The 72,089-nt window shown below is 32.2% G+C and overlaps 7 protein-coding genes, 1 long non-coding RNA gene and 1 pseudogene across 8 annotated transcripts in view; 5 read left to right on the top strand and 4 right to left on the bottom strand.

Moving 5' to 3' along the window:
* Positions 1-2,338, bottom strand: part of ATERDJ3B (DNAJ heat shock family protein) — a 5,891-nt gene extending 3,553 nt beyond the window's left edge. Inside the window, exons 1-5 of the mRNA XM_085730362.1 lie at positions 2,108-2,338; positions 1,873-2,021; positions 1,347-1,473; positions 784-898; positions 28-144 (exon numbers count right to left, since the gene is read on the bottom strand). Of these exons, the coding sequence (XP_085586488.1) occupies positions 28-144; positions 784-898; positions 1,347-1,473; positions 1,873-2,021; positions 2,108-2,178 (579 nt within the window). The 5' untranslated portion in view covers positions 2,179-2,338. The remainder of the gene's footprint in view (positions 1-27; positions 145-783; positions 899-1,346; positions 1,474-1,872; positions 2,022-2,107) is intronic.
* Positions 2,339-43,746: 41,408 nt separating this feature from the next.
* LOC146911087 (transcription factor MYB12-like) lies at positions 43,747-46,339 on the top strand. Its single transcript, XM_085726632.1, has 3 exons — positions 43,747-44,098; positions 44,209-44,338; positions 45,302-46,339. Exons 1-3 carry the CDS (start codon positions 43,966-43,968, stop codon positions 46,146-46,148), a joined length of 1,110 nt encoding a protein of 369 aa, XP_085582758.1. The 5' UTR covers positions 43,747-43,965; the 3' UTR covers positions 46,149-46,339.
* An 843-nt stretch (positions 46,340-47,182) lies between these two features.
* LOC146911086 (uncharacterized) lies at positions 47,183-48,804 on the top strand. Its single transcript, XM_085722643.1, has one exon. The coding sequence runs from the start codon at positions 47,741-47,743 to the stop codon at positions 48,641-48,643; it is 903 nt and encodes a 300-aa protein (XP_085578769.1). The 5' UTR covers positions 47,183-47,740; the 3' UTR covers positions 48,644-48,804.
* Positions 48,805-49,145: 341 nt separating this feature from the next.
* LOC146911085 (uncharacterized) lies at positions 49,146-49,765 on the bottom strand. Its single transcript, XM_085722646.1, has one exon. It carries the CDS (start codon positions 49,632-49,634, stop codon positions 49,359-49,361), a length of 276 nt encoding a protein of 91 aa, XP_085578772.1. The 5' UTR covers positions 49,635-49,765; the 3' UTR covers positions 49,146-49,358.
* Positions 49,766-50,345: 580 nt separating this feature from the next.
* On the top strand, positions 50,346-50,932 carry LOC146911084 (uncharacterized). Its single transcript, XR_015017529.1, has 2 exons — positions 50,346-50,446; positions 50,804-50,932. It is a non-coding gene; the product is annotated as an uncharacterized LOC146911084 (long non-coding RNA).
* Positions 50,933-52,808: 1,876 nt separating this feature from the next.
* On the top strand, positions 52,809-53,906 carry LOC146911083 (GATA transcription factor-like protein). Its single transcript, XM_085722644.1, has 2 exons — positions 52,809-53,096; positions 53,189-53,906. Exons 1-2 carry the CDS (start codon positions 52,932-52,934, stop codon positions 53,702-53,704), a joined length of 681 nt encoding a protein of 226 aa, XP_085578770.1. The 5' UTR covers positions 52,809-52,931; the 3' UTR covers positions 53,705-53,906.
* Positions 53,907-55,694: 1,788 nt separating this feature from the next.
* Positions 55,695-56,631, bottom strand: LOC146911082 (protein NDR1-like). The gene has a single exon (XM_085722645.1). It carries the CDS (start codon positions 56,491-56,493, stop codon positions 55,912-55,914), a length of 582 nt encoding a protein of 193 aa, XP_085578771.1. The 5' UTR covers positions 56,494-56,631; the 3' UTR covers positions 55,695-55,911.
* A 299-nt stretch (positions 56,632-56,930) lies between these two features.
* Positions 56,931-60,420, bottom strand: LOC146911081 (Zinc finger (CCCH-type/C3HC4-type RING finger) family protein). Its single transcript, XM_085722641.1, has 4 exons — positions 60,272-60,420; positions 58,392-58,449; positions 57,447-58,279; positions 56,931-57,327 (listed from the first exon to the last, which is right to left on the bottom strand). The coding sequence occupies exons 2-4, from the start codon at positions 58,438-58,440 to the stop codon at positions 57,226-57,228; spliced, it is 984 nt and encodes a 327-aa protein (XP_085578767.1). The 5' UTR covers positions 58,441-58,449; positions 60,272-60,420; the 3' UTR covers positions 56,931-57,225.
* An 8,133-nt stretch (positions 60,421-68,553) lies between these two features.
* LOC146911080 (uncharacterized) lies at positions 68,554-69,630 on the top strand (annotated as a pseudogene).
* Positions 69,631-72,089: the final 2,459 nt, after the last annotated feature.

Below are 72,089 nucleotides of genomic sequence, written 5' to 3'. Positions count from 1 at the left end.
ATCAGCATCCTCGAAGATGATATTTACCTGCTCTGTCATTTGTTGAAACATTCCAGGCCCAATTTGCCTGTGATAAACCTCATTTCTACAGTTACAGCGTCTTTTTCCAGGAGCTGGCTTTACAACATTTTTCTCCCTCCAAACCTGATAATTACAATACAATAATCACAAAGAAGCAATCAACAAATGACTTGCGAATTCTACACTTTGGGTCACTACAGCGTGACAGAGTTATTGATGATTCAGAATTCTTGACAAGTTCATAACCACTTAGTTTACAACTACACCATGATAATACATGAATAGTGGCTACAGTGTCTCCTGATTTTCTCAATGAAAATACTTAACTGTATAACACAAAGTACAAACTAAAATATCTGAGATTTATCAAAAGGGAAATAAAGAATAGCCTCTGGGAATACATGATGTCAGCTTGATGTAAGTTCTGCATCTCATCCCCTAAAGCAGTTCTTCTTAGTTGCTTTAGTTTTATTTATGATTTTTAGTTGCTTTAGTTTTATTTATGATTTTCTATTGGCTGATGTAGCTTAATGAAAATGTGTTTTTCTGTTGCCGCGTGTCACGTGAAAACCAGTATGATAGTCTCGAATCTATCCCATACCCATCTACTAGTATATTATTCAAATTATAAAAATAAAATGTTGCAGAAATTTAAAAATAGCATGACAATGTGACACATATATGTTACCCATTGGTAAATAATTAAATACATAGATTTAATGCTTGAGCTCAAAACAGTAGCTAGATTAAATGTGACCGCACCTTCAAGGAACCACCCATATACAAATCTTCAAGGGTTGCATCCAAATCAACAATAACGTCGTCGCCTTTCGCAATTTTCTCTTCTTCTTCCTCCATTGATCCCCCGCCAAAGAAACTGAAAGAAACATTCATATTTCGGTGTCATCCATAAAAGCAAGTCCAGAACCCCATACTAAAAATTAGCATACAAGTCCAGAGCCCCATACACATCAAGAACATAGCAGTCCACTTACACATGACAACATAATCTTTGATCGCAAATAAATGACTATATTAAAATTTGTGGCGTCATAAAAATTGATGCAGACATGAGGAAATCAAATGAATCAATAAAACCATATGAAGGTTCCGATTACAGTTAGTGTGATAATATAAAACCCTAATAGCCTTCTATAACTGCTTTTCTTAGCCATAAACATATATTATTTGATTCTTTGTTGCAACATACATTATACCAATGCAAGTAAAAATAAAGTAATTAGCCGATAATACATATCTGAAATGTGATAGTGTTAACTTATAGGTTAAGAACTAATCAAGCAAAGGCTAAGGTGATGACTTACGAGTTAAAAATATCCTGCATGTTCATTCCACCACCTCTTCCTCCACCAGCGGCATGCTGCTTCAAACCCTCTTCACCATACTTATCATAAATATTTCTCTTCTCGTTATCCGACAATACCTCATATGCTGACAGCAGCAACAATAAAAAGCAACCATTAATAACCAAAATAAGGGACTGTTTGTATTGACTTATTCGAAATTATCGAGTGGCATAAACATTTGTGAGACTGCTTGAAAGAGCTTATGGAAACAACTTATGACGTGTCCATAAGCTGTTTTCAACTTAATTCCATAACCCCCCCTAATATAGCTTATAAAAATATTGTATGCCTTATAAGTAAACATTTTCACTTTATTTTTGTATTTTGTTAAAGAAATAATGTATACATAAACACTTATATGATAGGCACTGACGTCATAATCGCGTAATTAAGTTGTTTATTGAAACAAAGCATTAATAGCAAATAGCAACACACAAACTAAATCATTAAAAAGAATAGCAAAGATACATGTATATTTATGTACCATTGCTAATCTCCGCAAATTTCTTATTAGCTTCTTCATTTCCCGGATTCTTATCAGGATGATACTTCAATGCAAGCTTTCTATACGCTCTCTTAATCTGATCATCCGATGCACCTTTCGACACTTGAAGTATATCGTAATAACTCTTTCTGCATACCAAACATAGATTTATAAGCAAATGTAGAATCAACAACATTTTCGAGAAACGGTAATAAAAGGAAAACAGAAAAATTACACGGCAATGGCGCTGAGAGAATAGCATAGAGCACAGAGAAGGAACAACAATTTGGCTCTTTGATGCGCCATTGAAGATTCGGATCTCTCCGAAACGCAATCTCAGGGATTTCGATGTGATTGGAATTAGAATTTGGGAATTAGGGTTTGGGATCAAAAAATCAAATGCGCGTATCAATGTTTATAGAATCGCTTCTTCTATTACGACGGAAGCTTTTACAGTGACAGGCGTGGAAGTGATTTTCCGCGAAGACTTGACTATGGAGTCGACACTACGCTAGGCTGCAACGTGTTCGTTGCGATATTAACCAATCAAAGTGAGCCTTTTGCTTGTTCTAACCAATCATCATTCACCACGTCGGATTTTGTCGATGCGATCCCGTTTTGCCCCCTTCCATTACGAAGAGAAAAATAATGAAATTTACAATTTTAACCTTCCTTTTGCATATTTTTTTGTCTTGAAATCAATAGTATATATATAAAGTAAGGTTTTTTATGCCACATGTCACTTCCACATTCATTCTCGATATTTTTATTATTTTTTCTATTTTATTTAACATAAATATCTCAACAAACTTTTGATCTTATGCACTCAGTATTTTTTATCTCAACAAACTACACATCAATCAATCAATCAATAGTATATATATAAAGTAAGGTTTTTTATGCCACATGTCACTTCCACGTTCATTCTCAATATTTTTATTATTTTTTCTATTTTATTTAACATAAATATCTCAACAAACTTTTGATCTTATGCACTCAGTATTTTTTATCTCAACAAACTACACATCAATCAATCAATAGTATATATATAAAGTAAGGTTTTTTATGCCACATGTCACTTCCACATTCATTCTCGATATTTTTATTATTTTTTCTATTTTATTTAACATAAATATCTCAACAAACTTTTGATCTTATGCACTCAGTATTTTTTATCTCAACAAACTACACATCAATCAATCAATCAATAGTATATATATAAAGTAAGGTTTTTTATGCCACATGTCACTTCCACATTCATTCTCGATATTTTTATTATTTTTTCTATTTTATTTAACATAAATATCTCAACAAACTTTTGATCTTATGCACTCAGTATTTTTTATCTCAACAAACTAAACATCAATCAATCAATAGTATATATATAAAGTAAGGTTTTTTATGCCACATGTCACTTCCACATTCATTCTCGATATTTTTATTATTTTTTCTATTTTATTTAACATAAATATCTCAACAAACTTTTGATCTTATGCACTCAGTATTTTTTATCTCAACAAACTACACATCAATCAATCAATAGTATATATATAAAGTAAGGTTTTTTATGCCACATGTCACTTCCACATTCATTCTCGATATTTTTATTATTTTTTCTATTTTATTTAACATAAATATCTCAACAAACTTTTGATCTTATGCACTCAGTATTTTTTATCTCAACAAACTACACATCAATCAATCAATCAATAGTATATATATAAAGTAAGGTTTTTTATGCCACATGTCACTTCCACATTCATTCTCGATATTTTTATTATTTTTTCTATTTTTAAAAACCAATATTTTATTTAACAAAAATCGGGTTTTCGGGCTACTTGATCGGATTGCTCCGAAACATCCCCAGAAAATCAGAAAAAATTCAAGGACCATGACTCCCATAGAAGGGACTTCTTACGAGACTCCGCCCCTCAAAATCCAAAATTCCATCGTTTAGACCCATTTTTCATTTTTATTAATTTTTTCATATTCTCAGAAAAATCTGAAAAAATTTTCATTAGTTTTATTTGATTTTTAGAATTTTTTGGTACTATTTTTATATTTTTATGATTTTATTTGACAGGTTTTTAGCATTTTTTACTTTGTTTTTTTGTTGTTTTTAAAAGGAAAACTCAAAACTGTTGAAATGTGAGAGAGACTGATTATACATAAGAATTGTCCGGATTATAAAATCCGAAATAGTAAACATGAATCCGAATTTTAAAATCCAGAATGCACAAGGGCATTTTTAGAAATTTTACAGGGCGCGGGAGAAGGCAATAGGGTGGGAAAGTAATAGTCCATGTTTAAAGGACCCAAAACTATTACCACTTGGACTAATTCATTATTGATTTTGTTACACTTTTTATTCTTGCATTGGACATTCATCTCATCATTTATATTTATTTTTATGATATTATTATAATTGTAAATTTAAATAAATTCAATCTAATATACTGACACGTGTATTCGTGCACACAAACTTATAAAACTTATTTAATATCTAACCCGGGCAACGCCGGGTCTCTAAACTAGTTTATAAAACAGTAAAGATAGTATCACTCAGATTGAAGTATGTACTATGTACATCAAAATAGGAAAATACTTTGGTGGCTTTGAATTTTTGTGATATTGGTAACTTTAATTTATTTAATTAATAGATAGATGATTAAAATAATCTCCTATGATAAAAGAGAGTAATTGATTACGAGAGAGATCGAGCCAGAATCATTAAACTCATAGTCACCTAAATGAAACTCATCAAAATAATTTTATGTTAATTTTTTCATTAAGGGTGTGTTTGGTTTGAGAGAGAAGTTGTGAAGAGAGAAATATGTGAGAAATAGAGTAGATTTGGTGTAGTGTTTGATATAAGAGAAAGAGAAGAGAGAAAGAAAAGAGAGAAGTATGTTTAATTTTTGAAATGACAAAACTAACCTCTTACATACAAAAAACAATGCACAATCTTAAGTTATTAATTTATAAATTACAATTCTATAAAAAAAATTATAAATTTCAATGAAAATAAATATTTAATCTTGTTTACAAATACTAGTTGCTATAAAAAAAAAGTTACTAAGTTCGTCAAACTCACTGTACATCCATAAAAAAAATAAAAAAATAGCTCACTATGTACACCAAAAAAGAACGTTAGCGCTACCTAGCACCTGGACAATATGTAGTTTTAAATTGAAAGGGTAATAATGGAAAAATGGGAAAAAAAATGCTTGTCTCTCAACTTTCTTCGCATGTCCCTGAAGAGAAGAAAAAGTGGCAAGGGCCCACAAAATTAATCTCTCTCTTCAAACTCTCTGCTCCACCAAACAGGAGAAGTTGGACACTTCTCTTCTATCTCTCTCTCCCCATCTTCTCTCTCGGGTAACTCTCTTCAACCAAACACATATGAGTTGGCACGTAAGCGCATACTTGACACTCCACGTGGATGTCACATTAACTGCCAAGTGTCGTGTAATAAACTTTTTTCCCAACAATGTTTTATTTGAAGAAAAATAAAATCAAATAGCAACATGATCCATGATCAATGGTCATATATTATGGATTGTGAGCGGAGTTTAGGGAATCGTCAATATTAGGTCAATAGCAACCACGCAAGTCAGTTGAGCATTACATCTTTAACACAAAACCTTAAATTAATAGGTTTATGAGTCTTCTCACTGTATATTGTTCAACGCTCACTTTTTCATTCAACATGGAATTTCTAACTCACCTCACATTTGTCGCAACAATCTCCCACTAAAGTGTGAGTCATTTCATTCATTTGGATATGTTTCCCTTGAGCGGAAGCTTTATCATTCACAAAAACTTTCTTGTACCGCTTGCTGGCACCCACTGCGTCAACAGGACACACGATTTGACTGACGTTGTCAGGAAGACTTTTGACACAATGAGTCAATTGAATCCATGTCGAACCATTGACTCCGATACCAATATTCCACCATGAGTGGAGCTCAGGGATCGTAGTTCTTGCAAAAAGTTTAATAGCGGATATGAAATTCATAATGTCAAAACAACATCCGTTTTTTTTATCAAGGATGAGTACTTGGTGAATAGGGTGATGGTGGTCAATGAAGTTGTCGATCTAGTAAAAAGAATAAATAACAAATGTGTTGTCTTTAAAGTGAATTTCAAAAAGGCTTATGCTTCGGTAAGTTGGAAATTCTTAGATTATATGCTCGTTTGTTTGATTTAAATGAGAAGTGGATAGGTTAGGTGAGGGATTGTGTAATCTCAGGTTCGTTACCGGTTTTGTTAAATGGAATTCCGACGGAGGAAGTGGCAATGAGTGGAGGATTAATCCAAGGGGGTCCTTTAGCGCCTATTTTATTTTTGTAAGTGGCGCAAGGATTTTGGGTATTAATGTATAAGGCAGTGGGTTTCGGTCATTTCAAGGGATCCCGAATTCATGAATCGAAAGTGGTGGTGTCACATCTCCACATGGATGTCACATTAATGGCTCACCTCCATGTAATATACTTTTTTTTTCCCAACAATGTTTTATTTAAGGATTGTTTGGAGAGACAAGCGTAAATTTTAAAGAAAAAAAAAATCAAATAGCAACATAATCAATGGTATTGTTCTAAACCTAGCAGATGACCAAACCCACTTCTTAACACGAACCCAATAAAATAGGCCTAATACAATGTTGGGTCATTTACTTATACCACACCCCTCCCCGGGTTGGGAGCGCTCGCAACACTACGGTGACTAGTTCAAAACTGAATTGGCACGTCACCTATGTCCCCGAAAAAGCCTCACTCGACGCCCACGACCACTGAGGATCTGTAACCGTCGAGTACAAGTGTGCCACTCACAACGGCTCATGCATCTTGTCATTATATAAGGGGACTTTAACCAGCCCACAAAGGTACGATCCATTTCATCCCTCCCTAACCCCCATTCTTTGCTCTCTACCGAATCAAGCGCACGCGCGCGCATGTGTGTGTGTGTGTGAGAGAGAGAGAGAGAGAGAGAGAGAGAGAGAGAGAGAGAGAGAGAGAGAGAGAGAGAGAGAGAGAGAGAGAGAGAGAGAGAGAGAGAGAGAGAGAGAGTATGCTTACATGGTTAATGAACTGCACTAAAAGATGAATTATTAAGGATAATCTGAATTCAATTTCTGGATTGAATAATCATTGTCCAGACTTTACTTACCTTATAGTCGAACTCTGCAATAACAAGGTTAATTTCTATAAAAATCATAGAGTTAACACAAATATATATATATATATATATATATATATATATATATATATATATATATATTGTCATACCCCAATTTTGGACCAGTTATTCCTTTTTCTAGTCGTCTCAAACTCTTTTTTCGCTTTAATTATTTAAAGTCATTTAGTTGTCTTTTAAAATTTTTTTGAGGCTTTTATTTTACAGTTTGAAGTGAAATTCGTTTTGTCCAAGCTTTGTGTAGTTTAAACCTTTTCTTTTATGCGTCAGTGTCTTAAAATATTTTACGCGCTCTTTTTTAAAATATTTAGTGTCTTGCTTTAATCTTCTTTAAAAATGTTTAATTTAAAATTTTCTCTTTGTCCGTTTTTAACCGCTTTAAGAGAGTCTTGCTCGCATTTTAAAACACCGCGTTATTTTAGATGTTTCAGTCAAAATTCCGGCAGAGAGGTATTTTAAAATACCTCATTTTTGTTACCACAGGGATAATTTTAATTGTCTTATTATCTTGCTTTTATTTTCTTTATTATTTAATATTTTCTTAATCTTTTTATCCCTTTTAGATTTTATTTCATTTCTTTTTAGTCTTTTATCTTTTAATTTTCGTTTTTATTTGGTTATTTATTTAGATATTAAATTCTGTTTTTTAGTCCAAAAATCCTTTTCTTTGGGTCCAAGCTTTAGTGTCCAGCTGTCCATTACCATGTGATCCCTTGTGAGGGTATTGTTGTCTTTTTTCATTTACACCTCAACCCTAATTGGTCCACTATATATAACTCCCAATCATTGGAGGAATGGAAGGCTGCACTATTCACACACAAATCCCAGCGGCGCTGAATTCTATAGAAACACCAATTCACAAATTGGCAGTCCTCAAAGTAGATCAAACACACTCTTCTTTCAAGTTTTTTTTCCAAGAATATTCAAAGAAAATTCCAGCAATAAATCCATAAGTTTTTTTTTTGCGTACAGCAAACACAACAAATTTTCCAACTACCATTCCTTTCATTACCAAATCTTCATACATAAATTCCATAACCCTTTTTCCTCCAAAGCTGAAACCAAAGATCCAAAAATGGCCACATAATATAATTCCAATTCTCATTTTCCTAATCGATTCATCACACTAACACAAACACACACAATCATTACATCACTCCATACAAACTCATCCTCACTATCATCTATGCAAAATCGATTTTGTTTTCCTTCATCTCATCAATTTTTTTTCTGTTCTTCGATCCAAACATCCAAATATCTCAACATCACTTTTGCTCGAAATCCAAACACAACAACATTTCAATCTCAATTGAACCACAACATTGCAGGTAAACAAATGCAAGAGCTCAGTCACCATTAAATATGTACATCAGAACCGAATTTGAAGAAAAGAGAAGAAGCTGATTCCAAACCGTTTCAAGCGAAGATCCAAGCCAGAAGCAACAACACCGAACCGGCCTCAAGAGGAACGAATCTGAACCGTGAAGCAGAGGAGCCAAATCCGAGTTCAAATTGTGAAGCAACGTGAAAGCGAATCGAAGCGAGAGCAAGATCCAAACCGTAAGCATCGACAAATCCGTATACGTTACTGCTTCGTTCTTTTTTTTTCAAAGGAGAATCATCATTTGTTCGTGTTCAACGGAGAGAAAGGAACTCGCGAAAGTACGGAGAAGAAGAAAGCAAACCGAAACGGGTCCATAGAAAGAGGTAGTTTTCTTCTCTTCTTCGTTTTAATGTTTGTATGGTGTTGTTTCTGTTATGAGAGAATAGAGTTTGTGTTGTTTATCATTGAAAAGAAAGGGAATTTTGTTTGTGACATAGAAAGCAGCGTGTGAACAGATGAAACAAAATTGGAATTTGCTTTTGTATTTTCTCTGCTGAATTTGCTGAACCGGTTCGGTTGAACCGACCTGGTTCCTGAACCGGTTCAGCTTTTCTTTACTCCAAGCCCACTGTTTTGCTCCTTGACCCATTTGTTTGCTGTTCCTACCGTTTTGCTATTCACCACCATACTGATTACTTGCTGCACCCCCTGTTGAATTGAAAATCCTTTCGCGCGTGTTAAACTTAGCTATGTTTTTTTCCATGCATTTTAATCCAAACCTTTTGTCATACCATACATCTTTTATCATAGTAATTTGTTTAATTTTATGCTTTCACGCATTTTAATTCAAATCATGTTTTCCATATCATGCACTTTGTATCTAGTCTACGTAACGACTTATTCTCATGCATGCTTTTAAAACTTATTTTGTGGCTTTCATCCAAACATCTTGAAATACTTTAATCTTCATACTTTTTGCTTTAATGTGTTTAAAACATGATTTCATGCATTTTAAATGTTTTACTCCATGATATTCCTTGTTAATTTTGCTTTAGTATTTCAATATTTACTTCATGCATTTCTTTGATCCTTCAACATCATGCATTATTGTTAATTTGACATGTTGGCTTTAAAATTCATTTTATGCATCTATTGGTTGTTGTTTCGCTTTATTTTTTGACATCAAACATTCCTACAATCTAGCTTTAAAATTCAACTCTTATTTCATGCATTTTAATTGTCTTTTTACTTCACGATATCTCTTGTTATTTTCTTTGCTTTAGTATTTCAATTGTTTTAAAATTTTGACATCATGCATTCTAGGTGATACCTTTAAACTTCCTCAATATTTCGCTTGCTTTAAATTTTAGTATAATCTCATGCATTTTTATTTTTCTCGCAATTTATTTACTCTCCAATATCTTAGTGTGTATTTTAGGCGTTGATGTAATTTATTTTTGAGCTTTTTATTTCTTGCTTTAGAATGCCCCTAGGATGGTATGTAATAGCGTAGTAATTGCACACACCGACACAAGCACCGACACTACACCATTTTATCCATGCTTGCTTTACTTTTCGCATCGTTACCCCAATTTACCGTTAGTTTAGTAAAACCCTTTTTCATTCCAAAAATCAAATAAGCAAAAGTCAAATTATTTTCATAATAAACCTTGGATCCAAATCCAAGTGATTTCCCCTTTATTTTCTTAATCAAATTCCTAATTGAACTTTAATTAAACTTAGACTCAATTTCTCAAAATAAAATGAAACAACCTCACTTCTATTTTATTCTTCTATGCCTTGAGGTCTCGTAACCCTTCTCAAAAATCATTTTCAAAAATCAAACTAAAATCAACCTAACCCACAAAAATATTTTTTATAAGAGAGAACTACGGCGGTTTTGATCCCTTTTAAGGGTACGTAGGCAGAGGGTTTATTCCTTCCAAATCGATCAAATAAAAATGACAAAAACTCCTACTTCTTCTCCCTCCATTCTTTCACTTCAACTTTTAACAACAAATTTTCAAATAAAAATAAAGTTAGAAAGAGGTTCTCACGGAGTACCGTGAACGACGCGGGTGCCTAACACCTTCCCGAATCGTAACCGACCCCCGGATCCAAAAAGGGTTTTTCAATCTCTTTTTCCCTTCCCAAGAATAAAATCGAGCAAGTCCGGTAGATTGAAGGTTCAAGTCCAATCAATGGCTTGACACCCGAAAATCTTGGTCTACAAAAATGGCGACTTCACTGGGGATCCTACGCGGGTTAAGCCCACCTTTCTTTCTTTATTACTTTTGCTTTATCATTTGTATATACTTTGTAAATACTTTTACGTGAGTGGTGAGACAAAGTCCTATACCCGGACTCGAGTGAAACATAAGATAGGGGTGGTAGACTCATAGTGGCATACCGAGAGTATTCTCGTGTCTTGTCACACGTGAGATAACCACACTTAGCGGAGGAGCTTAAAGTGATATATGTCGGCGGGTGTTGTCACGCTTAGACTCTGTTGCTTTTAAGTTTCCGTTGAACGCTAAGGACCTTAGTAACCCTTAACCCATCTTGGCCTTTTTTAGGATGTAGTGCGGTGGCTAAGCCGGGTGATGTCTCGGTATTAGTCTACTTGCAATGCTACACTCGAACTAGACTTTCCTACGAACGTTATTGGACCGGGTGTTGTCACGGTATCCGATAAAGTTCTGTGGCGGTTGTAATTCGGGAACCTTGGTAGAACCCTTGTTACTTGTGCAATTGGAAACCATAGTCCTTACCAAATGGCGTTGTGTCCCTTAAGCTCCAACATTGTATACCTTAAACCTCATCATGTATTCTATGTATTCTGGCATAATCATGCATACATGCATTCATCCATAAACTTTTTTTTCATCCAAAAAAATATTGAAGGATTTAGCCAAGCTTTTTGTAAACATCAAAGGAAAGGGCCTTGTAAGAATGAACACCAAGCAATACAATTTCAAAAATCTCAACTAAGCTTTTGCTTTTGTTAAGAACTTCTTCCTTGGGTTCGTTCTTACCTTTTGAAAAGGAAACCTATTGCAATATCTTTACAAATCTTCAAATGCAACCATGTTCATATGTCATGTTTACAATTTACCTTGATAAATCCTTCGATAACAAAAATATTGTACATTTTTGCATAAACATATCATGCATTCATAGTTTCTAGTCTGTGTCTTATCATGTGTCTTTCTCTACAAAAGGTCAATCCATCAGTAAAGTGGTCCGATGTCTTCATCCAAGTTCGGTTCGCATATGCAAACACTCGTGCAAACACAAAAGATGGATCAGCTTGAGCAAGAGGTCCATGAGCTTCGTGGAGAGGTAACAACGCTTCGGGCTGAGGTAGAGAGGTTAACTAGCCTAGTATCTTCATTGATGGCTGCAAATGATTCACCGCTTGTTCGGCAAAAGTCTCAGCCATTGTGTCAGCCAACGTGCATGAAACGACCTCGACAATAGGTTCCTCAACAGCCTCAGTTGTTTGCTTTTCAGAATCAGGCTCCTCAACCATTTACTTCCCAGAATCAGGATCCTCAGCAGCTTTTCCCTCAAAGTCAGGCTCCTCAGCAGCTTATTCTTCAAAATCAGGCTCGGAAAGCATCGCAGTTTGACCCAATTCCTATCAAATACGCAACTCTGCTTCCTATCTTGCTTAAGAAGAGACTTGTTCAAACCAGGCCACCTCCTCGGGTGCCGAATCCGCTGCCATCTTGGTATCGCCCTGACCTCAAATGTGATTTCCATCAAGGGGCACCAGGCCATGACGCCGAGCAGTGTTACGCTTTGAAGGAAGAAGTTCAGAAGTTGATTGGAAATAACACCGACTTCTTCGAAGACCCGGATATAAAGGTGCTACTTCAGCAACAACATCTGGCTTCTCACTCTGTTGCCGCTATCAAGCCCATCAATACTGTTCAAAATCCAGGTTATCAGCCCCAGTTTCAACCAAGTCAACAACATCTAGCTCCTCACTCTGTTGCCGCTGTTAGGCCCATCAATGCTGTTCAAAATCCGGGTTATCAGCCCCAATTTCAACAAAGTCAACAACAGTATTCGATTTCTCACTTTGTTGCTGCTATTAAGCCCATCACCAATACTGTTCAAAATCTGGTTTATCATCCTCAGTTTCAGCAATATCAACAACAGACTTCAAGGAAACAGATCGATCCCATTCCCATGAAGTATGCAGAGTTGCTTCCAAAGTTGCTTGAAAGGAATTTGGTCTATACCAAGGCACCTCTTCCAGTGCCAGCAAAATTGACATCCCGGTACAGGCCCGACCACTTTTGTGCTTTCCATCAAGGGGCACCAGGTCATGATATTGAGCACTGTTTTGCATTGCAGAAGATAGTTCTGAAGTTGATCCGAAAAGACCTCATACCTTTTGAAGAATTTGATTTGGAATCTGCAAGTTAATCCGCTATCGGATCTTGGAACTTGATGTTTAGCTGCAATTGAGTCTTTGCTGATGTTTCTTTCTACTACTCGTTGGTTCAATTAATATGCTTGTTTGTTGCTTTATGTTTTTCAAAAGAAATCCTTTCGTCCTACCCGTGACGAAAGTGAACTTGTTTAGGGCTTTTTGCTTTATGTATTTTCATCATTAATTAAAAAGTCGCTTTGATCCCGACTTTGTTTTTATTTTGTGCTTTTTCTGGAAAAATGGTCATACAAAAAACCAAAAATTATTTTTCTTTAAATCATTTTCACATATCTGCATAATCATAATGTTTATATCAATAATCAAATCATGCATTAATAAACCCGTTGAACACTTTAGCCCGGTACTCTCTCTCGACTTTGAGTTCCCTGTGTCTGAGGCTGAAAAAGGGACCATGAAGAAGTTTCCAATAAGATTTACCGCCTACTGGGGCATCTTGGCCATTGAAGCTACAAATATCAAGAAAGATTGTTCTGAAGAGGACTTTCATAGGCAAAGACTAGCACGAGACGTTTCCATCTGCCTCGCAAGAATATTGTACTTCAAGTGCACACTTTAGCAGGGGCAACCCCCCCACCATCCCTCAGTATGCAGTATAAAGGCAGTGCCCCCACATGGAGGTCAAAGTCCCGTCAACGGAGGCTCCAATGAAAACAAAGCTTGATTGAATTCAAAAGTGTTATTGTCGTGCGCCACATACAGTTGTATCAAATAGCCGACAAAGAAGGCTCGTCCCCATGAATATCAAGAAGGTGGCTTTGTGCTCAAAAAAAAAAAATATATGTTACCTGATTCCAGGAGCAAAGGAATGCCTAATCACAAAAGCATGGTGACAAACTTGTATGTCCTGTGAATGCCAATGCAGTCAAGAAATACTTTGTTAAAACGAAAAGCTCGATAAGTCGCAAACCTAAAAAAGCGGCTTAGGCAAATAAAGAGCTTCTCGATGGACTGAAAACCCGAAAGGGCGGTCCATGCAAAAGTTAGAGACATGCAAAAAAATGAAAATGTGTTTATCCTGATAGGTTGAAACCCGCAAGGGCGACCTATGCAAAAGTTAAGGATTATGACAAAGTAACTGCATCTGGTCGGACATGACTCACTTGGGGCACTTCAGCCAACAAAAGACCGCCAACTCATGGCGAGGTAACTGCATCTGATCAGGTATGATTCACTTGGGGAAGTTCAGTCGTCAAAAGCTTCTTCCGATTTATGGCGAGGTAACTGCATCAAATCAGATATGATTCATCTGGGGCATTTTCAACTGTCAAAAGAACCTTCGACACGAAGCATCTGCAAAATCAAAGACTCAGAACAGTGAAATTCAAAGTTGTTAGAGAGCATAGCGGTTATTGTGTTCAATGTACCTTTCCCATATAATTACCATTTTCCAAACTTTTAAAATCTGTTGTGCTACGCTTTTGGCAGGTCACCACTCTTTTACATTTAATTTGAACCTGTGCCCATTTATTTGAAATTCTCATTTATTCTGTTTGCATAATTTTCTTCTATTTTTGATGTGAATACTTAAAGCAAAAATTTAAAACTTTTTTTAATTGTCTTTTGAAAAGCATAAACAACAGGTACATATTCTTTGAGCTCATGAGTAGTAGAAACATACATCAACATTCGCTTCAAGGACAGTTAAACTCTGCAAGGTAAGCATGACCAAAAGCTGTGAGATGACCGCTGTCAAAAATAGAAAAGAGAAGAATACAAAAAAAAAAGAGCTCGCTAAGTCGAAAACCCGAAAGGGCGGCTTAGGCAAAAATGAGCGTCCCGGTGGATTGAAAACCTGAAAGGGCAGTCCAGGCAAAAATTAGGGGCAAACAAAAAGAAATATATTCCCGGTGGATTGAAAACCCGAAAGGGCGGTCCAGGCAAAAATTAGGGATTCAAAAAAAAAAAACAAAAACAATACAAAAAATGAAAAAACAACAAAGACAGAGGCATCACAATTTCAAGTGGGTTCAATGGAAGAATGCACTTTGTGCTAGTTTACAAATGGCGACTTCTGTCAGACTTTGATTGATGGGTTTTATCCCAAGAAATGGCAACTTATGTCTGTGGTTTGAGAAATGGCGTCATCTGCCAGTGCTTTGATTGATAGTGATTGCTGCCTGTGGTTTGATCAATGACATCTTTTGCCTGTGGTTTGATTGATTGGTTCTTATCTCAAGGAAAGGCGGCTTCTGTCAGGTTTCTGATTTGCGGGCTTTACCCCAAGGAAGGATTGCTTCACCATCAACTGAGACGTCATATTGGGTCATATTCCCATCAGCAGTTTTGTTTGTTGGGTTGTATCCCATCAGCGGTATAATTAATGTGTCATTACCCCCTTTTGCGGTATGATCAATGGGTTGTTACCCCTCCAGTGGTTGAATTGATGATATGTTACATCTTCAACGGCCTGATTAAAAAGTTTGTTACCTCTTCAGTGTTTCAATTAACGGGTTGGTATCTGGTATCTCCTCAGTGGCATAATTAATGGGTTGTTACCCCGTGCAGCGGTATGATCAATGTGTCATTCTCTCTTCAAGTGATTTGATCATGGGGCATTCTCCCTTCAGTAGTATGATTAATGGGTTGTTACCCGTGCAGCGGTACGATCAATGTGTCATTCTCTCTTCAAGTGATTTGATCATGGGGCTTTCTCCCCTTAGCAGTATGATCAATAGGTTGTTATCCCTTCAAGCGGTTTGATTACGGGGCATTCTCTTTTCAGTAATTGGTTATTGGACCCTTCCCCCTTTCAGTAGTTGATTATGGGTCTTGACCCCGTCAGTTGGTTTGAATATGAGCTTTACCCCATCAGCTTGGTTTGAATTTGGGTTTTTACCCTATCAATGGTTAAGAATGCGGGTTTTACCCCATCAGTGGTTTGAAAGGCTTTACCCCGTCAGTGGTTTGAAGGGCTTTACCCCGTCAGTGTTTGGTTCATCCCCAGTGATGTTATCCCCAATGAAGGGTGTCGGATGCTTGCAACATGATGTCGGGCCACTTTCTTCGGACCTGCCCAAATCTGGTCTCAACAGTCTCACCATTATACTGTCAAATAAGTCTCATATGCATTCATTCATCCATGCATACATAGCACGCATACAAATATCATTCATGCATAGTTGCATTATTTTCCTGCGTCTTACTCCAATACACAAGATGTCAATCTCAAAGTGTCTAATCCATAAATGTCACCAATCAGTATGTGTTCAAGTGGCAGGTCCCATCAAGTAATCACTTTACCGATACCAATCAGTATATTCGTTTTTACCACGGCAGTTGGTAATAGACAAGCTTTATCTTCCGTTCTTTCGTCTTTACCACGGGCAGTTGGTAATAGACAAGCTTTATCTTCTGTTTAATCGTCGTTACCACGAGCAGTTGGTAATAGACAAGCTTTATCTTCTGCATTTTCGTCGTTACCACGGGCAGTTGGTAATAGACAAACTTTAATCAGTATTTTCGTCTTTACCACGGCAGTTGGTGGTAGTTGGTAGTAGACAAGCTTTATCTTCCGCATTTCCATCATTTACCACGGGCTGTTGGTAATTGATAAGCTTTACTTCCCACCTCAAGCTTTACTTTTGTCTCAAGCTTTATATTCAGTCTCAAGCTTTATCTTCCGTCTGAGCTTTATCTTCCGTTCAAGCTTTATCTTCTGTCCAAGCTTTATCTTTCGCATTTTCGTCTTTACCACGAACAGTTGGTAATAGACAAGCTTTATCTTCCATTTTCGTCGTTATCACGGCAGTTGGTAATAGACAAGCTTTATCTTCCATTTGCGTCGTTACCACGAGCAGTTGGTAATAGACAAGCTTTAATCAGTATTTTCGTCGTTACCACGGGCAGTTGGTAATAGACAAGCTTTAATCAGTATTTTCGTCTTTACCACGGCTGTTGGTAGTAGACAAGCTTTATCTTCCGCATTTTCATCATTTACCACGGGCTGTTGGTAATTGATAAGCTTTACTTTCCATCTCAAGCTTTACTTCCCGTCTTAAGCTTTATTTGCTGTCTGAGCTTTATCTTCCAAGCTTTACCGTCTGTTCAAGCTTTATGTTCCGACAAGCTTTATCATCTGTATTTTCGTCTTTACCGCGTCAGTTGGTAATAGACAAGCTTTATCTTCTGTATCTCTGTCTTTACCACGGGCTGTTGGTAATAGACAAGCTTTACTTCCCGTCTCAAGCTTTATTTTCCGTCTTAAGCTTTATTGCCCGTTCCAAGCTTTATCTTCTGTATTTTCGTATTTACCACGGCAGTTGATAAAATTCAAGCTTTATCTTCCGTATGTTCGTCTTTATCACGGCAGTTGGTAATAGACAGGGTTTTTTTCCCAGTGTTACTTATCAGCTTTAGTTCCCCAGTCGGTATATGTTTGTCGTCATTGCATTCATAATCACATTGTACACATGCATACCATAACACTCATGAGCATTGCATATTAGCACTTCCACTGGTCCAAAAGTGGTGTACTTAAGTATTTAAGTCTCTTCGACCCATCGATTTAAAAGTCTTCTTTCAAATCTTCGTGACGAAGAAACTTAAATAGGGGCATCTGTCATACCCCAATTTTGGACCAGTTATTCCTTTTTCTAGTCGTCTCAAACTCTTTTTTCGCTTTAATTATTTAAAGTCATTTAGTTGTCTTTTAAAATTTTTTTGAGGCTTTTATTTTACAGTTTGAAGTGAAATTCGTTTTGTCCAAGCTTTGTGTAGTTTAAACCTTTTCTTTTATGCGTCAGTGTCTTAAAATATTTTACGCGCTCTTTTTTAAAATATTTAGTGTCTTGCTTTAATCTTCTTTAAAAATGTTTAATTTAAAATTTTCTCTTTGTCCGTTTTTAACCGCTTTAAGAGAGTCTTGCTCGCATTTTAAAACACCGCGTTATTTTAGATGTTTCAGTCAAAATTCCGGCAGAGGTATTTTAAAATACCTCATTTTTGTTACCACAGGGATAATTTTAATTGTCTTATTATCTTGCTTTTATTTTCTTTATTATTTAATATTTTCTTAATCTTTTTATCCCTTTTAGATTTTATTTCATTTCTTTTTAGTCTTTTATCTTTTAATTTTCGTTTTTATTTGGTTATTTATTTAGATATTAAATTCTGTTTTTTAGTCCAAAAATCCTTTTCTTTGGGTCCAAGCTTTAGTGTCCAGCTGTCCATTACCATGTGATCCCTTGTGAGGGTATTGTTGTCTTTTTTCATTTACACCTCAACCCTAATTGGTCCACTATATATAACTCCCAATCATTGGAGGAATGGAAGGCTGCACTATTCACACACAAATCCCAGCGGCGCTGAATTCTATAGAAACACCAATTCACAAATTGGCAGTCCTCAAAGTAGATCAAACACACTCTTCTTTCAAGTTTTTTTTCCAAGAATATTCAAAGAAAATTCCAGCAATAAATCCATAAGTTTTTTTTTTGCGTACAGCAAACACAACAAATTTTCCAACTACCATTCCTTTCATTACCAAATCTTCATACATAAATTCCATAACCCTTTTTCCTCCAAAGCTGAAACCAAAGATCCAAAAATGGCCACATAATATAATTCCAATTCTCATTTTCCTAATCGATTCATCACACTAACACAAACACACACAATCATTACATCACTCCATACAAACTCATCCTCACTATCATCTATGCAAAATCGATTTTGTTTTCCTTCATCTCATCAATTTTTTTTCTGTTCTTCGATCCAAACATCCAAATATCTCAACATCACTTTTGCTCGAAATCCAAACACAACAACATTTCAATCTCAATTGAACCACAACATTGCAGGTAAACAAATGCAAGAGCTCAGTCACCATTAAATATGTACATCAGAACCGAATTTGAAGAAAAGAGAAGAAGCTGATTCCAAACCGTTTCAAGCGAAGATCCAAGCCAGAAGCAACAACACCGAACCGGCCTCAAGAGGAACGAATCTGAACCGTGAAGCAGAGGAGCCAAATCCGAGTTCAAATTGTGAAGCAACGTGAAAGCGAATCGAAGCGAGAGCAAGATCCAAACCGTAAGCATCGACAAATCCGTATACGTTACTGCTTCGTTCTTTTTTTTTCAAAGGAGAATCATCATTTGTTCGTGTTCAACGGAGAGAAAGGAACTCGCGAAAGTACGGAGAAGAAGAAAGCAAACCGAAACGGGTCCATAGAAAGAGGTAGTTTTCTTCTCTTCTTCGTTTTAATGTTTGTATGGTGTTGTTTCTGTTATGAGAGAATAGAGTTTGTGTTGTTTATCATTGAAAAGAAAGGGAATTTTGTTTGTGACATAGAAAGCAGCGTGTGAACAGATGAAACAAAATTGGAATTTGCTTTTGTATTTTCTCTGCTGAATTTGCTGAACCGGTTCGGTTGAACCGACCTGGTTCCTGAACCGGTTCAGCTTTTCTTTACTCCAAGCCCACTGTTTTGCTCCTTGACCCATTTGTTTGCTGTTCCTACCGTTTTGCTATTCACCACCATACTGATTACTTGCTGCACCCCCTGTTGAATTGAAAATCCTTTCGCGCGTGTTAAACTTAGCTATGTTTTTTTCCATGCATTTTAATCCAAACCTTTTGTCATACCATACATCTTTTATCATAGTAATTTGTTTAATTTTATGCTTTCACGCATTTTAATTCAAATCATGTTTTCCATATCATGCACTTTGTATCTAGTCTACGTAACGACTTATTCTCATGCATGCTTTTAAAACTTATTTTGTGGCTTTCATCCAAACATCTTGAAATACTTTAATCTTCATACTTTTTGCTTTAATGTGTTTAAAACATGATTTCATGCATTTTAAATGTTTTACTCCATGATATTCCTTGTTAATTTTGCTTTAGTATTTCAATATTTACTTCATGCATTTCTTTGATCCTTCAACATCATGCATTATTGTTAATTTGACATGTTGGCTTTAAAATTCATTTTATGCATCTATTGGTTGTTGTTTCGCTTTATTTTTTGACATCAAACATTCCTACAATCTAGCTTTAAAATTCAACTCTTATTTCATGCATTTTAATTGTCTTTTTACTTCACGATATCTCTTGTTATTTTCTTTGCTTTAGTATTTCAATTGTTTTAAAATTTTGACATCATGCATTCTAGGTGATACCTTTAAACTTCCTCAATATTTCGCTTGCTTTAAATTTTAGTATAATCTCATGCATTTTTATTTTTCTCGCAATTTATTTACTCTCCAATATCTTAGTGTGTATTTTAGGCGTTGATGTAATTTATTTTTGAGCTTTTTATTTCTTGCTTTAGAATGCCCCTAGGATGGTATGTAATAGCGTAGTAATTGCACACACCGACACAAGCACCGACACTACACCATTTTATCCATGCTTGCTTTACTTTTCGCATCGTTACCCCAATTTACCGTTAGTTTAGTAAAACCCTTTTTCATTCCAAAAATCAAATAAGCAAAAGTCAAATTATTTTCATAATAAACCTTGGATCCAAATCCAAGTGATTTCCCCTTTATTTTCTTAATCAAATTCCTAATTGAACTTTAATTAAACTTAGACTCAATTTCTCAAAATAAAATGAAACAACTTCACTTCTATTTTATTCTTCTATGCCTTGAGGTCTCGCAACCCTTCTCAAAAATCATTTTCAAAAATCAAACTAAAATCAACCTAACCCACAAAAATATTTTTTATAAGAGAGAACTACGGCGGTTTTGATCCCTTTTAAGGGTACGTAGGCAGAGGGTTTATTCCTTCCAAATCGATCAAATAAAAATGACAAAAACTCCTACTTCTTCTCCCTCCATTCTTTCACTTCAACTTTTAACAACAAATTTTCAAATAAAAATAAAGTTAGAAAGAGGTTCTCACGGAGTACCGTGAACGACGCGGGTGCCTAACACCTTCCCGAATCGTAACCGACCCCCGGATCCAAAAAGGGTTTTTCAATCTCTTTTTCCCTTCCCAAGAATAAAATCGAGCAAGTCCGGTAGATTGAAGGTTCAAGTCCAATCAATGGCTTGACACCCGAAAATCTTGGTCTACATATATATATATATATAGACACACGGGGGTTTCTCTCAACAAAAAAAATATATGGGGGCTGCTAACTTACACCCACCTAAAAACACTAAGGTGCAAGTTAGCAACCTACACCCGCTTGTTTATTTACACTCATTTTAATAAGTATTGCAAGTTAGCAACATTCACTAATTTACACCCACTTTCATCTTTCCAAATATTGTTTCCTTAAAAGTCTGTCTTTATTACATGTTTTGTACCTTAAGCATGTCATTGTCTTTTTTGTTTCATTTTTTAAGGATCTTTTTGAAGCTAGTTACAAAATTGCCCTTCTATTTAAAATTAATTAGAATATAAACAAATTGGTGTTTTAGTAAAATATAAGTGGGTGCAGCTTGCTAACTTACACCTTACTCTTTTAAGGTGGGTGTAAGTCAGCAGCCTCCTATATATATATATATATATATATATATATATATATATATATATATATATATATATATATATATATATATATAGGGGGCTGTTAACTTGCACCCACCTAAAAACACTAAGGTGCAAGTTAACAAGCTGCACCTACTTGTACTTTACTAAAACACCCTTTTGTCTCTATTAAACTTTATTTTAATTAAAAGGACATTTTTGTAAATAGCATAAATAATATTTGTTTATAATAGAAAAACATGGGTGTTTTGGTAAATAACTAGTAGGTGCAGCTTGTTAACTTGCACCTTAGTGTTTTTAGGTGGGTGCAAGTTAACAGTGGGGGCTGTTAACTTGCATCCACCTAAAAACACTAAGGTGCAAGGTAACAAGCTGCACATACTTGTACTTTACTAAAACACCATTTTGTCTCTATTAAACTTTATTTTAATTAAAAGGACATTTTTGTAAATAACATAAATAATATTTATTTATAATAGAAAAACATGGGTGTTTTGGTAAATAACTAATAGATGCAGCTTGTTAACTTGCACCTTAGTGTTTTTATATATATATATATATATATATATATATATATATATATATATATATATATGGGTGATGCTACAAAACACCCACATACTTTTGTGAAGGTGTGGTTTAGCATTGAACACCATTTTGTTTTGACAAAAAAACCTAAACTTTTCTTTTTAAACACAAGTCAAGCTGAAGGGCAACTGTGTAATTAACTATCTATTGTTAACAATGTTCCATTTTTTATTCCACATCTTCATCCTCAATCAACATTACGCCATTGCAAATTCTTCCATGTTTTTTCCCCATAATCTTCTACTCCCTCTCTGTGTCGGTTTCCATGAACAACAACTAATTTTCGTTTCCTCCTTTCTTCACAATCTCATCCCTTCCGATGAAATTGTAAACCATATTGGAATAAAAATAAAATTTGATTGCTTCTCCTCATTCAAAATCAAAATTAATAAACAAATAAGTAATAAAAAGTACTGTTGAGCGTCTCCTTGAAATTACTAGCTTGCTGCAACTCACTTGCAACACCACCAGCCATCTTCTCTTGCATTCATTTGTGGCTTTGGAGACGTCGCCGCAGCTGTAAATGAAATTGGGTCATCTCAATCTAGACAACTCTAACACAAAATCGAACAAGGTGATGATGCGGCCATCCGAGTGCGACGTCGTGACCTTCATCACAGTGGGAATGGCGTAAAGTTGATTGAGGAAGAAGAGGTGGAATAAAAAAAATGAAATATTGTTAACAATAAATAGTAAATCACACAATTGCCCTTCAACTTGACTTATGTTTTAAAAGAAAAGTTTGGGTTTTTTTGTCAAAACAAAATGGTGTTCAATGCTAAACCACACCTTCACAAAAGTATGTGGGTGTTTTGTAGCATTACCCTATATATATATATATATATATATATATATATATATATATATATATATATCAGGGGCGGATGCATGTAGGAGCAATGTGGGACTATAGCTCCACATGCTTTTCCCCCTTTTTTTTTTTTTTTTTTAAATATACCCTCCGGTCATTATTATAAGCAAAAGTTTACACTTTAGGTTCATTCAACAATTAATGATATATATGGTCTTTGTTGTAGGTCACATACATCATTCAATGAATGAATCTAAAATGCAAACATTTGCTTATAATAGTGATCGGATGGTATATTAAACAAAAGACAGATGTGTGTCTCACTCTCTCTCTTTCATTTTCTATTCCAATTTCCTTCCTTTACCGTAACTAAACACGCCCCTTTCTCTCTTAAATTGCAATCTCTCTCAAAGGTAATAAGTGGAAATGGTAATAAGTGGCTGGGTCAGAAAAGCAATTTTCTTTGAGCATAATGATATTTTTTGGAGATATATACAGTCCATTCTGGCTTATTCTCCACTACTCCTGTCTCATACTGGGTTACTGAAATATCTTTCAATGAACATAGGCTATAACCTGAGATAATCACCAAAAAAAATTATTACAGTTTTGAATAATAATTTACAAAAATTGTGGAAGAAAATACTACCTTGTGAAATGAACATAAGGTAGAAAACTATACTAAGAATTGTAATGGTTGAACTAGCCATCTTTTATTGAACAATTGATAATGCTGCTATATCAAATGTGACAAAGAGTTCTATGAAGCTGTTATAATGTATCCCGATATATATATATTTTGTATTTGTTTATGATTTAATGACTAGTGATATTCTTGTTACTTACTTGTAACAATGATTGTGTGTTTTACTTTTATAGGATGAAGAAATTTTTTCCCGTGCTTTCTAGAGACAAAGCTAGTTCTTCGGCTAGTCAAGAACCATCAAATACTCGACATCCAAGTGAACCACAAAATGAAGTTACAACTTACACCTAACTCGGCCAATGAGGGTATTCAAGTTGTTGATTACAATTTGTTGGAAACGGATCCAGGACTTAGGTCTCCAATTTTCAAGCTATCATCCTAACATCCAAGATGAGGTACGTAAAGCTTACCTTAAAAAAGGTCGTTATAAACCTAGCAATTTCGTTTACCCTTGGTCTGATCATGGTAGACAAAGACGTAGATTTTGTAAGAATTGGTTTAATTTGTATGATTGGATTGAGTATAGTGAATCTAAGGACCTAGAAATTTTAGCTCCACGTATAATGAAAGTCTGGATCCGCCCCTGATATATATATATATATATATATATATATATATATATATATATATATATATATATATATATATATATATTACATGTTACAAAGATGTATGTAAATGGTTATGAGTATGTTAGTAAAATAAAACATTAATGCAGTTGAAAATTCAAATAAAGTCTTGTAAAGTGCAAAATATATACATACACACTTATACATTTAATCAAAATCAAAATAATTTTAATTAAAATCAAAATTTCATTTTTTTTAAAGAGGAGAAACAAAAATTCATAAAAACCATTGTTTGTTATTTATATGCATAAGCGCAATAAAAAAATTGACGGTCTGAACATTAGTTTATATAATGGTAATTACCTTTTTTCGATCAAGTAGTCCAGTGACTATAAATTCAGTTTTTTCAAGGAAAATAAATTAGGTGTCAGAGATTCGGACCCCAACCCCTACATAAATTATGCATTGTTTCTATCAAATGAACTAAACTCACGAAGACTAACGATAATTACCTTTAACTTTCATAATTTACAAAGTGCTCATCTATTAAATATGTGGGGTTAAATTTGCTTGATACGCTAGTAGCTTAGACCTGAATTTTCAAGTTTCTTTTAAATATATAGACCTTTTTACTAAATAGTTTTTTTTTTTTTTTTTAAGGAAATTTTTACTAAATAGTTAGAGTTGCCTTTTCGAGGACCATTCAAGATTTACAATTATAATTAGAATTTCCTTTATTAAACAATAAAGAGGGACCACGAATGACAAGGATAAGATGATATTTTAAGGTAAATGTTAACGAGGTCTTTGAAGCATTTTTTAAAAATTTGAAAAAAATACATTTTTATAAAATTTTATATTTAATATATTGAAAATTATAATATTTAACTTTTTAATTTTTTTTAATATATAATGTTTAAAGAGTGTCCTATAAACACTCGTAAGCAAGAACCTAATTTTTTTTTTGACAAAAACAAGATGATATTCTTTCATTCAAATTGATAGAATACATCAGAAACAACAACATGATCAATATCGCTAAAAACATAAAGGGTAAATCTGCAAACAAACTCACAACACCCAAGTTAATAGCATACAGTGGCAAGATGCCTACAAATAATATGGTAAAATCTAAATCACCAGAATACCCATGTTTCTGGATCTCCAACGTTGATGCCCAAATCATTGATTGAATTTGTGATTGTCTGAAGCTGATTTTCAATATGAACCAAACGAACACCGCACAACAAAAGATGCGAAATCAAACAACGCTGCACAAGACGACGAACAACACAACGTCGCACTAAGACGACGAAATCACGAAAAAACACGAAAGAAAAACCTGATATGTGGAAATCACTTATTTAGATTGAAAGAAAGGGAAAAAAGATGCAGAGGGGGTGATTCTAGGTCAAAAATTGACCTAAAATCACCCCTCCTCGATGAGTGAAAGAGGAAGAAAACTTAGAGAGAATGTGGAGTTTCTCACACTAAAAAACTAGGGACCAGAAAAATAAGCAAGAACCTAATTTAAATATACAAATTAATGCAATTTGAAGAGATACATGCATCCTGACTATTAATTAGCTTTACACAAACATTAAATAAATTATTTAAAAAAAGATGAACATTAAATAAATGGAAGTTCTAGGTCCAGTTGGAAAAAATTGGAGCCGTTCTCATCTTTTTCGTTTAAAGTATTATCCCACCAAGTATGGCTTTCTACATTAATTATAGTATGTCATAATGTTATATCATAAACTATCTTTGGATCAAACTCTAAATATTTTCCAATAGTTTCTCTTATAGTTTATTGTATCTGTTGTGGGAAATTTAGGTCTTAATAAAAACAGATTTCAATAATTCATGTTCAACAATTATGAATCAATAGCGGAAGCAAACAAAACATTGAACATGATTATGATCGGATCTACGACATGTTTGATTTATCAAGATATTAAGAACTAGGGTATTAGGAATACCTGGATAAAGCTTTCATGTAGCCCTCTCGACAACGGCAATAAGGAGAGAAGGTGATCTGAAACAAACATCAACATCAACACGGTTAGCGGTGGCTGATTTGGTTCTTCCTCAACCGGTACCTTTATGCCTCAAGTTCTCTTCAGATGGGGAGAAGAGAGAGTTCGCCGTGTACGGTATATTGGGGACCATAGCCTCTTTTATATTGGATGACCATTAGGGTTTCCCATTATTCCGTTAATGGGCCATCCGGACATCCACTCATTGAGTCCATATCAACTAATTAAATAATTAATTATCCAATTAGAAATCTAATAGCCTTATTACTTAATTTGATCACTAATCAACTAAGGCCCACAATTGATAAATAGCTAATATAATTATTGTTACGATATTTGCCCACATAATGATATTGGAATATAATAAATAATAAAATATTCCAACAATCTCCCACTTGGGCTACATATCTTAATAATTATATCAGAATTCTTTAGGCGCGCAACTGAATGCTATTTATCTTTAGATTTCAACTTTACAATCTGGTCCACCTCATACATTAATAATGGGACCACCGCGGCTGTCGTCACTGACGTATAACGTGACGGAACCCCGACGACCACCATATCAATGCACTTGATGACATAGATTGATATGGATGAGTGGCACGGAAATTTCATGTAATGTGATCTCTAAATCATGCCTATTTCCAACTGATCCAACTAAAGTCTTTAATGAGATCAAACTGAAGTTTTGCAAATTTAAAATTTGCACAAATGATACAGAAATGGTTATAGCAATAATAACCTCGTGAACTTTAATTCTACAGAAAATCATAACATAAAGTCTGTATCAATATCAAAACAAAAGTATAGAACATAAAATAAGAGACTTCCACTAATCCAAGACATCCTTAATGACAACAACCACATGAAAGACCTTATGTGTCGTGTCTTTGATTAGTGGTATAACTAGCATAAAGTTTGTCTCTATGTGTTCTATCATTTAACAACAAAGGTAATGAACCTTATAAACTTTGTTATCAAATAAATATACAACTGAATTATGTCACTATATAACTTGAGTGGTCTTTCAATACCTTTAACAATATACAACCAAGTGACATAAATACTTACAGTAATTTCCTGAGTTGGATGTGTATTATATACAAACATCCAAAAGCAAGAGTCTGACACACTAATGATCTCCAAATTGTCAGATTTCTAATGTGAGTAATAACTCTCCTGTTCTCTTTAATAATCTTTATGGTTGCCTTTTCAACAATTCAAACTTTGAATTGCTCAAGTATCTGCCAAACAATCTTATTATATACGTTATTTCCAAATGTGTATAATAAAATCATACATAAAAATCCTATAGGCAAAGTGTAGGAAAATACTTAAATTTTTGAATTCATAAATTTCCTAATGGGCAATATTTGAGACTAAAAAGTCATCCAAAAATTATGTCATTTCATTTTCAACTTTATTGATATAACTCTTTTGTGATATCTTAATAATACCTTGAGAAGAATCTCTAAGTATTGAAATGCCTAATACAAAAGAGATGTCCCCAGGATCTTTCATCAGTAACTTTTGTTAGAGATTTCTTTGGTTTCACATAACTAACATATATCATCGTTGACTAAATAAAATAAAATTGACATATTAAACTAGGAATATAAACTTACTCCCACTGAACTTGCTAAATCCACAATTCTCCATAATATTATCTCAAAACCAAACGAGACAATTGCTTTATGAGAATATGTAGTAACAATAAAGAGACAAATTTCTTAACTCATAAGTGGGTTTCATGAATTTGCAAAACATCTACTTTGTATTTATTGACACAAAAGTTTTCTTAAGTTGCACCATATTGTATCATTAATGTCACCATTAAGAAACACTAAATTGAAATCCATCTTATGCAGCTCCAAAATTATAATAAGCAAACTAGTATCATGACTGTCCTAATAGAGTCTTTCAATTAAACTAAATAGAATTTCTCTTTTCAGTCAATTCTTAATGACACTAGAATCCCTAGTTCTTGAGGGTGTTGAGTTTGATCTACATGAATTAACTTCTTAACTTGATGAAGAGGAAGAACAATAATGTCCTTATGAGGTTCCAAATAAACTATAACAATAGTAACTATATGAATTAGTTTAGAACTAATTCTTCCTCATTCAATTTTGTTCTTATTACCATATCTCTCCCCCAAACTCAATATCCTCAAGAAAACTTAACAATTTATGTCTCAAAATTTTCTTAATTTGTGGGACGGAAAACTAATAGTATTCAAAACCTTAAACAATATAGAATGTCACAAGTCGTAACTAAATTGACTCTAATAATTGAACTTAAAAGACACATTGAATCATCATTTGAAAATAAAACTCAAAATATCTTGATTTTTTCAAAGAGAAATTAAAACAAAAATTAATTCAAATAATGATTCACCAAATTGTCTTTTAAATACAAAAATATGCTAGTAACGACAATCTAAAATTGGTTTAAAAAAAAAGAATAAAGAAATCTTTGTCGACTTTGTCGACTCTTAATTGACATATCTTTCAAATTGGTTTTAAAAAAAAAAGAATAAAGAAATCTTTGTCGACTTTGTCGACTCTTAATTGACATATCTTTCAACATCATTGGACATAAGTCAGTCAAGATTACCTTTCTTTATTTGCCTTTATCTTTTGAGGTATTTTTCAAATGAGCGCTATTTTATTTTCTCTTGCTTCAGCTTTTCTTTATTTGCACACTTTATGAATTGATCCTTCAAAAGATCATTTCTAACTATAACAGTTATAAACTTAATTGTGCAAATAGAATACTAAATGCTGAATTTTCGAACAAGTCACCTGATAGTCGAAATTATAGTGTCTTAGCAAGATTAAATGTTTACATAATGTGCTCCTAACATTTTCTTTGCCTAATAATCTTAATAGAATACTCACTCTCCAATGAGAGCTTGTTTTTCTCTGTATTGCTTCAAAAGCACCTTGGTTTAAGCAAAGGAAATATGACAAAAAAAAAAATTTGTCATTTTAAACAACACCTCTAATATATATGATATTTTAGCTTTATGATCTCACATGACCTATGAGATTTGGTGTACACTCACTTGTCAAACTTGATTCTCACATTAGGTGTTGAATTTGTGAGAGAATGTGAGTTTCATCATCCTTATCTAAGGTCTAGATCCAAGAACAATGTTAATGTTCTTCTTTAAATCTTATATTAGAATTTAACTCTAATTAGCAAATACATAAATTATATTAGTTTAAAGAGAACAAGAGCAGCTAAAGTACTCACCAAAATACCTAGTGCACCATCAATATCAAGTCTCTAAACAATAATATCAATTGCTAGTGGTATTTTACAACAATGATCAAACAAGGACAATTTACTTTGACAAAGAATAAATTCTTATAATTGTCACATGTTTATCATAATATATGTGAATGTAAACTCTTAAATATTTGAATAAGTTTACACCAACACAACATCATCACACATGTCAGTAAAATATTAAAGAAACGTGCTTCTTTATTTGTAAATAAAAGACCTTAACAAGATACCAAGCGCACCATTAAAACACAATCTTTGGATTGCTAAGAATTAACTGCTAGCGGTACTCTCAATGCAATGATCAAACATTGGTGATAAGTCCTGTCAAATAATAGTCACCTTTGGGCATCCTATTACCCACATGGATAATTACGTTATAATCACCACATATTTACCCTCGCAAGTGCACAATTATCCGGCCAAGTTGCGCCTTCCTTGAGGCCGAACAACAACTCGCATGAATAATTTTACACTACATCTTTTGTAAGCTTAATTGAAATCAATTTACACAACAGAGGTTACTTGGGCAACATTATTGTTTCAACTAACTCAACTAATTTTACTAGACAATTTTAATATATATTAAATGAGGTGATAAATCCTGTCAAATAATAGTCACCTTCGGGTATCCTATTATTCACATGGAAAATTACTTTATAATCACCACACATTTACTATCATATGTATGTAACTATCCGGTCAAGTTGTGCCTTCCTTGGGGCCGACGACAACTCACATGGATAATTTCATACTACGCCTTTTGTAAGTTCAGTTGAATCAAATCTACGCAACAGAGGTTACTTTGGCAACATGTTGTTTCAACCAAAACAACCGCAATTACTAGACATTTCACAGTAAATTAAATGGGAATGGTCTTAAATTTACAAGGCACTACTGACATAATGTAGGCCAAATTAGTTCTTTATGTTGCTAAGTAATCATGAGGTCACTCGGCAACCCTTAAGTGTGAAGACAAATTCACGAATTTGAAAGAAGATGAAAGTCACAAATCACACCAATGTGTGTATGACAATACTTAAGTGTGAAGACAAACTCACGAATTTGAAAGAAGATGCAAGTCACAAATCACACCAATGTGTGTATGTATGACAATACATTTACATATATCGCATAAAAGCAACAACAAACATAGCATGAAATATATTCAAAATGCATGATAAGACAAACTATTATTGAAGAAAACTTAATAACAATAAACTATAACATCATAATCATGCTATAAGAAAAATATTCAATTTCAAACCAAAAGAAAATTGAATCTTATATAAACCAAAATATTCATGCCACAATTTATTCACATATACCAAATAATTCTTTAAATAAAATAATGAATAACTCCAGACTCAATTGTTTCCTAAACAAGAAAACAAACTTTATATGTTTATAAATAAATAAACACTTCTAGAGTTCAATTTTCTTAAACTTTAAAGAACTAAATTATTACCTTATGTACAAAAAAAATAAAAAAAAAATTATTCATAATATTTTGAGATTCATTATTAAAAGGCAACAAATATATCACAAATATATTTTAACTCTATTTGCCTACTTCTCAAAATGAACTTTATGCACAAAATCTTCATGAATCAAAACTAATTTCACATCGAAATTAAACTCCAAAATATGATAATTATATTTTAAAATCATGTCAAATCAAATCCAAATACTTATTTTGTTAACAACACGTTTATATTTGTTATACCCGCTACCAAAGAGATATAACAATACAAAAATAAAACTTTATAAATAAGTCAAAACTAAATATTTGATTTGAAAAAGATTAAAAAAAATAATTATTTTTAACCAAATTAGATTCATATCAAAATCCTTAATTAATCATTTACCAAATATTTGGAAGCAAACAAACCGTGTATACAATATGGCTAAAAGGTCATACATGATATCACAAATTTGTACAAGATAGCACAAATCTTTTACATGGGATCAATGAACGTGAAGGTCAAAATACACCGTGATCCATGAAAATTGAGAAAACAACCAAAACTGAATTTTGTATTTGACATATACTGACAATATGTATATCGCAGCACAATTTATTTCTCACAGAATTTTACGCAAGGCAGTCAAATTTCCATAAACTGGATTATCATCCTAAAAGTTGCTCAACTATAATCAACACATATAAAACAAAAATTGCCACATAAAACGGAAAACCGATACCAATCTCAAAACAAACAAACTTTATGATTTGCTCTAAATTTAAATTCAAATAATAATCAAACCTACACTTGAATTCAATTATCATTGCAACAATCCCAATATGCATTCATAAGATAAACAAAAACTTGATTCATAAAGTTATAGTCATGCAAAATTTGTCTCAGAAGCATGAATCTTGGTTCATTACTATGCTACGGTGTCGATTTTAATTTCTACATGTAATTTACGATTTTAAGAAAACAACTCACCACTATATAGTATATATACTTCATAAGGCTTCAGAACATGAATTTGAAGCTTTGAAATAAAAGCAAAATTATTTCGGCATCTTTATTACGACATCAAAATAAAGCCGCAAAATAAAAAAAAATTTAGGGTTCATAAAAATAGATGCTCAAACTAAATCCAACTATGGACAAATTCAAAACTTTGCAATTAATCCTAATAAATCAAACATGAAGACCGCTCTGATGCCTCTTGTGGGAAATTTAGGTCTTAATAAAAACAGATTTCAATTTCAACAATTATGAATCAATAGCGGAAGCAAACAAAACATTGAACATGATTATGATCGGATCTACGACATGTTTGATTTATCAAGATATTAAGAACTAGGGTATTAGGAATACCTGGATAAAGCTTTCATGTAGCCCTCTCGACAACGGCAATAAGGAGAGAAGGTGATCTGAAACAAACATCAACATCAACACGGTTAGCGGTGGCTGATTTGGTTCTTCCTCAACCGGTACCTTTATGCCTCAAGTTCTCTTCAGATGGGGAGAAGAGAGAGTTCGCCGTGTACGGTATATTGGGGACCATAGCCTCTTTTATATTGGATGACCATTAGGGTTTCCCATTATTCCGTTAATGGGCCATCCGGACATCCGCTCATTGAGTCCATATCAACTAATTAAATAATTAATTATCCAATTAGAAATCTAATAGCCTTATTACTTAATTTGATCACTAATCAACTAAGGCCCACAATTGATAAATAGCTAATATAATTATTGTTACGATATTTGCCCACATAATGATATTGGAATATAATAAATAATAAAATATTCCAACATCTGTTTCTACATCTTTTGATCCGACTCTCTTTCATCTGATCTACTCTTCGTACTATAATATTCACATGTCTTCTCTCTAGATGCGAAAACCACATAAGCCTAATTTTCTTACCATCTTTTAAACTGTATGTGCTGCCCCCAACTCCCTTTAATGGTAACATTTATAATTATATATCGTCTAGTCTTACCGCTCATCCAATGTCAGAGACTATTTTAACGTCATGGAATATTTTGACTTACGAAGTGTATAATCGGAGATTATTTTGGAATTTTTATAAATCAAGGTACTATTGTGACTACTCGTTAGACAATTAGGAACCAAAATGACTACTATCCCCAACAGACAAATTAGAATTATTATTCGGTTTTAGTCATTTGGGTCACATTCTATCACTAAGTCTTCTTCAAGCTTCACCACTACAACTTCATCTTCCAGCTCTTAAAATATTATCACACCTTACATTTACTACTATTTACCCCCAAAGTCTTAATCCTCTGTCGACGACGAAAACAACGTATTCTCATGTGTCTTGTCATGATACAATGATTTGACATAGTGGTGGTGCAATCAATGGTAAACTGCATTGCTTGGAGCAAAAATATTAGACAATACATACATGGTCCATTGCAAGTCGAGACGATTGTTACATGAATATTGAATCGCTTGTAACCATTCATTCTTCATCGAAGAACATTGAACCACCAATGTAAAGAGTTTTAGATACAGTTTGAACCAAAAACATCATGCTTACCACCCAAATACCTCGCCACTAGGACGAATCCTAGTGGCTTAGATCTATCAAGGATAACATTAACGGTGGTTCATGTCAAAAATTACCCATGCCTATTTCTAAGATTTTGGTGGCTTAGAGCGTACCGTCGGTTTATGCTGTAACTAATAAGTATATAAAAAAAATTGAACTCCCAAAGTGTGAAAATAAACATATATAAGCATGTAAAATCCTCAACGAATGCGATCCAAATATTTGACGGTGTTTTAAATATAAAATAAAAAGTTATTTAATAGAAACACTACATTGATGTTGGTATTTTAAAAATAGTTATGAGTTTCCAAAATTTTATCATATCTATTTTCTCATACATGTACATAAAAATTTATTTATGGATACATAAGCACATAAACTCTACAACGGGTGCGGTGCAAATATTGAACAATGTTTTGCATTTAAAATAAAAAGTTATTCAATAGAAACATTATATTAATGTTTATATTTTGACAATATTAATGAGTTTCCACAATTTTATCATATCAACGTTCACATACATTTACATACAAATTTGTTTATGCAGATTAAACGAATAAAATCTGCAATAGATGCAATGCAAACATTTAACAATGTTTTGTATATAAAATAAAAAGTTATTTAATAGAAACATTACATTAATTTTGATATTTCAAAACTAATCATGAGTTTTGAAAAATTTACTTTATTGACTTTCTCATATATCCTTATTTATTAATTTTATTAGGTTTGCAGTAACTTAACCTAATATTTTTCCCTCCAATTTGCTGTATCAGGTTAGCAGTAATTTAACCTAACATATTCCATCTAAAAAAATGCATCGCAACAATTTCATTCCTATCCTCTTGCCCTTTTTTTTTTTGTCAATATTTTGTACACTTACATAATACTAAAAAAAAGCATCGCACAATTTCATGCTTTTTTTTGACAATATTTTGTACTCTTATTTAATACTAAAAAAATTCATCGCACCAATTTCATTCCTTTTTTTTGACAATATTTTGTACACTTATTTAATACTAAAAAAATGCATCGCACCAATTTCATTCCTATCCTGTTTTCTTTTTTTTTGACAATATTTTGTACACTTATTTAATACGTTTACAAACAGAATACCCTGATTTCCATGCAAACTCGGCTACCCTAATCCATATTTATTAATTTTATTAGGTTTGCAGCAACTTAACCTAATAATTTCCCTCTTCTTTCAAAAAAAAATTTCCTCTAAAATGCTGCATTAGGTTAGCAACAATTTAACCTAACAAATTCCATCTAAAATGCAGCTCACCAATTTAACCTAACAAATTCCCTCTAAAATGCAGCAATCCCTAATATTTCTCCTCACTGATGAGTTTTTCATTCATATCCTGTTGTGTCATCATTTGTATATATCTATTATTTTTGTAGATTTTTTTTTTGACAAGTTGTTGTACACTTATTTAATAAGTTTACAAACAGAATACTCTAATTTTCCATCCAAACTCGGCTACCATAACTTTCATGCAAACTCGACTATATAAAATTGACAATGAAGAGAATCAAATAACTTAAATAATTTTTTTTAACTATAAAAGTAATAAATAAAATTGACCCGTGCAACAATATAATATTGTATTCTTTTTATCTTTTTTCTTTATAATTTTTTTTTTAAAAAATGAGAAAATAATCCCCCAATAATATGTTATCCTTATTTATTAATTTTGTTAAGTCTGCAGCAACTTAACCTAATTTTTTCCCGCTCATTTGCAAATTAGGTTTGCAATTATTTAACCTAAATAATTCCATCTAAAAAATGCATCGCACCAATTTCATTCATATCCTCTTGCCTTTTTTTTTTGAAGCAAAAATTTTCTACACTTTTAGGTTTGCAATTATCCTTATTTATTAATTTTGTTAAGTCTGCAGCAACTTAACCTAATTTTTTCCCGCTCATTTGCAAATTAGGTTTGCAATTATTTAACCTAACAAATTTCATCTAAAAAAATGCATCGCACCAATTTCATTCCTATCCTCTTGCCTTTTTTTTTGAAGCAAATATTTTCTACACTTTTAGGTTTGCAATTATCCTTATTTATTAATTTTGTTACGTCTGCATCAACTTAACCTAATTTTTTCCCGCTCATTTGCTTTATTAGGTTTGCAATTATTTAACCTAACAAATTTCATCTAAAAAAATGCATTGCACACCAATTTTATTCCTATCCGCTTGCTTTTTTTTTGAAGAAAATATTTTCTACCATATCAATGATCACGTATGATCCTTCTATTTTATACTCTTTTTTTTTTGTCAAGAATTTTACACTATTTTTTTTGGATTTTTTTTTAATTTCATACCTTTTTTTTACATCATTATTTATTAATTTTGTTACGTCTGCAGCAACTTAACCTAATTTTTTCCCGCTCATTTGCTTTATTAGGTTTGCAATTATTTAACCTAACAAATTCCATCTAAAAAAATGCATTGCACACCAATTTCATTCCTATCCGCTTGCCTTTTTTTCTGAAGAAAATATTTTCTACCATATCAATGATCTTACGGGTTAAAGATTATTTATTGGTCTCTATTATAGTCGAGAAAACCCGCCCGTGCGACGCACGGGTCAAAAGTCTAGTGATAAAATAAAATAACAATCTTTAATTGATTAGTTTTTTAAAACTAAAATGTAAAATTTAATTAGATTCAAGTGTCACCGAAGGACATAGTAAGACAAATTTGATTGTAATATTGTATCTCTAATAATCGAATTTGTGTTTATTGATCAACCCATAATCTTACGGGTTAAAGATTATTCATTGGTCTCTATTATAGTCGACAAGACCCGTGCGTCACATGGGTCAAAAGTCTAGTTAATTTTATTAGGTTTTTAGCAACTTAACCTAATAATTTCCCTCTAAAATGTTGCATTAGGTTAGCTGCAATTTAACCTAACAAATTCCATCTAAAATGCAGCACACCAATTTAATCTAACAAATTCCCTCTGAAATGCAGCAATCCCTAATATTTCTCCTCAGTGATGAGCTTTTCATTCCTATCCTGTTGTGTCATCGTTTGTATATCTATTGTTTCTGTAGACTTTTTTTTTTGACAAGTTGTTGTACACTTATTTAATACGTTTACAAACATAATACCCTAATTTCCATGCAAACGCAGTCACCCTATATTATTATTATTATTATTATTATTATTATTATTATTATTAAGACTAACTTTATATACATTTTAATTTAAATTTTATTAAACTCAGCATATGCATTGTCAAATTTAATAGATAATTTTCAACGAAGGTTGACTCAATTGGTAAGGAGTTGAATCACGTGCAAGATTGTGAATGTTGACTCAGTTGGTAAGGAGTTGAGTGACGCATAAGACCGTGGGTTCAAGTGTCGTTGTCGATGTGAGAACATTTTTGGTGGGTGATACGTAAGTAGCTATTTAATGCTCTTTGAACTTGAGATTTGCCATGACCCTAGTGAGCACCTTGAGGTTACATAAACTTTTTGTAATCATTTTTTTTAATAGATAATTTATTTTTTAAATAATATATTAATAGAGGAAATTTTAAATAATTATTTGGTTAAAATTAAATTATTTATTTAACCAATTTTATATATACAATTTTTTTCGTACATGTGTCCATTGTATATATTCATTCTAAACACATACTCTCTTGATTATCATTTCAACTATTACAACTAGGACCTTTTTTGTTTTATATTTTAGATTTTATTATCTATGAGATATATGAATTTTAAATAAATATTATACATAACCTAAATAATAATAATAATATTATACTATATGTAACCCGGGGAACGCTAGGTAAATACGCTAGTGTATATAAAAATTTATTTTTGCGTACATAAAAAAATAAAATCCACAACATACACCATTCAAATGTTTAACATACTTTTTTATATATAAGAAAAAAATTCAATAGAAATATTATACTAATGTTGATAATTTTCGTTTAATATTTTTAAACATTTGATGATTTTAACAATGTAATTGTTTTTTATATAACTAGTTTAGAGACCCGGCGTTGCCCGGGTTAGATATTAAATAGTAAGTGACTAAAGTGACTAATTTCAGTCCCTGCATGGTCAATTTCAGGGACTAAAGTGACTAACGGAGTCTACATTCAGGGACTAAATTGACTAACGAAGTTTGCATTCAGGGACTAAATTGACTAACAAAGTCTACATTCAGGGACTATTTTGCAATTTATCTGCATTCAGGGACTAAAGTGACGAATCCCTTCCGATTCAGGGACTAAAGTGACTAATTCCCCTAAGTTTTATAAGTTGTGTGCACGAATACAAATGTAAGTATATTAGATTGAATTTATTTAAATTTACAATTATAATAATATCTTAAAAATAAATATAAATGATGAGATGAATGTCCAATGCAAGAATGAAAAGTGTAACAAAATCAATAATGAATTAGTCCAAGTGGTAAGAGTTTTAAGTCCCTTTAAACATGTGGTCATGAGTTTGTTTCGTGGCCCATGCGTATGAGAGAAAAAAATATATTGAAAGGGAATAAAATTGGTGTTTGGCAAACCTGAAAAAGGAAAAATGTTAGATGAAAAGAAGGTTTGGGGTTTCTGCTTGTGCTCAAAATATGTAAATATGCGATTAAAAAAATTTATTTATTTATAATTAACATTTGCATTAGAATATGCTACTAAAAGATAACATAATAACTAATCGAACCTTTATTTTTATCAAAAATAAAAATTAATCGAACCCTTTTTTTCCTCAAACATAAAAACTAATTAAATGATATGGTGCTAAAAGATTATATAATAACTAATTGAAACTTCTTCTCCTAAAAAAAAAAAAAAGAAGAAAAAAGGAAGATTTAATGGATAATATTGAAAGTATTATATATAGTTTGTTGAGATATTTTGGTACATAAAATATTAGAAATTAAATATAAAATTAAATAAAATATTTAGTGGATAAGATCAAAAGTTTGTTGAGATATTTATGTCAAATAAAATATAAAAAAATAATAAAAATATTGAGAATAAACGTGGAAGTGACACGTGGCATAAAAAACCTTACTTTATATATATATACTATGCTATTGATTGATTGATATTGATAATTATTTAGAAATACAAACGACTGTGATTGGTTTGTTATTTAGAAACGACTGTGTATTCCTATACACTATTGGGTTCACGGTGTCCGCTATATTGGCATGCACCAGTTATGAATGGATGCCAATATCTATTGCTATAACGGCACACACCAATTATGAATGTCCGCTATACTGGGTTCATGCTCAAAACAACATAAAAGATCAACATATGCAAAAATACCTATTGCTAAACTACGGAACTAGTGAAATAATAATAATAATAATAATAATATTAATAATAATAATAATAATAATAATAATAATAATAATAATAATAATAATAATAATAATAATAATAATAATAATAATAATAATACAAAATAGGAATGGATGTCACAAACTCAATTATGAATTATGAATAAGAATGGAGAGAAGAGCGGTACTGTTGAATCGGAAAAAGAAAAAAAAAACAATAGTATATGTGTTAGTTCAAGGACCTGAAACAGAAACAATAGTATAGGTGTTAGTTCAAGGACCTGAAATTCGTAGGTGTTTGTAATGGATACCATAAACAATAGTTCAAGGATCTGAAAGGAAAAAGAAAAAAAAACAATCTAAGCATAAGTAGAAGAAACGATAGTATAGGTGTTTGTCAAATATGAAGGAAAAAAAAGCTTAGATCAAAAGAAGGTTTGAGTTTCGGTTTCTGCTCAAAATATGTGATTTTGGTGATTAACAAAATCTCATTTATTTATAGCTAAAAAAAAACAAACCGAAACCTTTTTTTCCTCAATGAAAAAACTAATTGAATAATATGGTGCTAAAAGATTATATAATAACTAATTGAAACTTCTTTTCCTAAAAAAAGAAGAAGAAGAAGGAAGATTTAATGGATAATATTGAAAGTATTATATATAGTTTGTTGAGATATTTTGGCTACATAAAATATTAGAAATTAAATATAAAATTAAATAAAATATTCAGTGGATAAGATCAAAAGTTTGTTGAGATATTTATGTCAAATAAAATATAAAAAAATAATAAAAATATTGAGAATAAACGTGGAAGTGACACGTGGCATAAAAAACCTTCCTTTATATATATACTATTGATTGATTGATTGATTGATGTGTAGTTTGTTGAGATAAAAAATACTGAGTGCATAAGATCAAAAGTTTGTTGAGATATTTATGTTAAATAAAATATTGGTTTTTAAAAATAGAAAAAATAATAAAAATATTGAGAATGAATGTGGAATTGACACGTGGCATAAAAAACCTTACTTTATATATATACTATTGTTTGATTGATTGATTGATGTGTAGTTTGTTGAGATAAAAAATACTGAGTGCATAAGATCAAAAGTTTGTTGAGATATTTATGTTAAATAAAATATTGGTTTTTAATAATAGAAAAAATAATAAAAATATTGAGAATGAATGTGAAAGTGACACGTGGCATAAAAAACCTTACTTTATATATATACTATTGATTGATTGATTGATGTGTAGTTTGTTGAGATAAAAAATACTGAGTGCATAAGATCAAAAGTTTGTTGAGATATTTATGTTAAATAAAATATTGGTTTTTAATAATAGAAAAAATAATAAAAATATTGAGAATGAATGTGAAAGTGACACGTGGCATAAAAAACCTTACTTTATATATATACTATTGATTGATTGATTGATGTGTAGTTTGTTGAGATAAAAAATACTGAGTGCATAAGATCAAAAGTTTGTTGAGATATTTATGTTAAATAAAATATTGGTTTTTAAAAATAGAAAAAATAATAAAAATATTGAGAATGAATGTGGAAGTGACACGTGGCATAAAAAACCTTACTTTATATATATACTATTGATTGATTGATTGATGTGTAGTTTGTTGAGATAAAAAATACTGAGTGCATGAGATCAAAAGTTTGTTGAGATATTTATGTTAAATAAAATATTGGTTTTTAAAAATAGAAAAAATAATAAAAATATTGAGAATGAATGTGGAAGTGACACGTGGCATAAAAAACCTTACTTTATATATATACTATTGATTGATTGATTGATGTGTAGTTATTGAGATAAAAAATACTGAGTGCATAAGATCAAAAGTTTGTTGAGATATTTATGTTAAATAAAATATTGGTTTTTAATAATAGAAAAAATAATAAAAATATTGAGAATGAATGTGGAAGTGACACGTGACATAAAAAACCTTACTTTATATATATACTATTGATTGATTGATTGATGTGTAGTTTGTTGAGATAAAAAATACTGAGTGCATAAGATCAAAAGTTTGTTGAGATATTTATGTTAAATAAAATATTGGTTTTTAAAAATAGAAAAAATAATAAAAATATTGAGAATGAATGTGGAAGTGACACGTGGCATAAAATACCTTACTTTATATATATACTATTGATTACCGCAATGTTATGCGACCCGTGCACGAGTCTATTACTAGTACTAGTATATGTTGAAATAACAAAATTATTAACAAATCATCAATTTAATATCCATTGTAAAAGAAAATGAGACATGTACTTTTATTGTTTGATTACACGTCTTTTCTTTCTAATTCTTGATTTTATTTCACCAATTTCTAAATTTAAAGATTCAGTCTTTTAATTAAATAAACTGCCAGCAAAACATTTGATTAAAACCCATCTAAATAAAAATTTAAAAATAAATTAATTATGAGTAAAACACAATTAAAAGAAGGACAGAGAATAAAAGATTTTCAAATGTGGAATTATTTGTAGACTCGTAGAAGGGCAAAGAATTGGTCAAATTTTCCTATAATAATATTATATTATTGGTATTATTGGTCCTCGTAAGCATAGCTCAGTTGGTATGGATAATGCATAAAATATGCAAGGTCCGGGGTTCGAACCCTGGCCACCACAAAAAAAATTTAAAAAAAACTAAGAATTTTTATTATATTTGTCATATTATTGTTGTCAATGAAAAAGATAAATATGATCTGTTGGTATATATACTTATAATTTTAATATATATAAAAAAATTTATATAACATATCGTTTGTAATTAACACAAAAAATTTCAAAAAATATCATTAATAATTTAATTTTGGCGTACTTTTCTTTTTGGGTTTAGCCCTCTTAAAAGAGAAATGATATTTTGACAACCATTCTTTGACAATTTTTGGACAACTTTCTTTGTCATACTCACATGATATTGTTATTCTCTCTCTTCCTTTTTCTCTCTCCATTGTTTTTGACCAATAAGAAGTGAGAAAAACAAGGTTGTCAACAAAGTTGTCATCAAATGGATGTCAAAATATCATTACCCCTCTTAAATAATAAAATACTAGACTTTTGACCGTGCGACGCATGGGTCTTGTCGACTATAATAGAGATCAATGAATAATCTTTAACCCGTAAGATTATGGGTCGATCAATAAACACAGATTAGATTATTAGAGATACAATATTACAATCAAATATGTCTTACTATGTCCTTCAATGACACTTGAATCTTATCAAATTTTACATTTTAGTTTTGAAAAACTAATCAATTAAAGACTGTTATTTTATTTTATCATAATATATTATTGGGGGATTATCTTCTCATTTTTGTAAAAAAAAATTATAAAGAAAAAAGATAAAAAGAATACAATATTATATTGTTGCACGAGTCAATTTTATTTATTACTTTTATAGTTAAAAAAATTTTATTTAAATTATTTGATTCTCTTCATTGTCAATTTTATATAGCCGAGTTTGCATGGAAATTAGGGTAGCCGAGTTTGCATGGAAATTAGAGTATTCTGTTTGTAAATGTATTAAATAAGTGTACAACAACTTGTCAAAAAAAAAAGTCTACATAAATAATAGATATATACAAACGATGGCACAACAAGATAGGAATGAAAAACTCACCAGTTTGTTGCATTTTAGAGGGAAATTATTAGGTTAAGTTGCTGCAGACCTAATAAAATTAATAAATAAGGATTAGGATAGCCAAGTTTGCATGAAAATTAGGGTATTCTGTTTGTAAACGTATTAAATAAGTGTACAAAATATTGTAAAAAAGGCAACATGATAGAAATGAAATTGGTGCGATGCATTTTTTTAGTATTAAATAAGGGTACAAAATATTGTAAAAAAAAGGAATGAAATTGGTGTGGTGAATTTTTTTAGTATTAAATAAGAGTACAAAATATTGTCAAAAAAAAGGCATGAAATTGTGCGATGCATTTTTTTAGCATTAAATAAGTGTACAAAATATTGACAAAAAAAAGGCAAGAGGATAAGAATGAAATTGATGCAATGCATTTTTTTAGATGAAATTTGTTAGGTTAAACTACTGCTAACCTAATACAGCAAATTGGAGGGGAGGGAAAATATTAGGTTAAGTTACTGCAAACCTAGTAAAATTAAAATTAACTAGACTTTTGACCCGTGCGACACACGAGTCTTCTCTACTATAATAGAGACCAATAAATAATCTTTAACCTGTAAGATTATGGGTCGGTCAATAAACACAAATTAGATTATTAGAGATACAATATTACAATCAAATGATAATAAAAAAATTATAAAGAAAAAAGATAAAAAGAATACAAAATTATATTGTTGAACGGTCAATTTTATTTATTACTTTTATAGTTAAACATCAAAATTAATGCAGTTCATAGTTCCTAACAAATTATTCAGGGTAGCCGAGTTTGCATGGAAATTAGGGTATTCTGTTTGTAAACGTATTAAATAATTGTACAACAACTTATCAAAAAAAAAATCTACAAAAACAATGGGTTAAGTTGCTGCAGACCTAATAAAATTAATAAATAATAAGGATAAGGATTATGATATCTATTAAATTAAAAAAAATATACATAAACAATAGGTTAAATTGCTGCAGACTTAATAAAATTAATAAATAATATGGATAGGGATTAAAATATCTATTAAATTTTTGCTTTGAAAAATATTCACGGTTATTAGGGAGAGGAATCAAAAACATATATGATGCAAATTTAGAGCCAAAATTTTAGGATAGAGTTGTTGCAAACCTAATAAGGGATTAATGGAGGGGAAAAATTAGGTTAAGTTGCTGCAGACTTGACAAAATTAATAAATAAGGATAAATAAGGATGTGTAATTGCGCATTGGGTATGAACGTGGGAGATGGAAATCCCCGTGAAGAGGTCTCATTTCTCAACGGTGGGAGAGCCACGACCTTACAGTCAACGTGGCTCGTTCTATCACCACTGATACATCTACATCATAATAATCACTAGCCCCACCCTACCGTACTTAATGCCAATACCCCCCTCCCATATATAAATTACTACTTCTCGCATTTATCAACTTTTATTTATCCTTTCTGCCACCACCCAGCACAAAAATGCAGACACCCTTTGCCAGCTAATTTCAGTGATTCAGCTATCTAGCCCATTTAGCCATCTCCAACATTACTATTGTCTACATTGCATTAAACATAAATATAAATATAAAGCATATAGTGTCATATACATAGTGGCCAAATTACATATTCTTAGATATGGGAAGAGCTCCTTGTTGTGAGAAAGTGGGTTTGAAGAAGGGAAGATGGACCGCAGAGGAGGATGAAATTTTGACCCAATATGTTAAGGCAAATGGGGAAGGTTCTTGGAGGTCATTGCCCAAAAATGCAGGTATCACTATTATTATTTTTTTTCCCTTTTGCTAATAGGGACCGTTTTCTTGTTTTGTTTAGTTTTGTTTTGTTTTTATATAACCGACATTTTATTTTGGGGGTTTGAAGGTTTGCTTAGATGTGGTAAAAGTTGTAGATTAAGATGGATTAACTATTTGAGAGCTGATCTCAAAAGGGGAAATATTTCTTCTGAAGAGGAAAGTATCATTGTCAAGATGCATGCTTCTTTTGGCAACAGGTTAGCCTTAAATATTATTTTTTTGAGATTTACTTCCATATTTGGAAAAACAGATCATAAACCCCATGAGAAATTCTGTTTATTGAATTATTACAAAAATTAGTAAGAAGAAATTAAGCAACGGATTGAAAGCAAAGCAATGCATGTCACTATCCTTTATTATTTGTTTTTGACAAAATGGAAGGGTTAATTAAGTAAATATTTTTTATAAATATTAAAATTTCATTTTTAATTCTATAAAATGAAATTTTTTATGGGTGTATAAATTAACCCTTAAATTGACTGCATACTAAGTGAGTGGGATTTTTTTTTTTTGATGGGTGTATAATTTTTTATGCGAAATGCTAATGAATGTCCTCTGACACTCTGAGAATTTTAATAGTAAATTTTTATAAAAATTCATATATTTAATGCATTGTAATTTGTAATATTTGACATTTTTTTTTTAAAGTTTTGTATCCTTAAAAAATAGCACATGAGCACGCGTTAACAATTTTTTATTTTATTTTCTCTCTATATATGGAGATATTGAACAGCGAGATTTTTATTCAACATTTTTAAAGTTGTATTCCTAAAAAACAAAACATTTTTAAAGTTGAATTCTTCCTGTCTCATTAGAAAAGAAAAAGATCGATCAGACAATGCATGCATCTCGTGTTCTGAATATAATATGATATGTTTTTGTCGAAGTGGTAAAGTAATGTTCAATTCAACCTCGAATAGTAACGAAAAAAATATTAATGCTGTCATAATGTCAAACAAATGGTTTCTTCTGCAATCTAAATGCGCCTTGCCACTGTCACGAAAAAGAAAAATAGAAGAAGCTCTTTTGTCATAGTGGGTTCTACATTCAAAATTTTCATTTTCTCCTTGTGTATTTTGCTTCAATTGAACAAATTACATAAATAAAGTAATAGACTAGAAAATGAAATGACAAAGGTTTTTGGCTTTTGGTAACTTCAGGTGGTCCTTGATTGCAAGTCACTTGCCAGGCAGAACAGACAACGAGATTAAAAACTACTGGAACTCACACTTGAGTAGGAAAGTTTACAGCTTCCGAGGAACATCAACAAATTATAATAATATCAAAGAGATAGAGATTCCATCAGAAGGAATCATAGTTGATACACCTCCCAAACGTAAAGGTGGTAGAACTAGTCGATGGGCTATGAAGAAGAACAAACGATATAGTATATCCCAAAGAAGTGAACCTGCTGCAATTGTTACACTTCCACCCACCCCTGCACTAGAGAACGAGAAAATGGTTATGGGCTCAGTAAATGGGCCTTGTTCTAGTGGTGAAGATGGCCCAAATAGGTTGCAATTACCGTGCATTGACGGTGAAAATAATAGTAGTATTGAAGTTGATTGTGACCGTATGTTGGGACCAGATCTGAAGGTCATTAATGATGGTGAGTTGTTAGATTTTAATGATATTATCATGGATACTTTGGAGGTGGAAGAAGAAAAAGAAAGTAATGATGAAAATGTGGTTGTGATTAATGAAAGAGTGGGGGACAAAGGCACCAACACAAATGGAACAAAGGGCATAGAGAGAAATAACAATGTGACGAATCAATGTTCGAATGAGGAGTTCAATTCTTCAACTTCAAAGACTTCGGGTTTGGATGATAACTTGGATTGGGAGAGTGTTATGCCATTGTTGAATCAGAAAGGTCAATCGTTGTTGTGGGAGCAAGATGAAAACATGCTAACTTGGTTGTTGGATGATGATCAATGGGAAAAGGATTTTCAGAGATTTCGAGATATTGATCCTCAGAAGCAAAATGCTTTGGTTTCTTGGTTTTAATCTTCAACTTTAGCACTTTACTTTTTGGGTATACTGTTTAGCTTTTGGAATGTTTTGGGGTGTTAAAAACATAACTATAACCTGGGTACCGTTTTATATTTTTACACAAAAAAAGAGTAGTATTTCGAATTCACTCGTGCATGTAGTGATTATATGAAGTATAAATATCTACTAGTATGTTTGATCCGTAAGTAGAGTTGGACAATAATATGCAGGGTCAGAGTTCAAACTTTAAACTCTTCACTTCTCTATATTTAAAATGCGCTAGCTTCAATTATTAATTATTGATTAAAAAAAAAAGAAATATGTATGTACTTTATTTTTTAGGGAGAAATATGTATGTACCAGTATGCTTAGTTTCTTTATTTGGAATCTTAAAAAAAGATAATTAAAAAGCTATAGTAAAATGAAATTGGATCATTTCCTTGCCAACTATTTCTTTCACTAATTTAAGTATCAAGACCGATCTCTACTTCCATCATTCATCAAGTGTAAGAGAAGAGAAAAGGAGTTGTTACTCTCACAACCTTCTTTTCACATTAATATCCCCTAATTTCTTTTTCTCTAAATATCTGCCTAATCCATCTTTAAGCCCATTAAAGATTTAGGACATGACATAAATGTTTTAATAATTTATGGTCATTACTTTTTACATCTTCTGAGTTTCTCTTGCCTTATTCGGATTCTAAAATCTTAAATGTTTTGACGTATTTTAGAGGTTTTTATGGGGTGTTTATGCCGCTCGGATTATATAATGCGAACAATATAGGGCGCGAGATAAATCAATAAGAAGTTACATAATTTATTTATTATTTTTTTCGTCAAAATTTTATTTATTAATTTATAATCAAAATATAATACATTTTTTTGAAGTCATTTAATTTTATTTTTAAGAAATTTTACAACACAATAACACTTCATAAAAGATGATTAAAAATAAAAAATGAATTGATATAAGATCTTGTAAAAAAAAGGAATAGATATAAAATGGTTGAAGGATATAAAGTGCAAGGGAAAAGGTTCAAATCAGCTGCTGGAGCCTGGAGCCATCAGATTATACGCTTGTGTCCTAAAATAGCATAATCTTATGTTATTGCTAGTTCTACCCAGGTACTTCGCCTCAAATATCGCCCCACACATTCTATTTGTTCTTTACACCTTTACTTTACTATTTCAGTTTCACTTGTTTTTTCATTGTTCCTTGTGTTACAATGAATCTTGTGCCTCATACGTTAAATTGAATTTCATTTTATGGAATTATTCACTTGACTGCCTATAACTATGATATGACGACCTATTTTGGTAATTCAAACATGTTTCCTTGCCATTTGCCTCTGGCATACAATTGATTAAAATAAAAACAACAAATTCTCTAAATATATGATTCAACAACCACAGAAACCAACACCTTAAATCAATATACTGCTGAGCTGGTTTTCTCAAAGTTTATGTACAATTATAGTATATAAACTTGTTTTCTTCATGTATTCTCTATCACAAATCCCCACAGTTCAATATCCCCTGCTTGCCAAAGCAGGGGGTGATTATAACCTTTTATTCATCTCTCTCCATCATTCATTCTCTCTACAATTATGGAACCAAATCTTGAAATTTCTAACACCATCATTCCAAATCCTCCTCAAGATGATGTTGAGCCCAAGCCAAAACCAGTTCTCACCCGAAAGAGGAACAATGGTGCAATGCATGTTATTAGGCTGGCACTTTTCATGTTGGGAGGACGTTCTAAAAAGCAAAGCGTGATTCCGGTAGATGATAAATCTACAAGCATTTGGAGAAAACTTGTTGGGTCAATTAGACCATTACATCTTCAAAGCAACCAATCACCGGGGGTGGCAGTGTCTCAATCCAACAGCCAAAAATTCGATCAAGCGGTCATTTTGCTACCGTCATCTCCTCCTCAATCTATCGGTGGTGGCAGCGTGTTAATCGATTTTCCAGCTGAGGAGCCTTTTTCATCTTCACCAGAGTCACCGGCGAATAGCTGTTATGCTTCGGCCATAGGGTTGAATGAACTCGTGCAAACTGATGAGAATAGTCGTTATGCATCGGCCATAGGGTTGAATGAACTCGGGCAAAGTGATGAGAATAGCCGTTATGCTTCGGCCATAGGGTTGAATGAACTCGCAAAAAGTGATGAGAATAGCCATTATGCTTCTGCCATAGGGTTGAATGAACTTGTGCAAAGCGATGAGGATAGCCGTTATGCTTCGGCCATAGGGTTGAATGAACTCGTGCAAAGTGATGAGGATAGCCGTTATGTTTCGGCCATAGGGTTGAACAAACTCGTGCAAAGTGATGAGGAGAACGACAAAAATGACTTGATTATAGAGGAATGTAATGAAAATGGGGATGACAAGATTGATGCTAAAGCCGACGAGTTTATTGCTCAATTTTATCAACAAATGAGGTTGCAACGATTGAATAACGCGGATCATCGTTATCAAGAGCGAAGCCAAAGGTCATTAGGATTGTGATCATTATTGTGTAAAAAAGTGTTTTGAATCATAATATCAAAACAAAAAACAAAAACAGAAACAAGAGCATTAATCTCAAACTTATATAACCTCATGCATGCTTTTGTTACATGTTCACGTACGTCTTGCAGGAGTACTATGATAATGTTTCCAATATCTAATCATCGTATGTATATGTTCAAAATTTTCTAATTTCTTTCTTTTTATTGACTATTATTATTGATGGGTGAAGGTTGAAGGCAAAATGAAACAGAGAAGATGAAGAAATGTTAACAAGTAATATCCATATTCGATATCATATTAGGGAGGAGGATGAAATTGTATTAATCTATCTCTTTTAGGTTGAAATAAACTACTACGGGGAAGGAAACGTTGTGGTTTTATTATGTACCTTGCATTTCCTGCCCCCTACTGTCTTCTTGATAACTCTGGTCATTCTTGAGATTTAGATTCATGATCTTAGCAGAAGATTTCAAACAAAACAATCGTGAAGAAAGTATTATTGAAATCTTCGTTTGCCTAACGAATGAGGTCGTGTTTGAGTAATTAGATTCAATTTGTTTGCGCTAATCGCAAATTGACACTTAGCACAAATGTTACACCAAAATTTTCAAGAATGCATACATGAGATAAGAGTACAGCAAAAGCATATACAATGCATTATCAGATATTGACCGTACCATTGCATTTGTACATTGCATAAAAGTACTAGCTATTAGTAGCCATGGGTGATCTGAGAGCATTTTTTCTTGATCCATCGAAGTCCTTTCTTGAGCGTAGCTTTAACTTTTCCTTCCACGCTGTGAACTTTATACTTGGCTATCCTTTTCTTCCTTTTTGCTTCTGGATCATTGAATCTCCATGGCTTTTCATTCCCCTGAGTTGAATTTGCTGACCGAGTTCCACTAGTACCGTAGCCTTTCCCGCTCATCACTAAATCCACCCTCCTATCGCCACCGTACGAACGGTGACCCGACCCACACTCCTCCATGACGAGGGATGGAAAGGAGTGGTGAATTTGGGTTTATGGCTTGGAACTTTCTAGGATTGAATTGAAGGGGTATAATAGGAAGATGAATGAAGCATGGAAACATGTGGTGTGGTCAGGAATGTGCAATGTTTTGATACATATTGGAAAAGTGAAATCTGGAATGGTACTTTCTGTTTTGTTATTAAACAAATAACAGCAGTAAGCATCTTTTGCTAAAACCAATTTGTTGGATTTGTTCAAATAAATTTAAAAATTAAGAACTAAAATTAGCGTTATGAATCTTATGATCTACACTATGTTGTTGCAACTTGCTTGAAACATATTTTCAATGGAATCAGACTGCATAATCTAAAAATAAAGTATTTATGCAGTAGTTGTTTTGATAGTATTTGGAAACCCATGTGCTATGATTCGTTTCGTTTAACATAAGACAAGCACCAAAATTGACACGTTTCTCACGTCTCAAATCCCAGTAGTGTTGGGGGAATTTGACAAAGTTTAAAGATCAGGCCAAATTAGCTTCAACGCCAAGGACTTCAAGAAGTGTGAATTCCTTCAAATATGTTGAAGTTTGTTGTATGTCCCACATCGCTCAGGTTCCCGGGCTGTCGAGTGTATAAATATACTTGAGTTCCCTTCTCCTTTGAGCTAGCTTTTAGGATGAGATCCAAGCTTATTTTATTTTAACATGGTATCAGAGCCGGGTTAAGGATCAGAGCCGGGTTAAGGATTGCGATGTGGGAATTTGACCCAGGCCCACGCTAGGTTCCACGCTAGCCACGCTAGGTCCCACGCTACGCGTGAGGGTGGGTGTTGAAGTTTGTTGTATGTCCCACATCGCTCAGGTTCCCGGGCTGTCGAGTGTATAAATATACTTGATAAATATACTTGAGTTCCCTCCTCCTTTGAGCTAGCTTTTGGGATGAGATCCAAGCTTATTTTAATACTTGATAAATATACTTGAGTTCCCTCCTCCTTTGAGCTAGCTTTTGGGATGAGATCCAAGCTTAATTTAACAAAATACTATTTTTGAGCTAGCTTTTGGGATGAGATCCAAGCTTATTTTAACAAAATAAAAATAAAAGTGTGAATTCCAATTTACTATTTTAGAACACATAGTATATATTATCTGGGAATTTGACCCAGGCCCACGCTAGGTTCCACGCTAGCCACGCTAGGTCCCACGCTACGCGTGAGGGTGGGTGTTGAAGTTTGTTGTATGTTCCACATCGCTCAGGTTCCCGGGCTGTCGAGTGTATAAATATACTTGAGTTCCCTCCTCCTTTGAGCTAGCTTTTGGGATGAGATCCAAGCTTATTTTAACAAAATAAAAATAAAAGTGTGAATTCCAATTTACTATTTTAGAACACATAGTATATATTATCGGCTTTGCCTTCGATGCTAACTTTTTCTTTTAAAAAATAAAATAATTTGTTCTGATTTTTTTTTTAAGTAAAATTGCGTTTTGGGTCTCAACTTAGCAATTAAAACTATCATCTCATAGTAGAGATAACCGTAGCATGGATAAACAGCAGATCCTCATTTCTGAGACAAACGTAGAGCATTCCTGTATCTCTACAGAAAAATTAGTGACATGAACATCATAACTAGAGCTTTTATAAAGACAAGAGAAATTTAAAAGGACATGTTTTACTTTAATGCGCTGGAATTTTTATCTGTTCTTCTTATGTCCAATATGTTACAACAATTCTCCTTTTATAGTTAAAGAAGTACACTAAAAGACGGACAACACAAATATTCGTGTCCGTGTCATTATTTCAAGTATTATTGGTATGCTTTACAATTATACACGATACACTTTCATAATACATTAAAAGATGAAACACGATTATTCATGTTGAGATCTTTCAACATCTCTCTCTTCCACCTCATTTTTCCTCAACTTTCAACACACCATTGCATGCTTTTTAAGAGTTGAAAATGACATTCAACACACCATTGCACTTGGTCTAAACCAGTTTCAAGGACAGGAAAAACGGGAGGCAAGGGCAACAAAAAAACTGAAATTTTTTGTCCCTTACTAAACCAAAACAAAACTTTTGTCTCACATACAAGTTTTCAAAAATACCAAAATAGTATTTTGTCAACCAAAAATCGTATAAGACAAAAAAATTATTCAATACTATAAATTTTTTTTATATATTGTTTTGTCTTGCATTGTGTTTTTTGTCTTACGCTATTATGTCTTGTACATACTGTTTAACATATCAAACGCATCCTGTATCTCAAAGATTTACTCTTTCCGGTCCTATTTATAAGAAATTTTTAACTTTTTGGATTCATTGTATAAATGATGTATTTGATCTATATTTTATACCAAATACATTAATAACTCAATGAATCTAAAAAAGTCAAATTTTTCTTATAAATAAGATCGGAGAGAGTAAATTTTAGAAATTGAGTGAAATAAGACAAGTCAATCTTTTTTTTTAGGAACAAGTCAAACATATCACTCTAATTATTGTGTTTCTGATTTTTTTTTTTAGGATTCTGTTTTTTTAAACTTCTGTATTACTCCCTCCGGTCACATTTATAAGCAAAAATGCATTTTTTAGGTTCATTGAATACATAATGTATTTGGTCTATATATTGACCAAATACATTAAGTATTGAATGAATCTAAAAAGTGCTTTTTTGTTTATAAATGTGACCGGAGGGAACATGTGTTTCTGGTATAAATTTTGTCTCTAAAAATTATCGAAATAAAACAAAAATGTTTGTAAAAAAATTATTGGTTTGATGGTGTTGACTTAACTATTGACCTGAGACAAACTGGATAGAAATTAGCTTAATTTTTAATAGATGATTTTTTTGCTAAACTTTACACTTTACGTAACTTTCTTTAAGCTGGTCTTTAAGCTGGAAATCTAAGGTAAACACGAAAAAAAGATAACGTATAAGATAGAGAATGATTAGCTCCTTTTCACTTCCTCGAGCATTCTCTACAAAGGTCTTCTTTGTTGTATAGGGGTTTTCTCCGAGCATATCACGTTATCATACTCTTAATTAGTTAATTCTCTTCATAAATGATAAAATTACACGTGGCAAGAGGCTAACAATGCCACATGTAAATGGCAAACACGTGTCCAGGAAAATCCAGAATGTCCCTCCCATTCTTTTTCCCTTCTCAACTCTTCTTAATTCTTCGTACTTACTAGTTACTACTACTAGCATGCTCTATGCTGCTGTGTGTCTTCAAAATTCCAACCAATTCACATAGAATAGACAAAGACAGAAACAGAACCAAAACAAACAAACAAGATAAGCAACAACGTTATGATGCATCTAAAACTAGCAGCAGGTGTAACAAGAAAATCATACCAAGCTTTTTCTTCAGCATTTATTAAACGAGGATTCGCCACTCGTAGCCACACCGCAGACCCTGATATTCATTCAAGACAACAAAAGCCCGGTTACACTAACTACAGAAACTCACCCCAAGTAATAACTACTAACACACACATTTAGAATGATAGAAATTCATTTTCTAAGTTGTATTATTATATTTTATATTTATGTACATATTGTTGTAGGGTGACACAAATACAAAGTTTGCTGAAACAGAAAAAGAAGAAGGAATCTTCGAGTCACCAAAATCTCCATATGAATCTTCCCCAAAACTAAGGAGCACAGGGGTGAATGAGCGATTAGATCCAAACATTCAACAAAAGAGGAAACAAGGGACAAAAGCTGCTTTAGAAGATGTGAGTTGTGCAGGTTTAGATGGAACTCCATGGCCTGAAGAAGAGAGAGAGAGGACCAAAGAGGAACAGAATGAGGATAACAAAGAATACTACAAGCATCACAAAGCCTCTCCAATATCGGAGTTTGAGTTTGCAGATACAAGAAAGCCTGCGGAACGTGTCATGCACGGGACTGTGGATGCTAAACAAGGCGGAGATGTGATTGGTTGGTTGCCGGAACAGCTTGAAACTGCGGAGGAGACTTTATTGAGGGCGGCTGAGATGTGGCGGCAGAAGGCTATGCGTGGTGACCCTGATGCACCTCATTCAAAAGTTCTTAGAACTCTTCGTGGTGAAGACTTTTGAAATTTATGATATAAATGAATGTTATGTATAAGGTGGTTTCAACTTTCAATCAATAATAGTACGTAGTAGTGTATTGTGAAAATAAATTAACATTACATCTAATTTTAAATAGTCTCGTAAAAGCAGTTTAGAACGTAAAATGCTACAAGAATACTGTATTTGATATACTGGAATCTGGAAAATGTTATGACAATATTTGATATATTGGATAATGGGATCTGAATTTCAAGGGTTCTAATAATACATTGAATTTCATTAGTCTTTCTACATAGTAAAAGAAGGCAGGTTCATGTTCCAATTTTACCACCAACTAGATGTTAGAGATTGATCAAAGGTGGTAAAATTGAATCATGAATTTGTGTTCTTCTAGTAGGGTAATTGTAACTCTGATAAAATTGTGCCAATGAGAATTTTGATCGACAGGCATACGGACAGCAACACCAACACCCTCAAAAGAAAAGTGCTATATGATACTTTGATGAAAAAATAAGAATTAATGAAATTCATGATGATGTGAGAGTAGTATGACAGCACGCCAGCACCCATATTAAAAGCCTCTCAAACAACAGAAATCCCATCAAATCAGCTCAAAATCACAATAAATCATGTGGAGTAAAGACACCATCAGCTAACAATGGAATGTTGCATATTCCAACATAAGTGTTTGATATTGTGGTTATTTTTATAATTAAATGTTTGTTGGCCAAGATTAAAGTTTTAAATCATTAGTGGTTGAAGGGCATATGTTCATATTTTATTCCGTTAGTGTGGAAATATGAAAGATAGCATGTTTATGGGATATTGGAGGCCATTGACAATTGAGGCTCTAATGGTTGTTCTGCATGTAAATGTGGTGCATTGCTTCCTTCACAAATTACTGGTGATCAGTTTATTTTTACATATGAAAATTATTTGTACCAAGTTGATTATAGTTTGTTTTTTTTTTTACTCATGAAGTTGATTATTAGCCAATACTAATTTATTTGTTTGATTCAGTTTTATAATATCTACATCATCTACAATTTATCTAAATTTCAGTACCAAATTTACGATCAATAATTTTAAAATTCGAAGAAGAATTGTGTCGTTGAGTAAGTTTGTACCGGGAAAGTATTCAACTAGTAGTTAGTTTTGGAGTTCCGTATAATTATGATGTATATTTAAATTTAAAAGAAAATGTTAAAGAGTAAAGATGCCCAGATAAAAATCCGACCAAAAGTAGCTGTTGTTATCTTAGCAGTCAAGTTTAGAATTATCTTTGTAATATAATAAGGGAAATATTAACTTGTGCCCTTGAGGCATAAGTTAAGAAACTAAATATAGAAGGTTTTTCTTGGAACTTGTGCATTCAAATCTTAAAAGTTGCAAAAGTTATACTTTCAATATGAAATTTATTTTTAATTTCTATTTTAAACACTTTAACTTGTGCTCTTAGGGCACAAGTTAACATGACCCATATAATAATGGTACAGATGCACTTAGCATCTAAGTTAACAATGGCAGACATATTGCTTACTATTGCATGGATTCACAAATGCCTAGTTTTTTACTTTAACAGGTTTCAATTCGCAAATGGTTGAGAAGTTGCAGGCAGTTAGTGAAGCTTGAGAACTTGTAAAGATCAACATAATCTCGAAAACTGAATTCAATATCTAGATGTAGATTTTATTGAACACATCATTATATGAACACAGATTACTAGGGGGCAAAGAAAAGCATAAATACTGAACTATTTGATGTTTACCTATCTAGGTTACAGTGCAAGAGAAATTCTTTTACCAGATAGAAGAAACTGCCGTGAGCCGAATCAACGTCGAAAAAAAATATTTGTACAACCATTTTTGTACAACTTTCTCTCTCATACTCACATTATCTTCTTATTATCTCTCTTCCTTTTTCTCTCTCCATTGTTTTTGACCAATTAGAAGAGAGAACAACAAGGTTGTCCCAAAAGTTGTACCAAAATAGTTGTTCAAATATCGTTACTCTAAAAAAAATCTCGCTGCATCCTAAGACAACATTTACAGGAATCATCACATACTAAATGTGTTCCTCTTCTTAGTATAGAAGAATATCCACACAGCTACTGTTGCTTTCTACGTGTTATAATGAGAGAAAAATAAAGATCATAGAAGAGGGGAAGAAAAACCCAACCAAAGAGACAAGAACAGTGCTTCTTTACTTTAGACCTTCCCAGTTTTCTGGAACTACGGGTAGTGCTTCTTTACTTTAGACCTTCCCAGTTTTCTGGAACTACGGGTAAGTTGGTATTTCTTCTTCTTACGTGAAAGCTTACCATCAGAATCAATTGGTAGAATCCCTTTCAAGTGTAATCTATGAAACTTGCTTTTAACTCCCCATGTCTTGTACCGATATCTTGTTGTGAGGGAAGCTTTCAACTCGGCGGTTGCATTTGATATAGCCTTAAAGAGAGGTTTAAACGGTCCAGGTTTGGCATTAATAATGTCAGATACAATGCGGTTCTTGTTAGTTCCTTGATGAAATGCGCCTACTGTAGCCTCTCCCACCTTATCCTCTTGCTGCCCATATAGGAAACTCAATATTATGTCATCATAATAAATGCTTGAGTCCTTATTTGGGTTATCCATTTCAAGGCTATAAAAGATGGTGCCATTTTGATTTGAAGGTCGGTCTATAGAGATTACCACGATGGAGAAGGAGGGGCTATTTGGTCGTAAGGCCAGCCATAGGCACAGAACAAGAAGGCCTAGGAGGCATATAACTTGCAACAGCCATATATAGAAACTCTTCCCTTCTTCACACATCATTTTACAAAAATGTCAGATAATGGAGAGAATGTGTTGAATTTATTATCAAGTGGTGGATGGTGCAATAAGCTTTTGTATTTAAAAGGGTTGGAAAAGGTTAATATTTTGAGTGAATAGATGACTAGCCAGAGGAATATATATATATATAGGTGAAGCGGGTCACCAAAGTATCAAGGGATTGCCAAAGTAACAAGGGAAAGGAATCCTTTTTGAAAAAATAAATCAAGGGAAAAGAATATGTGCATTTCTTGAGAATGAGCCATACACTACATGGGAGAAACTGTAAGCATCAATGGTATTCTTATGCAAGAATTTTTCCCATTTTAGTTCAAGCTTTTATGTTATTTCCATCATTTTCGTCCCTGTGCTGTTAAACAACATAGGGTATGATGAACAACAAAAAATATTGAGAATCTTTTGACATTCTCTAATGAGGATTGAAAAAGTTAGAAACTTAATTTCGTATTAAAATGCACTGTAATAAGAACTACAACATGTACCACAAACATACTATTTCAAACAAATACAGATCTTCCACTACAAGATATATTTTGGGATGTATTAGTCAAATAGATACAAAATTGACAAGACCTGTGCGGAAACCTAAGATATGTTTTCAACTCAATACAATGCATCTCCATTTGACAGTTAAAAATGACAGAACAAAAGAGAGGGGAAATGACCTCCAAGAAGCAAACATAGTCATTGTCTCATTGATCGTATTGGATGAGTCTATTTATCCTCAGCCATCTTCTTTCGTATCTCATGAGCCACATTAAAAATGCCAAGCGTAGGCTGATTGCAGACAAAACACTTCTTATTCTTCGCATGATGCTGCAAGTAAAATGAGCAGAAGTTAGGCATAATTAAAAGGAAAAAAGAAATTAAGCATTACTGAATAACTTGAAACTGTTATAAATTAAAACTTATTTGCTTTGAAGTTAAGGGTGTACCTTCAATGCACAATGCTCACAGAAGTAGTGCTTACACTTGGTTGAGACAGGATCCACAAATGGGTTTCGACAAATGAAACACGCAAATGGTAATACGTCTTCATCATCATCTTCATCATTCAAACTAGCACCTTCCTCTTCCGCATCCTCACCTGCAGCCAATCTCATCTTCCTTGCTTTCTCAGCTTCATCCCATTCTTTCTCCATCTGCCACCCAGATTTGTAATCACCTCGATCATGCATAAACTTACACGAATCACCATACCCACAGTAACCAGTTTCCTTGTAATCCTTGCATATATCTGGCTGATAATCAAATCTTGCTGAAACTCTTATGTGAGCCGAAGCCCTGAGAGGACCGTGTGACCCACCAGCCTTTTCACTGGCAATTGTTTGCTCTCTACGAAATCCAGCCTTATGATCTGTATAATTATTGATTCCCTTGTATAATTTTACATCCTCGGAACCAGTACTCTTTCCCTTGAGACTCTCAGTCGCTTGCTTAAGAGCTCTTTCACGGATGGCACGGGCATCTCTTGAAAAATCAGTCTCAGTCTCCAAAGTTGCTGTTGCTTTGCTATCATGTTGAACTTGAATCTCTTTAGAAGACTCGAAATGAAAGCTGGGTTTCTCAGGTTCTTCATTCAGTTTAGCAGATGCAGAGCTCTTCGAAGAGCCGGTGGAAAAGAATAACTTATTATCAGCCTTCATGTTCTTTTTCTGAACATGCATCAAAGACTCTTCATTATTCGAGTCATCCTCATTATCTTCATTCTCAATAGTCCGCTTCCTCATATTCTTCCTATTAACAGGTTTTCTGAAGAAACTACACACTGACGATAAACAAACGCGTAGAAAAAAAAAGGTTAATGATGGTACAAAAAAATGTAGAGGTGCATAAGATAACAAGATTGTGAGTCTAATAATGCAAAATATTATACATACCTTGTTCAGTCGGCTGGTTTTCAGCAGATTTGGCCTCAGAATTTTCCATAGTAAAAAGCTGTCACGATTAAATTAGCCAAATCAATTACCAATATGAGAAATAACACTATAGTATAAATAATAATGTAGGGTTCTGTCAATTTTGTCCAATAACTAAACCCGAAATTCAGACTCAAATTGAATTATTTTGGTCGATTATATCATGAAGAGAAAAATTTACTCGGTGACATGACAAAGAATATGGTTAAAACGAGAAATATATTGATGACATTTAGGGATCATAATGAAGAGAGTTTAACAACCATCAAATAGATTTATAATGCACATCAAACATTAAGTACAAGTTCAGGTAAGATTATCTTAAAGTTATTCTATTACAATGAACTTTTTCTATAGCAATGCAAAAATGAATGCAAATTTAAAGACAAATCCTAACTGTAGCAAGACAACACAAAAGATGATTTGATACAAACAAAGCATATATTCCAAAAATCATATAAAAAGAATTTTCATCTGAATTTGTCGAATACAGAGACCTTAAACAAAAAATGGTCTATCCATTGAAAGGCGCAAGACCACAAAATAATGGTAGAAACACAAGCAAAGTTCCATAGAACCAAAGTCGGCGAAACCAATATGGAAGAATTATATGCCAGTTCGATTTTTGTGATACAATGACCGATCCGTGTAGGATCTGGAACAGAGTCAAAGAGCAGACAATTGATAAGAAGTGCAGCATGCACATAATCTCCCAATTACTGTCATACTATCAAAATGGGGCCAGGTGATCAAAAGTATCATTAATATGGACACAGACATGATAAAAAATTAGATAAGAAACTCTAATCAGATTTCATTTACATGTACTTTTATACGTTTCTTACCCTGCAATGTTAGAGCAATGGAACTCAAGGCTCAATCTAGACTAATAAAGGTATAACCATTGCTAGCTAGCTTATATCACCTAAAATGGTTCCCTCAACCAAAATTAATGCAAGGGATGTTTAAAGATCTATTCATGACCAAAAGCAGACCAACATGTCCTATAATTGTTAAACCAGATCATCATAGATAACCAAAGTTAACAACCGTGTCTTGAGAATTATGCTCATATCTTTATAAAGAAAAGTGTATATTTGAATCAGATGCTAGAATGAACATGTTCTGCATGCCTCAATTTCTAGTGGAATTGACAACTTATGCTGCCTTATCCAGGATATGTATTATTAAATCCTGCTAAATACATAGTGGAAAAGTTACTTTCAAAGCATCTTGTTATTACCACTTCCATGGTATTTAAGAAGACTTTGTTTAGATATTGATTTTTGAAAGTAGATAAGAGGTAATTCACCATATATGAATGAGAAATTTGTTCACAGAGATGTCCAAATAGGATGGCTATTATTTGGAACCATCAAATAAGTCTACTATTATGATAAGTAATAACATGGTGAAGCTAAAGACATGAGAACCTAGAAACCTTAAAATAAGTCTTCTATTTTGCTAAAATATGGTGAACCAGCATCCCCAAACACAAAAAAAAAAAAGAACAATCAGTAACAAAATCTAAAATTGATAATCATCCTATAGATAAGAACAGCAACAAACCCAGAAATCGAATTGGCCTGATCGAAACAAATCGAAATAACTAGAATATAAAATCGAAACATCCTATGTTCGGCACGCAACAAACCCAGAAATCATCATCTTATAGAGCAGTAACGAAATTAAAACGCAGAAATATGGTATACAAAATCGAAATAACTAATCAAAACCAGAAAACGCAACAAACACAGTACAGTTAAAATCGAAATCTAAAAACGAATTAGGGAACCCAGAACAACAAAAACATAAGAGATTGAAGAAAACAGCTTACTAACCTTGCTTGCTTCGAATTTTCTTTGAAATCTAGAATAGAAGACGGGAGCTGTCTTGCTTAGAGAAGAATGGTTTTTGGAAGAGCAAAGAAGAAGAGGCGTTTTCTGGGTTTTGAAAGAGGAAGAAAGTTGCAAAGGGTTTTAATGTAACTCAAAAATACTATTATCTTTAGAGATTTAATAAAAGAATAAGAGAAATTCTTGCATGGTCTTGCCCTTAACATGTTATCCTTGAGCCCATCCAATCAAATAATTTCAATAAATTAATTAATAAAAATTAAATAGGTTTTCTGAGGAAAATACAACACGATCAGGCAGTTTTCTTCCCTCTCATTCCATCGTGCCTCTATACTATCTTTGAACTTTTGTAATATTTTCATCTTTACACACCTAGTGATTGGATTTTATAATTTAATGCATTCATCTTGCCTTGAAAAAAAAAAAAATCAATATATAACTTCATTTGCTTTTAGAAGTTGGCCCTTTTTGGATGCATTTTTACACAGGGCATAATACATAAGGGACTTGAATTGCTTGCACTTTAGCCAATTACATCGTCAGAAGTTTATGTTCAAAACGAATTTATCTTAATTGAATCCAACCCAAACAAACTAAGATTTATAGTTACATTTTAAATTTGAATATGTCTTTTTGACAGACTAAAAATTGAACCAAAAGAGTGCCTATGTAAATTAGCCAAATTACAATAAACATTTACAAGCATAATAATGTGAAGTGTCTTCAATACATATAGTTTTCAAGATATGATTTGGGGCTTGCACCATTAAACCGTAGTGAAAGGTTGCATTTAAGTAAGAAATGGACAAGAGAGAGACTAACTCCGCTGAGAATTCATCGTGGGTTAGCAACTTAGCACATGAGAAGATTTCTTTTCTTCCTGTTTTAGTATTAAATTAATTAATTGAAATTATTTGATTGGATGGGCTCAAGGATGACATGTTAAGGTCAAGATCATGCAAGAATTTCTCAAAGAATAATCTCTATTATATATATTTGCCTTATTTTTTTTGAAAAGTACACTTGGCACTCTTTCTTGCTTCATCTCATTAATTGCTTGATCAAAGATTCAAATCACCATATATTTACTCACATTCTATTTATGTCATTTGCATCATTCACACAAATTTAATTTATTTCAATTAATTTATTAAAAAGCAAAATGAAAATTATAAACATTTTAACAGCCTTATCATGAATATGTTTTGTATTATCAACCAATAAAAATTGACCATGATTCATGATTTAAATTATCAGCCAATCATGATTCATGATTAAAATTACCAACCAATCAAATTTAAGCATACATGTCATCCTTTTAACTTTTACTTAGGTTTTTTCCCCCTCTATATAGTCAATATGTCTGTCATCATTTTCATCTTCATCGTAGCACACATCCTTTCTCTCTATCTTCATTGTGACACACACCTTCTCTCTCTCTCTCTCTCTCTCTCATATGTTTATAATTTTATTTGTTTTCGTTTCCTTTATTTTTCGTTTTTTTATTACAACAATTCTTTTTAAATACGAAGAGACAACTCTCTAAATTTTTGCAATGCCTTCCATAGTTTATGCAGCATGAAAGGAATGATATGGTACATAATATGTTTATACACATTTTTAGTTTTTTTTGTTACACATTAAAATTAAATAAAAATATATTTGGTCAAAAAATAGTGTGTGTACGTAGATGTCAAATATATGGTTACCAATAAAATAAAATTGTCAGAAAAAAAGTTATCAATAAAATAAAATCATTTGGTTTGAATTACTACGATTTTGTTTCTAAGATCAAATGCACCAATTGATGAATATTAATGTACAATTTTTTTTTTCCGTTACGGTATGCATGAATCAAGCACTTGATTATTTTGGTTACTTTATGCCTTTGGCTATAAATATCCGTTTTGACTTTCACATTTTTCACACCACTCTCTATTCACAATTCATATTATTGAAAGTCTTCTATGAACCTCTATTTTTTCTCTTTGTTACAATGTCAATTTTTTACATATTTCTCTTATTAATGTACATGACCCATGTATTGTAACAACTTATTTGATTTCTTTGATATATGTAAGAGAAACACGAGTTTCGGTAATTCATATTATTGAAAGTCTTTTCTGATTATGTTTTTCTTTTTTTAATAAATACAATGTAGTTTTTCTTCTTCGGTATAAAGTTGTGTTGTTGAATATTTTATAACTTTTTTGTTTGTTTTGACTTTTTAACTTGCAGAAATTATTCATGAATAGACAATATTCATGAAGATTGAATTATGGAAAGAAAAAAAAAAGTATAGTTGAGATCCAAAGAGAACAAAAGACAAACGTGCTTCTTTATTCTTTTAATTGGAACTTTTTATTTGGCATTGAAAAAGATAATTATGATAGTAGCTATACTACCATTTCAGTTGTAAGATAGATGTCAATTATAATTATAATAGGTGATGACGTTATAAATTGAATCAATATTCTATATTTTTAGGAAATTGTCTTAAGGATGTATCTAGCAAGGGCAGGAACAAGACGATAGAAGACAATACTACTATTGTAATTGATCACACATTAATATGACAATTGATCCTTGCACTTAAATTCATGATCAGAATAAAACATATTTACTACGTTGACTACCCTGCCTTAACTATATTAGAGTAAATAATTGTAATTACTGTTTATTAGGGTATTAAATTATTTTGATATTGATTGATTTACATTTATTAATGTATATCTTTTCATTATTGTGCACTATTTTTTTTAGAGAAGGAAATTTGTATTAATGATGTAATTGTATTATTATCTTTTTTTTAAGCAAAGAAAATATATTAAATAAAAGCAAGTATAAAAGCTGAGAGTATATAAACCTGACCCAGCAACCACGAAATCAACCTTAAAAGTATATTAAAACATATGATGAACAACAAATTGTATTGCTATCAATATTGATTAAACTCATAAAAATAAGTAATGTAGAATAAATTGATTTTGATATATCAGGAACTAAATTAAAAACTAATTATTAACATGATCGTAAAATAAATCAAAATTAATCAATTTAAGAGTAGTACTCATCACTTTAAAAAAATGTAGCACAATTGTCAAAAACAAATGTAACACTCATCTGACATTTTGGAGTATCCTCTTTGATGGATAATTTTCAAGTATTTGTATAAACGCTCTTTGAATCATGAGACATGTTATGATCCCGGTGAGCAATTGAGAATCAAACTCATCTACATTTTTTATCTTAAAAGAAAATGTATTAATGTTTAAATTTAAAAATTTAAATTTCAATATTGGTCATTGAAAAGCCTCAATTTTTTTTATCCAAAATGAAAGCCTTAATTTTGATATTCTAAAAGAAAAAAGATTACTCAAGAACATAGAAAAGTCATATGATTATAGAAATGTAATAACAACAAGAGTATAAGGAAGAGTTGAATGATACCCAAAATTAAATTTAAGCAATAAAACCATTAATTTTTCAAATTCCAATTTTAGTTTTTTTTCCTAAAAAATTGTCTTAAAAAAAAAAATCAAAGTACATCATGTCTTTTAGTAGGATTTGAATTCTCTACATTGAAAATTCTCTCAAATTTTCTCCAGTGTAATCTCAACAATTAAACACGAGAGAGAAGTTGAGAATTAAATTATAAAAAAAAAAATGGTTTTTGTATTTTAATCGTGTAGATTGGAAATGGATAAAAATTGAGAAAATTTTCAATGGAGATAATCCAATTCCCTTTTAGTAGCATAGTGCACATAAAAGTCTTTTATAATACAAAAAAAATAATAATAAATTTATGGTTAATTTTATAAAAAAAAATATAAATGGAATAACACCTTAATGATCTTTGCGCCGTAATGATTTTTGAGGTTTAACATTTAATGTCGTTATTTAAATAAAATTAAAAACCACAATGAATTTATTTCTACCAAAACCATACAATACATTAGTTATATTGGTCTCCTCACTTATATGTTGCTCAAAATATACTTTTGAATTTAATGTTGAACTTTAACTCATACTTGATGACACGTCAACATCTTTCCCTTCAGTGTGAGACTCTTTATGTTTGTGCTATAAAGATATAAACAAATAAGATCAGACAGAGACACAACATGCTAAAAAAGATGGGTTAGTTGTGTTTTCATGCAAGAAGATTTTCGTTCCTTTCTTTCATGAGAAGAGGGAAATAAACTTAGAAAATATAACAAAATGACAAATGAATTTACACCTAAAAAAAATGATAAATGAAAAAAAAAAGAAGTGTGTGATATGTTCTTAAGGGTATAGAAAATAGCGTGAGTTGCTGGTAATTTTATGAGTTTGTCAAATAAGCTGGAGATTTACGAGTAATTATTTTAACAAAAAAATTAGACTCATTTAGAAAATGCGACATCATTTTGAAATATCTAATGAGCATGTATTTCGTCAAATCAACATCATATATATGCCTCTTTCCATTTTCACATTCACCAAAGACAAAATGTGAAAGAATTTGAACTAATGGAGGTTAAATAGAAAAAATAGCATAAAAATGAATGACATTGAAAGACTTGATTTTTTTTTTGGTTGCATTGAAAGACTTGATTTTAAGATAAATGAATTAAACAAATGATATACAATCTCACTAAGAATTCATAATGTTGGGGCTTCATGGGGAGCCTCGATCATCATATTAGGCTAAAAGCAATCACAGAAGTGAGATTAATACCACATTTCACCTAAAATGTCTTATAAACATGTATTTGTGAATTTAGCACAACACAACTACATTTTGCCATTGTCAGATCCCACTACATATTAATAGTGAAGAAATTTGAAATAATATAGGTTGAATAAAAAAATAGCATCAAAATCAATGACATTCAAAAGCTAAAATTAAGGCGATCAAATGGAGCATGTTCAAAAAGGTGGTCTGGTGGTGGTTTGAAGGAGGTTTATGTTCATTCTTTTCAAATTAAATGAAAATAAACAGATATGAAAAAATAATTTAAACATGAGAGAAGATAAGGGAAATAAAATAAGTATTGTGTGTTTTGTTTGTAAGAGTATAGGGAATAATGTGAGTTGCCAATAATCTTATAGGTCTGTCGAAGGAGTACGAGATTTTTAGGTAATTATTTTACCAAAAAATTAGATCTAATTAAAAAAACCTCACATTATTTTTAATGTCTAACAAGCATATATTTTGTCAACTCAGCATAACACGTCTGCAATTTTCCACTCTCATTTGCCACCAAAGACAAAAATTGAATGAATTTGAAATAATAGAGGTTGAATAAAAAAAATCACATGAAAGAGGAAGACATCAAAAAATTAAATTAAAAAATAAAATAAACAAATGACATCCAAAAATAAAAAATAAAATACAGTTCATCGTAATGCTGAGACTTTCAAGGGATGCTACATTGAATTTGATCATTACATTAGACTAAGAAAACCCACTTAAGTGAGTTTGACACCATATCTTCATCCTAAACCTTAAGACATTAGGTATATAGATCACATCACTTATGTGTCGCTCAACATAGACTCTTACCTCCAATATGAAACTTTAACTCAGACTTGACACATTAACTTTTATCCCTCAAGTATGAGACTATCCACTTCAGGGATCTACCACTAGGAACCTTATGGGGTAGTCAACAGTGGTGTGCATTTATCCATTGAACAAAGATCAACCACACAAATGAAAATGATACTAGACTATGCTTGGCACAGGTGTTCATACTAAAGAATAAACATTTAACTTACCAAAAATTGAGGCTCGATTAAAAAAAAAAACACAACATTTAAAAGTGTCTAATAAACACGTATTTTGTTAACTCAACAAATCACATAAGAGTTTATCCATGATTAAATCCATCAAAAACCAAAAGTGAAGGGATTTAAATTACTAGAGATTAATTTAAAAATATTGCATGAAAGTGAACAACATCTTAAACCTTAAATTTAATATAAAACTTAAACATCTACTCTTATATTGGTCATCTTTCTTTTTTTAGCAGAAAGAGGTAGCAGGATGACTGCTAACCTCTAAACTTCATTAACAAAAGAGAAAAAATACAAAAAGAGACTTGATGCATCAATTATGAAACTTTATTGGTCATCTCACTTATATGTTTGTCAACATCTACTCTTGCATCAACTATGGAACTTTAAGTCAAAATTGACACATTAACATATTTCCCTTATGTGTGAGACTTGATGCATTTGTGATTTGGTGACATAGGCACAACATGATAAAAAAGGTGGATTGATGTTGGTTTATGTAGGTTTATGTTCCCATATTTAATGAAAAGAGAGAAAGGAAATTAGAAAAGGAAAGGATATGAAAAAGCAATTTGAACATGAGAGAAATGATAAGGAAAAAAAAAAGTTTGTATTTTGTCTGTGGAGGTATTAGGAATAGAGTGAGTTATTGGTAATCTTATGGGTTAGTTGAAGAAATTGGAGATTTATGAGTAGTTTTTACCAAAAAAATAGATTCAATTAAAAAAGTCCCATATCATTTTAAAATGTCTCTTTGTCAACTCAACATAAAACATTTGTATTTTTCATTGTTAGATTCCACGAAAGACTAAAAGTGAAGGTGCAATAACAACCAACAACAACCAAGTCTTATCCTCACTAAGTGGAGTTGTCTATAGAGATTCAATTTTTTAATTTTTTTTTATGTTTGTTGTAGATGCTGACACAACCTTCTTTTATTTTATTTGGGATTGGGACCAAGGCTACCATAAACAAGATTAAAGTTCAAAAGTGAAGGTATTTGAAAGAACATAGGTTGAATAAAAGCAATTGCATGAAAGTGAGCGTCATCCAAAAACTTTTATTTAATATAAAAAATTAAGCAAAGAACATCCAAAAACTAAGATAACAATTTATCATAATGTATGGAGTTCGGAGGGAGCCTGTAATGACTTGGATCATCACATTTGACTAAGAGAAACCCCATAAGTGAGATTGACACCACATCTTCATCCAAAACCTTAAGACATTAGGTATATTTGTCATTTAACTTATTTGTTGCTCAATATATACTCTTGCATCCAATGTAGAAGTTTTACTTATTACAAATGACACATTACCATCCCTCCCTTAAGTGTGAGATTCTTTGTGTCTATGATATGGTGAGATAGCAAAATAAGATAAGAGGAACAACATGGTAAAAAAAATGTGAGTTGGTGGCTATTTCATAGATGGGTGTCTTTGTTCCTTTCTTTAATGTGGAGATAGAAAGTAAATTAGAAAAAGAAAGAAGAAAAAGGAATTTGAACAAGAGAGGAATGATAAGAAGTAAAACTAAAGAGAGTGTGTTTTATCTATGACAATATAATTAAGAGATTCAATTGTTGGTAATTTTATGAATTTATTTAAGGAATTGGAAATTACTGGGTAATTATGCTACCAAAATAATAGATTCATTAAAAATGTCGCATCAATTTAAAATGTCTAATAAACATGTAATTTGTCAACATAGCAGAACACATCTACATTTTTCCATTGTCAAATCATACCAAAGACCAAAAGTGAAGGAATTTAAAATAATAGAGGTTGAATAAAAAATTGCTTGAAAGCGAATGACATCCTAAAACTAAAATTTAAGATAAAAATTAAACAAATGACACCCAAAAACTAACAAAACAAATCATTATAATGTTACGACTTCCATTGGAACCTACATTGAGTTGTATCATCATATTAGTCAAAGAGCAACAACACAAGTGAGATCGACATCACTTCTTCACCCAAAGTCCTAAAGCATTAGGTATATGGATAATCTCCCTCATATGTTTCTCAACGTCTACTCTTGCATCCAATGTCAAATTTTAACTCATAATTGACAGATTAACATATCTCCATTAAGAGACTCTCCGTGTCTGTGATAGACCACCAAGAAGCACTCCATCCGCCGTCCATAATGTTGAACCGGGATATGATACCACCTCTGGGCTTTATAAGGGAGTCAACATTGATGTTATTCGACACATTACAGAAAGAGAAACCACACAAGTGAGAACAATACCACATCTTCATCGAAAAATTGAAGACTAAAATATGAGTTTTATTAATTTATTTGTTGCTCAACCTCCACTTTTTTATTCAATATTGAACTTTAACCGACACTTGATACATCAGAGCATTTTTCCCCTCAAATATGACGAAATTCTAGCCCGTGCTTGACACGGGTGTCCATTTGGGGCGTTTGACACTTGATAATGCATTGTTATTGTTTTGAGGCGTTTGACCGAACCATGCGCGATATAATGTCTTATGATGGTGTCGATAATACCGACAAACCATTTGGGGGTCTTTCTGTGGTTTTGGACGGTGATTTCAGACAAATTTTGCCAGTGATAAGAAAAAGATGCATAAAAGACATACTTGCTTCATCCATCAACTCATCAAAGTTGTGGAGTCACTGTAAGGTTCTCACACTTACAACAAATATGCGTTTACGTGCTTCAACCGTTCGTGTCGAGGAAGATGAGATAAGAAAGTTTGTCGATTGGATGCTTTCAATTGGAGATTGAATAGGATCCACCAACGAGAGTGGATAAATTAACATACCCATTCCTGATGAGTTGTTGATAAAAGATTCCTCTGATTTGTTGCGTTCTCTGGTTGATTTTGTATATCCGAATTTTTAGCAAAACATGAAGATCTCGGATTTTTTTCCAAGCACGGGGGATACTTGCTCCCACGCTGGACGCAGTTGATCACGTAAACAAATTTCTTCTATCATTGGTTCCAGGAGACAAAAAGGAATATACCAGTTCTGATTCGGTTTGCAAATCAGACGAGAATAGTGAGGTACAAAGCGAATGGTTTACCACCAAATTCTTAAACAATATCAAGTTTTCCGGTATTCCAAACCACAAGTTGAGATTTAAAGTTGGATGTCGAGTTATGTTGATGAGGAACATTGACCAAGCAACTGAATTGTGCAATGTGACTAGGTTGATTGTAGACAATCTTGGGAAGAACTTTATCGGTGTAACTGTTATTACCAAAAAAATGATGGTGAAAAAGTAATTATTCCAATACTGAACTTAGTTCCAGGTGATCTTGAACTGCCTTTCGAATTTACTATGAGACAGTTCCTGTTGGCTGTGTGTTTTGCAATGACAATAAATAAAAGTCAGGGTTAGTCGTTGTCTCATGTTGAAATCTATCTTTCCAAACCGGTTTTTACTCATGGACAGATGTATGTCGCTGTGTTAAGAGTCACTTCCAAAAAGGGATTGAAAATGCTTATACTGGATGAAGAAAATCGTGTGTGTACTGAGACCACTAATGTTGTGTACTGTGATGTTTTTCGAAATGTTTAACCTGTCGTTCTTGATGACGCAGGTGGGTATGAGTTTTTTTTTTCTCTCTTTTAAACTTCGTTGTAATATATATTTTTTATTTGGATATGAATTGGTTGTTTCTACTTGCAACCATTTTAATAGTTGCGTAAAGAAAGAGTAATGGATTGGTCATGTAGATAAACTACAATTCTGGAACTAACAATTAAGATCACACTTCTTATTTCATTGTATAAAATCCAATGACATTTATTGTTGTGCAAAGAACAGACCGAGTGATCAATTTGTTATAGGGACTAATATGTTATATGGAGTAATATTTTTGATCCTTTTTGACAATATTTTGATCTCATGTACCTTCAGGTGCTGTCTGCTTTAGGTGAGGTGATATCATTCAGATGTACACAGGCTGACGTTAATGGAATTTCTATGGCATTGAAATATCATTGACCAATTGCAATAGGTGCAATGCCTTCTCTTCGACTCCAAAATTTGCCTGATACATTAAGGTGTTTATCTACTGAGATTTTGGTTTTTCTATTATCTGGCAGAGCAACTTCAATATTCTCATACTCAGTTTAATTTTATTTATAATGTCAGCATCCTTCTGATCATTCTCATTTTTTCTAATGTAAGCCGTACTCTTTCAGTGACCATATTATCAACTATATACTCTGCTTCATTTTTTATACAATTTGCTATATATCCGTCTTTTTTTTTTCTTTGTTCACTGGAGCGCCTATGTCTATGTGCATGCACATGACAATTTTGTAGTCCTTTTTCAAGCCATATCTGTTGTGTTTTTATAATATGCTTAGTTAAAAAATGCGATAGATAGTTGGTGTTTTTGTCGCTGTTTGTTATACTTATTTGTTACACGATTGAATAATTACAAATTCGTATTGGATATTAAGATGAATCAAGTGTATGCACGATGTTAACTTTGTATATATAAGGGTATCCGCTATAGAAATCATGGAATTTGAAAGAAACTAATCTGATAGAGACGATTCGTTGGGTAGGGACAATTAATTGTATATGCAGCAGTAGGCCTCGAGACTCCAACACCCCCAGTTATATGCAGAACATAAAAAAAAAAAAAAGACTCATGTCTCCGTAATAAATTTTAGCCATCCATGTAAAATATTCCTGCATTAAATACTAATATTTCGACGTTGCATCCGTTAAATCATTCCTGTTTAACGATACGAAAATCCAAATAACTATATACGCATTGATATTTGTATATATAAGCAATCGAAAATACGATAACAATGCGTTCTATTTATATATTGTGTATAAAATAATGAATTTGCTATTTAATTAGATTTTATATATAAAAAATAGTCGTAATTCTAGCCCGTGCTTGGCACGGGTTTCCAAGCTAGTAAAGATATAAAAGAAGAATACGTTTAACACAGTTGGTATGGACAATACATAAAATATGCAAGGTCGGGTTCAAACCCTGACCACCACCAAAAAATACTCTTCTTCACAAAAAAAAAAGAATAGTAACAATAATTTCTTTTACGATAAGGATAATTTTCTTTTTAAAAACAAAAATTACCTTTTCTTTTACTTTTTCTATATATTTATGTGTATGACCATTAGGCAACATTTATTGTGTTGGATCATCACATCGAAATAAGAGCAACTATACAAATAAGTTGGACAACATATTTTTATTTTGGTTGACAATGAAATGAACAAACTCAAAAATATTTTGAAACTTGATTCATTATCGAATTTTTGAACTTGATTTATGAACAAAATAAGCCTAATCGTATTGAGTCGAGTTTTTTTTGCTCAAATCTTCACTCAAAACTTTATCACATTGAATTTATGGATCATCTCACTTGTATGTTGCCCAACTTTAATTATTTCATCCAATATACAATTTTAACTCTCATATCACAATCACAATATTTTTATATATGATTTTTGAAGCTATAAAATTATTATAAGACATACAAATAATTTTCAAGCTAATGTGTTTGTTTGAAGAAAAAAAACTTTAAATATATAGTTTTTCTCAATACACTTTTTATGAAAAAATTTAAACAAAAGTTTTTTGTCATAAATTTTAAAATTGATGCATAATATATTGTATACTTGCGTCAAGCAAAATTTTTTTCCGTCAAATAATCTTGTGATTAGAGTCGCAAACCTTAAACATGGAGAAGTGATGAATCTCGAGTTTAAATTTATGTTTTTGCATATTAACATCCTTACAGCCGCAAATTTAGTTCTACTCACAAAGAGTGGCGTGCAATTCTTATATACTTTTTTATGTCATGTGATATTAATTTTTAAAAATTAATTAATACACAATATTTTATACTTGGGCAACTTTATGTTACAAAACATTTAAAACCAATATTGACTATGAAAGCATGCATTCAGACCCAGCTTTATGATACAAAATGACGTTGAATATGAGGTCAATTGTGTGACACATATTACTATTCAAGAGGTGATTG

The sequence above is a fragment of the Medicago sativa genome, chromosome 7 (assembly GCF_051527215.1).
Source record: "Medicago sativa cultivar Bolivia chromosome 7, Bolivia_mono, whole genome shotgun sequence".
In the NCBI taxonomy this organism is placed as follows: domain Eukaryota; kingdom Viridiplantae; phylum Streptophyta; class Magnoliopsida; order Fabales; family Fabaceae; genus Medicago; species Medicago sativa.
Note: the sequence above shows the minus strand (reverse complement) of the source record. Positions and strands in the feature narration are given on the sequence as shown.

Excerpts from the sequence above, each read along its gene's own strand:
- LOC146911087 (XM_085726632.1), top strand. The coding sequence starts at position 43,966 with ATGGGAAGAGCTCCTTGTTGTGAGAAAGTGGGTTTGAAGAAGGGAAGA. Across the intron at positions 44,099-44,208 it reads GTCATTGCCCAAAAATGCAG|GTTTGCTTAGATGTGGTAAA; the intron begins GTATCACTATTA and ends GGGGGTTTGAAG. Across the intron at positions 44,339-45,301 it reads CATGCTTCTTTTGGCAACAG|GTGGTCCTTGATTGCAAGTC; the intron begins GTTAGCCTTAAA and ends TGGTAACTTCAG.
- LOC146911081 (XM_085722641.1), bottom strand. The coding sequence starts at position 58,440 with ATGGAAAATTCTGAGGCCAAATCTGCTGAAAACCAGCCGACTGAACAA. Across the intron at positions 58,280-58,391 it reads AAACCAGCCGACTGAACAAG|TGTGTAGTTTCTTCAGAAAA; the intron begins GTATGTATAATA and ends GTTTATCGTCAG. Across the intron at positions 57,328-57,446 it reads GTGAGCATTGTGCATTGAAG|CATCATGCGAAGAATAAGAA; the intron begins GTACACCCTTAA and ends TTTTACTTGCAG.
- LOC146911085 (XM_085722646.1), bottom strand. The coding sequence starts at position 49,634 with ATGGAGGAGTGTGGGTCGGGTCACCGTTCGTACGGTGGCGATAGGAGG.
- LOC146911082 (XM_085722645.1), bottom strand. The coding sequence starts at position 56,493 with ATGATGTGTGAAGAAGGGAAGAGTTTCTATATATGGCTGTTGCAAGTT.
- LOC146911086 (XM_085722643.1), top strand. The coding sequence starts at position 47,741 with ATGGAACCAAATCTTGAAATTTCTAACACCATCATTCCAAATCCTCCT.
- LOC146911083 (XM_085722644.1), top strand. The coding sequence starts at position 52,932 with ATGATGCATCTAAAACTAGCAGCAGGTGTAACAAGAAAATCATACCAA. Across the intron at positions 53,097-53,188 it reads ACTACAGAAACTCACCCCAA|GGTGACACAAATACAAAGTT; the intron begins GTAATAACTACT and ends ATATTGTTGTAG.